Raw genomic sequence first — 72,089 nt, 5'->3', positions numbered from 1 at the left:
TTTAAAGAAAAGTTTAAAGTAAATTAAGTTATTTTAAATGTTTTTCTGAGTATTCCATCGATTTAGAATAACTGATAGACTATCACGTTGAAGATTTCCATCCATGGATATCAGCACAAAATAAGCTCTTGAAAATTGAGCTAAGCCACATTTGAACACTCAATCTGCGGTTAAGAAGGAATTCTTTTAGCCGCTTTGTCATATCGGTCCAGATTTGTTCATTACAAAAACGTCGAATTACTTGTTGGTAGGGCTTTATGTTAGAGTATGTACCACTTATCGGGTATTCTACCTCTAAACAACAGTACTCAGTATTGTTGTGTTCCGGTTTCAAGGGTGAGTGAGCCAGTGTAACTACAGGCACAAGGTATCTTAGTTCCCGAAGTTGGTGGCGCATTGGCGATGTAAGGAATAGTTAATATTTCTTACAGCGCAATTGACTATGGGTGATGGTGACTTACCATCAGGTGGTCCGTGTGCTCGTCCGCCAATATATAACATAAAAAATAAAAAAAAGAATTACCATACCTCTCAATGAGATATATGATTAGCCTCTGATTTTATTAATGGCTTATATTAATATGAGTCAATATAATTTTATATTAAAAGCGTGTGTACGACTACATAATACCTATTTATCTTGAAGATGGCGACCTGTAACTTGAAATTTGTGTCACTAGGTATGCTGAACGAGAATCATATGAAACCTTCCAAACAATCACATTCCATCCTAACCAATGTAATTAGTGCTTATTTTATAAATTCGTTTACTCCGTATTATTCCTCTAGTAATAAAGCAGTCTATGTATTCAGTTATAATACTTTAAAAAAAGTTCCCATTTATATAAGTAAGTATCATCTTTTATCAGCGCGTTTGATACATTATCATTTTTAGTGAGGCTCTATTATTGCAAGTTTAATCATAATTTCGCACACATGATAAAACGCTCGGCTCGAAACACTCAGCTTTGTATAAAATTATCCAATTAACAATTATTATTTGTTGTTATTTAAGCACCCGATTAATCATTACACATCATAATCATTACATAGTATAAAACAAAGTCGCTTTCCGCTGTCTGTCCCTATGTATGCTTAGATCTTTAAAATAACACAATGGATTTCGATGCGGTTTTTTTTAATAGATAGAGTAATTCTAGGGGAAGGTTTTCGTATGTAATACATAGACGATATAGTAAAGAAACACTGATAATTAAAGAAGTTTCGAATGCAATGTAGTAAATTAATAAATTCTGTAGTGTATTTAGTATTGCACCCATGCGAAGTGGAGACGGGTCGCTAGTTGACAATAATTTTAAATGTAAATCGTTCCTTGAACAGCAAGATTTCCACGAAGTTGTCATAAACTGCGGTTTAGTTGAACGCGATAAGTTAGCGGCGTTTCTGTCCGCATACATATCGTAACTCCTGTGCCGTTGTGGGGAGGCATTAATCATCCGTACGTTTCCGAAATTCTGTTAAAGCCTTTCTATAAAAGACGAGCTGGTTTGCACGTGACTTTCGTCGCGGGAATAAATGAACTATTGCGGCTACGTTTTAGAGTATTGGTTATCATGTGTCAGGCAAAAAAGTAGTCTATGTCCTTTCCTGGAGTTCAAGTTTGCTTCATACTAAATTTCATCAAATTCGGTTCAGCGGTTTGGTCCTGAAAGAGCGACGGACAGATAGAATTACTTTCATATTTTAATATTAATATATATGAAGTGTAAATGAGAAGTTTAATTTTTGTATTCCCTTACGGGAAAAACTACTCGGCTAATATACATAAATCTCATATCAGATGACGTATCGTGTTTTGTAGAAGGCTTTGTTATAATATAATTTATGGCAATTGAGGTCTACTGGTAATTTGCTTCTATGATATAAATAATAGCTACATAAATGACAACATTCATAGTATTTCTACTTGTGATCCGGAATTATTTCGAAGAATATTCTGACCAAAGAAAAAGATGCTGCATGTTGTTACGTCTTGTATTAAAACCTATGTAAATGTGCTGAAAATGAATATGACAAAGAAAGCGGAATAAAGGTACTGGCCTATTGGAAAGTGGTGCTACGACTGTATAGAACATATTATATGACATTAAAAGAATCATTCAAATTAAGTTTCATAACTTTGGGGCTAAATGTAAATAAGTGACTTGCAGTTTATAAGGAAAAAAAAACCTACGTAACAGATGAGATGCCCCAGTGGTTAGAACGAGTGCATCTTTACCGATGATTGCGAGTTCAAACTCAGGCAAGCACCTCTATATACGAGTATATGTGCTTAATTTGTGTTTATAATTTATCTCGTGCTCGGCGATGAAGGAAATCATCGTGAGGAAAACTGCATGTGTCTAATTTCATCGAAATTTTGCCACATGTGCATTTCACCAACCCGCATTGGATCATCATGGTAGAGTATGTTCCAAACCCTCTCCTTAATCGAAGAGGAGGCGTTATCCCAGCAGTGGGAAATTTACAGGCGGTTACTACTTACCTAACAGGAGGTATACCAAAACAGGTTTCACAATTCCTAAGACATATTGACAAGAGACGCAAAGTTTCGCAGGAGACTCGAAGGCAAGACCGAAGATAGAAGACTAGTTCTTATTTAATACTAGCTGTGCCGCGATGTTATGGTATTAGTGTTTGAATTTAACAAAAAAAGTAGCCTAAGTTACTCCTTATTATATCAGTAAAAGTCCCGTCAAAATCGGCTCAGCCGTTCCAGGGGTTAACCGGAACAAACAGAGAGACACACAAAAATTGTAAAAAAAATTATATTGGTATAGGTACTGTGTAAATACATATGCAATGAGTACAAAGGGGGCTATTTCAACATTATATGTATAGATTCAGAGTGAAAAAATGTCGACGTTCTATTTTTAAATTAAAAAAAAAGAAAATCAGTTGTTTCTTAATGCTTCTAAATAAAGATAGAATTTAAGATCCAATACGTTCCAATTGCTCGAGAACCACAAATTGGCGCGATTCGGCCCAATTAGAGAAGTGCACCTCCCTCCTGCGCCAATTAACACGTGACAGGAAGACTGCTCGCGCTCTGCAATTTCCTGCTAAGGACCTTAATTTGAGTTCAAAGAAAATCCTTTATTTTCGTTACTTATTTACCGGTAGCTTTAGTTAAACCTGACTGAAATGTCTTATGAGCAAAAATTTAACAAAAAAACCGACTTCAAACAAAACACTATTTCAGAACAAATTAATATGCACTAAAAATCAAAAAAAGAATACGTATTCAAAATACTTCCTAGAATTCTCCTAAATAAAATGAAATGAAAAATATTAGACTAATATTATGTATGCACTAGTTTTCAAACCAAAAATAAATATCAAAATCGATTCACCCAGTGAAAAGTTATGAGGTAACAAACATAAAAAAAAATACACTAACTAATTGATAACTTCCTCCTTTTTGAAGTCGGTTGAGAAAAGCATATAAATACTATTTATAATTATAAGCAAGGGTAGTAAAATAAATAAAAACATTATTTCTGTTCCGTTCACAAAATAAATATAAGTATATTTTCTTATTATTATAATATGACATAACAATGAGGTATTATATACTCTATTGTAACAATAAGAGGAGAAAAGCCAAATATAAATTTGACAGCAAATTGACGCGATACCATTGGTCGATAGCTCGAATAATCTATGATATTCGTTATGGATTTGCGAAAAATGGCAATTTGAACGTCGACGAAACTGTTATTGGAATGGAAGTAAAATTAATCCCACCTAAACCATTAAATGTAAATGCCAAGCCTCTCGCTGCAGTCTTTCCAACGAAAAAAGTTTTGAGATCTCATAATAGCCAAGTCCTATTCAAATTATTATGTAGTTATAAATCAACATTTAGTAATTGTATCAATAGTTTTCTTTATATAATAATTAAACTATATAAAATGTAATTTCGAACTTAAGCTTGTTCTAATGCCTACTAGAAGTCACCGAAAATCGAAACTCCTAGTTTTGTCCACTTCGAATCGCTTCGAGAAAGATGGTACGGCCGTGCCCATTTTGCTCGAGACTTGGCTGGGGCACTACCGTGCCCCCAGATAATAATTGGAATAATAGTTTTACATTATAGATAAATGTAAATTATAAGAATAATCTTACTAGTGTAATATAGCTGAGGTGATAAGCAATTTACATGAAGTATGTTAATCTAAGGTTTGTTCATCTTTATTCCTACTTCGATAGGAATGAGCTATAGATGGTAAACACACACACACATACACACACACACACACACACACACACACATACACACACACACATACACACACACACATACACACACATGCACAACATACGAGATAAGAAAGTGGGGAAGAAGAAAGGACATGATGGCATTGAAACAGCGCCATTTCACTTGTCATCACGGCATACGAGTCTTCCAGTTGATAGATGTTCTAAATTAAAAATTAAATATCCAAATTAGAATTACGATACGAAGGCTAAGTCTCTATGTGTTGGCTCGTGAGTTGCAGCTAAATAAAACCATTAATCAAGTTATTCACATCTGTTCTTGAAGGAGACGACTTATTCAACATTACTTGAGAAACATTAATATTCAGATTTTGATAAACATTTTAAATATGTTATACTTCAAATTCAAATACATTTTTTGTTCCCTAGTTCTATAGAAGATTATCTCGTACGGTCAGCAAAAATACTTTATTTATAACGTTAATTTTCTTTAAAGTTATATGCTTTAACAAGATTCCGCGCATATTTTTACTTGGCCTATTAAAGTAAAATAATATATTAACAAATAAAGCATAAGATAAAACTTAACAGAGTTTTAGACAGGATATATAAAAAATAATTGTACTTTATTGACGCGTCTCTACAACTCTGCAATTCAAATGATGGAAAAGAATAGCTACTGAGTTTCTTACCGGTTCTTTTCCTTAGAATCTACTTTCCAAACTGGTAGTGTAATATTTACATTTAATTTAACACTAAACATAACGATTGAACGTTACGAATATTTTGTTTTGATTTTTTAAAAAGTGTCAGATTTGTACAAGTGAAATACTACGCAATTCATCCACTTTAAAAAAATACTTTGTATTGCTGAGTTCCGAAAGTGACTCGGACACAGTTAGTGTATTTTTCAGGTACAAATATCATAAAAAATAACCACGTACCGTGACGCATTCCTAGATCGGATGTTTCACATGTAAACAAAGGACAAATATATTACTCTAGTTGATGTTGTCGTAATCGGGTAAAAACAGGCCTCAATATTTAACTAGGCGTCCAATTACATCATTTATCTTTGTCTTTGGGAACGTTTTGAAACATGCAGACGTCATTCTCTAAGCATACAATATTGTTTAAGCAGCTATGTAGCTATGTATTTGATAAACATCTTATGTTAACACCAATAAGGTTTAATTTAGCTTGAACAACTTCGTAATAGTTAGTGAACAAAAGGCCTAATGTTATACATGATAATTCGGGGATCACTTGTTACTTTCTTTGTTTATGTACATCGTAAATGTTTGCAGTTTTGTGGTTATTTTATAGCGCCACAGATCACAAGGTATGGGGCTCAAATCGGGATCAATTTAAAAGTTGCAATATTTTTGTAAGTCGAGAACAATGAAGCCACTTCAAATGTTTATACTCACCGTGTTGTCTATTTAAATTTTCAGTATAAAAAAGTGTATAAGATAAGCTTCCTACTTATAAAACGCGCCTTATAATACAGGTCCAGGATATTATGTTTAATTTTAAAACTCCGTAGGTAAAAATTTAATTAATAAATATTTAATAACAGTGAAATAATTGCGTAGTGCACTAATATATCTACTACCTTTTCGGTACTGTTTTTTTTTCTCCCTTAGAGAAGGCGGCTTAGAGCTAGTTCAATGCGCCACTAACTTTGGGAACTAAGACATTATGTCCTTGTTCATATTACACTAACTGATCCTTCAAACTGGAACACGATACTAAATATTGTTCATGGTGTGAAGGAGGCACGGATATATACTTGCCTCTTTCACGCCAATGTTTGTGATACCTACCTAGGCGAGTTTCATCAAACTACTACCAAATGAAATCAAATCAAATCAATTTTATTCAAGTAATCTTCACAATGAAGCGTATTTGAATCGTCAATAAACTACCACCGTTTCGTTTCTTTTTATAAATTTACAATGCTGTTCTTAACAGTAATTAGTGTCCTGTGATGGAATCCGAGCCTAACGGGTGTTTCTTTCTAAAAAGTTTTAACGAATAATATGATTTATTAATTAATTTAATCTTATTTTATTTTTTATTTTGTAAACGGTAAATCGAACCATTAAGTAGTATACACATTTATGCATATATGAAACCTCTTTGATGTTTTTATTTAATAAATTAAAAGAAGCATTTCAAGTCATGCACGCAATCGAATTAAAAAATATCGCAGAACGTCCAGATTAATTTCCTACGTTTTCTGAGATTTAAACATTAACATATAGATTGCTTTTACTGCGACTGATTAATGCGAAGTAAATTCATTTCCAATAGATTTTGTACTCAGATAGAAATACTATGAATTAATTTTATTTACTATTATTTGTATATGAATTACAGGAAAATATGCTTTCTTGATTTGTATAACCATTAATAAAGCATTTTTGGAAATTACATTTTTAAGCTTTTAAACTTAAAATGTACGTTTACGTTTTGCTTGCTGGTTTTGTGCGAACCGGTCTGGGTAGGTACCACTCACTATGATATTGTTGTACCGCCGAACAGATATACTTTGTGTTTTGTCTTCCTTTTGAAAGGTGAATGAGCTAGTTTAAACACACACACAACATCTTTCATCACAGAACTGTTTTTATGGATTTTCTCAATTTAATCTATATTCATATTATAAATGTGAACGTAACTCTGTCTATATGTCTGTCGCTCCTTCACAACCAAACTGCTGAACCGAATTCGATGAAATTTGGTATGAAGCAAACTTGAACTCCGAGAAAGGACACAGGCTACTTTTTTGCCTGACACATGACAAGCGACACAGAAAGACGCGAGTGAAACTGACAACTACTAATTATAAATATTATAATAATCATCAATTATAATATTTCACACATGTAGAGTGATCCGTATCTTATACACTTTGATTAAATAAATGTCTTTAATCAAAGATTTCGTCACAAGTCAAAAAATTACTCATCATTACAATGATCCGTAATTTTAATAAATAAAAATTTTAACAAAAAGAAAAACCGACTTCAAACAAAACACTATTTTAAGACAAATAAAAATGCACTAAAAAGTATTAAAAATAATTGCCTATTTAACATATTTTTTAGAGTCCTCTTAGGTAAAATGAAATGAAAAATATTAGGCTACTTGAAAGTAGATTTACGATTATATAATGTAGTTATTAATATAATATGTTATTAATATTGTTATATTTGGTGCCGGTGTCAGCCACGAGCACACGCCGCAATAATCAAAAGAAAGAAGCGATACGAGCTCCTTGATTGACCCAGTATATTATCGCATAACAGGTAATTTGTAAAAAACATAATTCTTAAAGTATTCTCGTATTGTTTTTTGTTACATATACTATATGAATAAAACTAGTTATAACGGATTTGAATCGCGTATATTAATTATTTTTAACGTCCCGACGTTTCGAGCACTTTACAGCGTCCGTGGTCACGGGTAGTTTTATTTCAATGTGTAATCGCGAAAATTTAAGACAACATACACTATAGGGTTTTGTTGGCTGAAACCAAAAAAAAAAAATACAGACGAATTGATAACCTCCTCCTTTTTGAAGTCGGTTGAAAAGCGATTTTTGTTAAGTGTGACGATCCTCGACAATCCTTGAACACTGAACATCTCGCTGTGAGATCTCGATCGTATCGTGTAGCGAGATCATTGTGACAGTTTATTAGGCCTCGCTGCGGATTACGTCGAGAAGTGGTCGTATTTTGTGAGTGAGGGCGGGAAACAACAGGGGTATTACATAAAAGTTCCATTGTTAATTCGTATGAATTAATATAGTAAGTTGAATAATAATACTAGCTGTGTAACTTCATGGCGCATTTGAATTTAACAAAATGTTATTGTTCAGTTCGCAGACAACAACAACAACCTGTAAATTTCCCACTGCTGGGCTAAGGCCTCCTCTCTCTTTGAGGAGAGTGTTTGAAACATATTTAACCAAGTTGTTCCAATGCGGGTTTGTGGAATACACACGTGGCAGAATTTTTATGAAATTAGACACATACAGGTTTCCTCACGATGTTTTCAGAGACGAGCACGAGATGACTTATAAACATGAATATTCAGAGGTGATTATCCGGGTTTGAACCCGCGATCATCGGTTAAGTTGCACGCATTCTATCCACTGGGCCATCTCGGCTGTAGTTCGCAGGATTTACTGTAACTTATTAATTCTGTATTGTATAGTATTTGGACATTGCTGCGTAATTTTATTATTATTTTTTATAATATTGCAAAATAAAAAAAGCCTAAGTTACTCCTTATTACATCAGCTATCTGCCAGTGAAAGTCGCGTTAAAATCCAGTCGTTCCATACATATGCCGGAACAAATACACAGGCATAAGTTATAAAAAATATTAGTTAGACACAATTTAGACACAAATTATAACAGACAAAAATGTAATAAAATAAAATAAAAAATGTCAATTTGCTATACATATATAGGCTGTTTATACATACATACATATGCATTTAGTAAAAAGCGGTTATATTAATATTAGAGACAGACACTCCAATTTTATTATATGTACAGCTTACTAACTAATAACAATCGAAACAATATGTTTGAATTCTCTATTATAATAAATAAAGCAAAAGAAGGAAATAAATTTCTATTCCGCCTCTTTTATTAACGTGACCCAAGTTTTGTGATTGCGAAAGCTCATTGGACGTTGAGTCGGGTCTGGCGGATCTTTTTTCGGTAATTGTAAAACTAATTACATTGTTTTGCTATAATTCTAATATAATTAATTAGATTTATTTTTATTATCAATAAAAAACGTCTTTTAAACTATGATATAATGTTGTATGATACTGATACTACCGAGATTGCCCATCAAGAAACTTCGTGGCTTTTTACTAATTAAGTAATGTAGATAACTATTAAATACAATAAAATTTAATTAAGTAATATATTAAGATGAACATTGGTTCAAGTTTTTAATAGTTGATTATAATAAACAACCATGTAGGATTGAACTAAAAAAATATTTTAAAAAAGATAATCGGTTAAATACGCACACGTATAAAAAGTAAAAAGTAAGTAACAGCCTGTAAATTTCCCACTGCTGAGATAAGGCCTCCTCTTTCATTAAGGAGAGGGTTTGGAACATATTCCACCACGCTGTTCCAATGCGGGTTGGTGGAATGCACATGTGGCAGAATTTCGACGAATTTAGATACATGCAGGTTTCCTCACGATGTTTTCCTTCACCGCCGAGCACGTGATGAATTATAAACACAAATGAAGCACATATATGTATATAGTGGTGCTTGCCTGGGTTTGAACCCGTAATCATCGGTTAAGATGCACACACACATATTAATTAAAATATTTAGCCTTAACAAATGATAAAATCGATAATTCTAAAACATACATTAAAATAATTTCGACACATACGACTCTTAATTATACTGTATTAAATTAAGATCGATGTTAATTTGTATAAAGCATTAAACTATTCTATAGGTTAGAGCTAAAACGGCTCATTTAACAATTAAGTGAAGCTACCACCGGCTTGGAAAGTAGATTCTACCGGAACCGGCAAGAAACACAGTAGTTACCTTTTTCAACATTTAAATAATACAGTCACGATCAGTTACCGCCCGAATCCCCGAGTCACTCATTACAGTGTTGTCACGAGGCATTTCGATAATCTGAATCCAAACAGAACTTCGCTGTTAAACTTATCGAACGTAAAATTGAAAAATATATGACTATATGTCTCGAAACGAACTAATGTATTCTTATCACTCGCAACTTCGCTACCGGTCCCGATATTTATAGGACTCCGATATTTTCTGTCGAACGCGAAAACTTCCATCGGAATGTATTTAACTTTCACGACATAAGTTTGAAGAAGTTGAATCAGCTCGGTATATTGTGACAAATATTTGAATCGTAAACTTTTATGTAAACATTTTGATAAATGCGGGTTTCGATGGGATGGTTTTCATTTTAAAGGTATGTTTGCACACTCGTTATGAAAACAGGAGATGTTATTGTTTGGTCATTTTATTTGGAGCTGCAATCAGATAATTGGGAGCAACTTTTCCTTCCCATTTTAAGGAGTTTGCTCTTTAAGTGCTTCCATAAGGTTCAAACTTGCTTCATACAAAATTATATAAGATTCAATTTAGTAGTTTCTCTGTAAAAGTGTTATAGCAGACAAAGTAACTTTTGCATTATAATATTAGAATAAATTCACCAATTTTCATCTGATGAATATTTGTGAACTGATCAGTTAATATCAAAGGTCATTTTAATTATACTCTTTTGGTAAAGTAAATAGGGAGGTAGACTACCAAATGGGCCAGGTGCTTTGAAGACCATACGTCGGCGCTGTAAGAAATATTTAAGCATACCTTACGTCGTGAATTCATCTCCAATTTTGTGAACGAAGATGTTCTGTCTCTTCTACTTGCAAACTTAACTATACACACATACATAGGTAGAGTACCACACAACTTAGATGTAGCATCGGCCAAATTACCGACTGATTACTGCCGGTTTACACAACCAATAGAAATAGCTCCCTATCTCGTCATTCGAAGATATTCGTCACTATAGATTCTCACGTCAGTTCAACCCGAGAAAGCAAATCGACGTGTCAAATTGACGAGTAAATTAGGTCATATGATGTTACACGTTGTTACGTTTGTGCAAAGATCATATTCACATAAGAAATAAATATTGATAATTTGGGATGACGTACTTATTTCGGATGTAATCGGTTTTACAAATTTTACCGATGATACATCTAAGTTGTGTCTTACTATATGTAGTTTATTTTTGTCGTAGTATAAATGATGAATCGAAGGTACCTACCCAATCGTACCACACAAAGCAGTACTACCAAGTAAACTTATATAATTTATTCCTCTGAATAAATCAAACAGCTTTCAATTTTTCAGTTTAGAATCTACGTTAGGGTAATATATTTTTACGCTCAATCGCTTAGATCATTAATTAAAAGCAAACCTTTTGATTAATATCGACTAATATCATTATTATTAAGCAGTTTTAGTCGAATTTATTTCTTAGAAAAATATTTTTAAAGCAATTTATTTGAATCCGGTCTGCATGACGTGAAAAATGGTTGAAGTCGGGAAATCTATTGAAGATAGATTGATAGAAAATTCTTCATTCTATTTTGAAAATTCCTCGCCAAAACACTCTTTGTGTTCCATAGAAACTGCTTGTGGAATTTAAATAGTTTTCTGCTCGTAAAATATAAAATTCATTACAATATTTATACAAGCTCCGTTTTTAAAATTACCAGATAAGAGATTATTATAAAGAAAAGCAGATTATAAATAAAGGCAACTAGGTCAAAATATTTATATAGAAAAAAGAGGATACTTATTTTTTATTGCAGATTTATTTCATTCACATAAAAATATCTTTTTAACCGGATTGTCCTTCTAGTAAGAATCTGCTCCATATTTTTAAATTTATTCTTTGCTGATTGCAGCACTCAACCACGCTGAGTGTAACACCAAGGAATGAAAGAAAGTTACAGTACAGCTACAATACAATATAGCATATTTCATTCGACATATTTTAAAAAGGAAAGGCTTTTCAACGAGAAAATTAATTGCTTCGTACCCGGTTTTGTATACAAAGTTTGGTTAAGATTATCTTAATGGTGCATATTATGAATAAGACTAATAAACCGCAGAGTGTACGTAATATAGTTGGTATAAAACCTAATATTGATAAAGGGTTCCTAAAACGATATGGAAGTAATAGTGTCGGGTGTAACGCCGTCATAACTCAGAGCTTGGGCGCACGACAAATTAGTCTGGTAAGACTGGAGACACACGTGACGTTCAGCATTTGAATTTTAATAATATAGATAAAACGTCTACAGAGGATCTCCTTAGTTTTTTTTTTAAATTCAGAATCACACTGTCACATTTTTTTTAATTTGTTTTAACTGGAAATGGTATGATTCCAAGTTCAAATTTAGAATCACGTATTTGTAAATTTTATGTGAAACAGTGACGATAAGATTTTTTCGTAATTGTTTGTCATAAACGTAATATATTTTGTTTTCACTAAATTTATTGTTATATAACTTATTTTTGTCGATGTTCCGTTGAATTTATGATATTATGTGTTTAATGGTGTATAAAATTTTAACAAAAAGAAAAACCGACTTCAAACAAAACAATTTTATAAAACAAATAAATATGCACTAAAAAGTAATAAAAATAGTTGCGTATATAAAATATATTTTAGAGTCCTCCTAAGTAAAATGAAATGAAAAACATTAGACTATTTAGAAGTTGTTTACGATTATATAACATAGTTACAATTATTGTTATATTTGGTGCCGGTGTCAGCCACGGGCACGCGCCTCGACAATCAAAAGAAAGAAGCGGTAGACTGAGTTCTGCGGTATTTGCGGTCAAAAAAATTAGATTATTTACTGATGTTGATACGGCTCGACTAGTATATTTTAGTTACTTTCACAGTATAATGTCCTACGGTATTATGCTTTGGGGTAACGCAGCCGCTATCCAAACTATATTTGTGCTGCAGAAGAGGGCTATTCGCGCAATCTATAACCTAGGAGCCAAGGAATCATTAAGGTATAGATTTAAAGAAATTAAGATATTGACTGTTGCTTCTCAATACATATTTTGTAATGTTTTGTATGTACGGAAAAATATTAATGTTTTTATGAGAAAATGTGATTCTCATAACATTGGTAGAAGGAACAAACACAATCTTGTGTTAACAAGTGGAACATAGGCCCCCAGCTGAGGAGGCATATAATAACAACTCTCAATAATATATTATATCCTGATTTATTTACCTATACTTTATTATTATTATAAGTTATTATTTATAATTACGTTATTCGTCATGTTTATTAAATTAACAATAATTTAACCTCACTAGTTCGTCAACTGACTTCCGACTATTTTATTAAATGAGATAGGACGCGCCAATGGAGACGCCATTCTGTTTTTTCAAAATATACCTGTATAACGTTACGCTGCACGAGTATATAAAATTGAGAGTGTGTTAAGTGTTTTATTTCTGAAAACCCACAAGTGTTAACATCTCAGAAGTGGGATAGTGTTAAAAATGTCTGGACCATACGTAAATGGCTTGGGGATACGTAAACGAAAAAATAGCGATTCAAGTTCAACTGAAGAAGAAAATAGTGATTTTTTTTTCTCTAATGACACATGTAAGGAAAACATACGCAAAAAACGTCACGTTGCACCCTGTGACGCTGAAGTCATCCCGAAATTCAGACCAGAAGATACCAACAATAACATTATTGGATGGCTTCACAAAATCGACCAGCTAGGCGACATCTACGGATGGAATCAAACCGATCGAACATTTATTATGCAATTACGGTTGCGAGGCTCTGCTCGAGAATGGTACGACGACCTTGAAAATTATTCTCTCTCTTGGGGCGAATGGAAGGAGATGCTGATGGTTGCATTTCCACGATCGACAGAATACGTAGACAAATTAGAACGCATGTTGGCAAGAAAGAAAGAAGATAAAGAAACTATGACGAAGTATTATCACGAAAAATTATCATTACTGAAGAAATGCAGTATCGTCGGGGGGGATGCAATTTCGTGTATAATACGGGGGTTGCCTCAAGAATTAAGGGCTAATGCTAAGGCATATAGTTGTGATACACCTGAACAACTATACTATGGCTACTTATCTTCGCTAGAGAACTTTCAACGGGTTGATTCAAATGCAACGCGACAATCAACATGGAGAAGAGGTACCAGCAATAACAAACCCGTTTCTACGTCGACTCATCAGCTCCAACCGAAGTTATGCTACGTGTGCCGTCGGGCGGGTCATGAGGCCCGAGACTGCAGGCAGCAGCAGCGTTGCGAGAGCTGTTGGCGCCGTGGACATACAACGGCGGCGTGCTGGTTTGGCGGTGGGAGCGCTAGCACTTTGCGGCAGCAACCACAAAAGGTTAGTCGAGTAATGCACATTACCTACGATATTTATGCCGATCTTTATAAAAGAACTGTAATAGTTAATGGACATCAGCTTAGAGCATTTATAGACACAGGCAGTAAAATTAATATTCTCTGTATATCACAAGCCAAAAGATTACATATTAAAATCGAGCCTAGTACTACTGTTATGCAAGGTTTTGGAGGAGCATGTGTAAATTCACTCGGTTCAAGTTACTTAAGCATCTTAATAGATAATACAATACTGTATGGAATAGTCGAACTAGTTAATTATATAACGGTGGATATCGATTTATTGATTGGTCAAACTATGATTAATAGTAATAATGTCAGTCTAGTAACAACAGCTTCTTCTGTACGTTTTGTTCAAAGTCAGGTGGTTCAAGACTTGTTTGAAAATATAAAATTAGACTCTACTGATTTTCTTGTAAAGTTTCCGGTTTATTTAAAGCACAATGTTAAAATACCTAAGCAAACTCAGCTTTATGTGGAAGTATATGTCGACTATAACAAATGTAATGAAAGGGAACACACATTTCTAACTAATACGGTTTGGGTACAGTTAGGTAATATTGCATACTTTATACCCTCTGCTATTATTAAATCATGTCACTGTCATTTAAAAATTGTAAATTTGGGTGATACTGATGTAATATGGGAAGCAAATAGGCTTGTAGCTAGGGCTGAGATAGCAACAATACCTACATGCACGCGCGATTATACGACCCTAGCTATAGACAATTCAAATACCAATAGCTTACGTATTAACTTATCCGAAATAGAGACGGGACCGCTTAGTGATTACGAAAATAAGCAGCTGCTAATTCTGTTAAATAAGTATACTAATTCATTCGCTAGAACTACAAAAGATTTAGGTTGTACTGATCTCATAAAAATGCACATCCGTACAATAAATGACCAACCAATTTGTTGCAAGCCGTATAGGTTATCACACAAAGAAAATGAAATCGTAAATGCAAAAATTAGGGATTTACTAGACGCGGGTATTATTAGGGAATCTATGTCTGAGTATGCTAGCCCTATAGTTCTAGTAAAAAAAAAAACAGGAGACTATAGGCTTTGTGTCGATTATAGGGCATTAAATGCTAACACTATAAAAGATCGATATCCTTTGCCACATATAGAAGATCAAGTCAATAAGCTATCGGGGCAATTCTTTTTTACAACCCTTGATCTCGCCCAAGGTTATTACCAAGTAGGGATTCATGAAGACTCGATAACTAAGACTGCATTCGTAACACCATCCGGTCAATATGAATTTTTGAAAATGCCCTTTGGCCTCGCAAATGCCCCAGCTGTATTTTCTCGTTTAATACAGATGACACTAGGCAGGGTCGATCAAAACGTTGCTCTGTATCTTGATGACGTAATGTTGCCTACAAAAACGGTAGAAGAAGGATTAGTACTATTAGAAAAAGTTTTACAATTATTAACACAGGCCAATTTAAAATTAAATCTTGGTAAATGTTCTTTCTTAAAACGTACTGCCACTTACCTAGGCCACGAAATATCAGCTGGTACAATACAACCGGGCCGTGCTAAGATAAAATGTGTTGCACAATATAACCGGCCGCGCAATGTACATGAGATTAGACAATTTATCGGTTTAACATCATATTTTCGGAAGTTTGTTCAAAATTTCGCGCAGATTGCACGTCCTCTTACTCAACTTACAAAAAAAGATGTAAAATGGAATTGGGGTGCTGACCAAGAAAATTCGTTTCAAACCCTTAAGCGACGGTTGATTGAAAGGCCTGTGTTAGGCATTTACAACTGTAACGCAAAAACTGAGTTACATTGTGATGCTAGTAAGGTTGGTTTAGGCGGAATTTTAATGCAATACCAAGCAGATGGTAGTTTAAAACCTATAGCTTATTTCAGTAGGGTTACGAGTAAAGAAGAGAGGCACTATCATAGTTATGAACTAGAAACACTGGCCGTTGTTGAATCTCTTAAACGTTTCAGAATTTATCTTACAGGCATTAAAGTTAAAATAGTAACCGACTGTTCAGCACTTAGAACTACCCTAGTGAAACGTGATTTAATTCCGAGAATAGCTCGTTGGTGGCTTACAATACAAGAATTTGATCTAGAGATAGAGTATAGGCCAGGCGAACGTATGAGGCATGTAGACGCCCTTAGTAGAAACCCGGTAACTAACACAATACTCATGATTGATAATTCAGATTGGTTAATAACTCTTCAGGTACAAGATGATAATATTCAAAACATTCTTTCTAGACTCCGTGACAATCCTGACCCTAACTTAATTGCAAACTACACTATCAAAGATAACTTGCTTTTTAGAAAAACAGTCGCTGGTGATCGTTTTGTTATCCCAAAATTAGCAAAATACGGTCTATTACAAAAACTTCACGATCAAATAGGTCATCCCGGATTCGAAAAATGTGAACGATCCATTAAGTCTCAGTTCTGGTTTGAAGGAATGACGAGATTCATAAGAAAATATGTAAACAGTTGTCTGCAATGTGCATTTAACAAAGGTAATCATGGTAAGTTGGAAGGTGAACTACACCCAATTAACAAGCCAGCTATACCCATGCACACGTTGCACGCTGACCATTTGGGTCCTTTTGCTAAAACTCGGAAAGGGAATACTTATGTTTTGGTAGTGATAGACGCTTTTACCAAATTTGTGTTCGCCCGACCTTCTAAAAATTGTAGTTCAATTGAGACTATCCGTTTGTTAAAAGAAATAATTATCCAGTTTGGTTACCCAACAAGAATTATAACGGATAGGGGGAAAGCTTTTACAAGTAGGTATTTTAAGCAATTCGCCGAAGAAACTCAATTTAAACATATTTTAAACGCAATAGCTAGCCCTCGTTCAAATGGTCAAGTTGAACGTGTAAACCGTACTTTGCTGAACGGTCTAAACACTATGTCAGAAGATGAATGTACATGGGACAATAAGCTGGACGACGTCGTGTGGGGAATCAATAACACACCTAACGCGACAACCGGCTTTTCACCCTTTAATCTTATGTTTGGCCACAAAAACTCTCGTTATCCGTCATTCCCTTCAGACGCGGCTTCAACCTTTGAAAGTCAATTTGATGAACTACAGGCTAATAGGGAAACTGCAAAACTTCGTATTGACAAAAATATGACCATCATGAAAAAACAATTCGACAAAAAACATAAACAGTGTATTAAGTATACCGTAGGTCAATTGGTTCTTTGGAAAGGAGGTGTAGCTAGGGATGCCGTGACTGGTGTTACTAAGAAACTTAACGGGTTATACTCAGGTCCCTACAGAGTGTGCAAAGCGGAGTGCTCGTTAGACAGATACACTATCTCAAGTATAAAGGGTATGAAGGGATATAGGAAGTTTAGTGCAGTAGTTCGTGGAGAGACCCTCCGACCTTACAAACCAACCTTGTCTGAAGATGACAGTTCAAGTAGTGACCGAGAAGTAGACAGAGATGATCTAATTGATCTTCTTGAAAGCTAATTGTTACAAATGTTTGATTCTTTATTTCTGTATCACTGCTTCTACTTTTAGTCATACGAATCAAATTAGTTATTATACCTACTAGGAATATAAAGTCTATTGTAATTTACAATTGAATGAAAACTAAATTATATTAAAATTATTACATACCATACTTTTAAACTTTTATTTATATATAATCTCCAATAAAATATGTACACATTGATTCTTACAGAAATAATGCTTGAATTAAAAGAAATTAAGTGAAATATGTAAAGATTATTATTTCTATAATCTTATGTACAATGAATAGTCTATTACTCATACATATAAGAACAATTTTAAACAAACCAATTTATCAAGTGTGTATAAATAAGGACAGCTGTGTGATCAAGTCTGTATAAATAAGGACATCTGTGTGATCAAGTCTGTGTGAATAAGGACAGCTTTGTGATAAGGTCTGTGTAAAAGACAGCTATGTGACCAAGTCTGTTTAAAATTAGGATAGCTATGTGATCAAATCTAAGTGAATAAGGACAGCTTTGTGATCAAGTCTGTGGAAAGGACAGCTATGTGATCAAGTCTGGGTTGATAAATAAGGAAGACTGTGTGATCAAATATTTAATTTACGAGACATCTGTGTGAACATGTCTTAATTTCTAGAGACGGCTGTGTGAACAAGTCTATTTTATAATGACCACTGTGTGATTGGCCTCTACATTTATCTTAGGTTAGCAGAGTTTACATTTTAAGACAACTAGTTACTGCCATAAAATTACTTTCAGGACTACGGGCTGGCCAGTGAAGACCAGAATACGGGCCGCGGGACGCAGCCCACACAGGATGGCCGAATGTTAACAAGTGGAACATAGGCCCCCAGCTGAGGAGGCATATAATAACAACTCTCAATAATATATTATATCCTGATTTATTTACCTATACTTTATTATTATTATAAGTTATTATTTATAATTACGTTATTCGTCATGTTTATTAAATTAACAATAATTTAACCTCACTAGTTCGTCAACTGACTTCCGACTATTTTATTAAATGAGATAGGACGCGCCAATGGAGACGCCATTCTGTTTTTTCAAAATATACCTGTATAACGTTACGCTGCACGAGTATATAAAATTGAGAGTGTGTTAAGTGTTTTATTTCTGAAAACCCACAAGTGTTAACACTTGTTACTCCTGTTACTCGACTGCATAGAGTCAGTAAGTCTTTTGTGGGGCAATGTATACGCTTCTACAACAGGATCCCAGAAAGCGTTCAAAATGCTTCTGTTGCCAAATTTAAAAAAATTGTTAAGGAACGCTTGTGTGCAAAAGGTTACTATACAATTAGCGAGTTTATGTTTGATAGCACACCTTGGGAATGAAACGATCGCCTCCTGGCTATTTCTAATCATATTCTACTATGCATCTTATTAATTTGACAAAAAAAATAACAAAAAAAAAAGACCCGCTGAGTTTCTTTCGCCGGTTCTTCTCAGGTCAGGGTGTTCCTTTTTCCGAACCGGTGGTAGTGTTTATTTGACAATCAATAAGTAAGTGTAATGCTTCTATATTGAATAAAGGAATTTGAGTTTGAGTTTGAGTTTCGTATAAAACCAAGACAGCCAAGGTTTTGTTTTAAAATATTGTTTTGTTTGAAGTCGGTTTTTCTTTTTGTTAATTTTTTTAATTATTTTGTTATTATTGGTAAGCAACTATAAGTAAATGGATTATAGATTGAGTTTGTGCAAATATTTGACCTAACGATTGCGTAAAAACTAAGCCGCTAAAGTTTTGATATTGTTGTTATTTTAGGGGTTATATTTTTTAAAGCATTAATTTCGAAAGAGCCGGGTTTTTGGGCTTTGAAAAAGCTGCCTCTTTAATAACCGGGTCTTTACATTTTCATCATCATCATCATCATCATTATCAGCCCGTACCCGTCCACTGCTGGACATAGGCCTCTCCAAGCGCACGCCACTGTGGTCTTTCTCCGGCTCCTGCCTGTCGCCTTGCGTAAATTGTCACTCCACCGTGCCCGAGGACGTCCTACGCTACGTTACGTTGTAACGTTAGTTTACATTTTAATTGTGTTCATTATGTTTTTCGGTATATTATATAAAATGTATTAGTTTCAGATATTAAGGAAATGTTAAGAACGCTTACTAAAACGGGGCTAAGACGAAACGCAATAGAAACATGTCATCTGCCATCGTGGTTGACATTGTTGAAAAGAAAAAAAAACGCAATGAATTTATTTCGTCGGCTCTTCTCAGATTATACTTTCCCATGCGAGATTAATAATGTATAAAGTAGATAATTACCTGGTGATAAGGTTTCGTGCAAGCCCATTTTGGAAGCTACTCATCATATATTCCATACCAATCAGCAAAACTTAGTACTGTTCCGATTTGAAAGATTGAAGTGCCAGTGTAACCAGACTCCACTTTCCCATTCCCAAAGTGCCCAAGACCCCGCGATCGCTAGGCCCCTCAGATCATATAATAGGCATATTTCCAAAATAAAGATTCTGACTTTTCTGATATATCCAGAAGCTACAAAGATGGTATGGGTGGCATTATTTATTCGCAAATTGAAGAACAATGAAAGATTCTAATATGCCCAAGGTCTTCAATAGATTAAGACGGCCCTGAGTGTAACTGCAGATACTGGGGACATTTTTATTCCTAAAATTATTGACATTAGAGATGATCTTCTTACATTAGTAAGAGTAAAATGATATACTGTTTTTTATTATTAAATATAGTGAGTACTTAGCCTAATTCCGTAAAGAATAAATAGTAGTAATAGTGTTACGGTATTACAGAGTATTACTTACGATAGGCGCCAAGTGTAATTTATGTCTGGACGGGAATGGGTTGGTAAATTGAGTTTTACCAATATGGACTGCCTGCCTATTTACCGAGCTAGAAAAATACATGCAAGTAATCTGTAATAAGATCCTCTATATTTATAATTATGATGTGAAATTTGTGACGTATGCCATCACGGCAAGCGACATGACGCAATAAATACAGCATGACGGTAATGACGGTAAAATATAAGGTGATGAAAATAGGTAAAACTTTTTTGTAAGTTACAAGGTTTTATTAAAAAACGGTCATGATGAAGTACGAAGTAATTATATCAAACGAATTGCTAGTATAATGCCTTAATCTTAGGTTTGAAAAACTGCGATTTCCTGCCTGATTATACTTTAACCTTACCTTAATTACCTTAATTGTTGGAGCTATCCGAGTAATGCTTAGTTATTAAATTAATATTGGAAATCAAACTCATCACGTACATTACCCTGATCCCAATGTAAGTAGCTGAAGCATGTGCGTTATAGAAAATCAGAAGTAACAACGATACCACAAACAACCACACCCAAGACATGAAAAACTAGTGATCTTTTCCTACATCGACTTTGCTGGGAATCGAACCGGGGACCTAAGGGTGGCGTACCTATGAAAACCGATGTAAATTCCGCAGACGATTTTAACTATACCGTTTCGTAAATTCAATTTGTAAAAATGCATTGGTCAAAAAGGCATATTATTCGATACAAGATTTTATAGATGATAAAAAAGCGTGGAGCTAATACCTGTTGACTTCCAGGCGGGATATATTACTTACATATGATTTGCTTTGTATTACTTTTATTACTATTTTTTTTTGTGTCACAGCTGTCAGCGTATACCTTCTGGAGACCGCTGAAAATCAGTTTAGAAGCATCATTGATGCTTCTTCTTTTACTGAGCGAATCTCCATTTGGTATTGTTGTACTGCAGCACAATTTTTTTTTTCTTCCCTTTTTCTATTATAATATTAATTTTTTTTTTGTGTAATTTTAATTTATTGTGTTTTTTATACTGTTTTTATATGTGAATAAGATTGTTATTGTGTTGTAGTGCAACTTGACCAATAAATCTTTATTATTATTATTATTATTATTTTCATTTGTTTATTTTTTTCTCGGTTTTCACCGGTATACTGATATGCACGGGCCTAAGCCAAGTGCACAACAGGGTTAGAAGTTAAGGAGGTGGTTTGTGGAGTAGGTTGTGAAGTAGATTCTATGGGGTTCTCATTTTCAGTTTGTAGGAATTTTCTTACGATCCGGCAGGTGTTGAGAATTGCAGCTTTCTGTAGTAAAGTGTAGGTGTTGGGGGGTAAATTAAGTGTTTTAATAGATTTGTGTAACTGTTTTGGTATGACGCCGGTCGTGGAAATGACTATGGGGACTATTATTACTTTCTGCAGGTGCCAAAGTCGGGTTATTTCGTCCTTCAGTTCGGTATATTTTGTCAGTTTATCAGCTATTGTAGTTGGTAAGTTATGGGTGTTAGGTACAGCAATATCTATTAAGTATCCGGTTTTATTGTTTTTATTGATTAATGTGATGTCTGGTCTATTGTAGTGGATTGTGCGATCAGTGAGGATAGCTCGATCAAAGTAAAGTTTACTGGTGGAGTTCTCTAACACACTTTCTGGTATATATTTATAGTACGGCTGTATGGAGGCTATTAGGTTTTGTTGATGGGCAAGTTTTTGATGGATGATATTGGCTATTTGGTCATGTCTATGTTTGTAATCGGTCTGGGCTATTGTTTTACATGCACCTGTTATATGTTGTATCGTCTCTGGGCAACTATTACATTTTCGACATGTATCGGAGTGTAGGGTCTTCGTAATATGTTTCTGATAGTTTTTAGTCTCAATTACTTGATCCTGAATTGCCATAATAAAGCCTTCAGTCTCCGGAAAGAGATCGCCACGACTCAACCATGCGTTCGACGCCTTTTTGTCGACATTAGGTTGGTTTAAGTCGTGGTAGTGTCTCCCGTGCAGAGATTTTCCAGCCCACTCAGCGTGCTTCGTCTTGTCGTCAGTTAGTTTCTCGTTCTTTTGGGATGTATTTTCTATTAAGTTTAAAGGTGTAAATTTACGGTCATTTTTAACTATTGCTTTGTGGAGAGGAGAAGATTCAGCTTTGTTAAAGAAGTACTGTCTCAGGGACGTTATTTGCTTGTTGTGCAGGTTCGTAATGTCAATAAGGCCTCTACCTCCTTCAGTTCTTGGCAGTGTTAGTCTTTGTAAACATGATCTAGGGTGGTGTTTCCGGATTTTTGTCATCGTAGTATTAATAGTACGTTGTAAGGCTTTGAGATCAGACAGTGACCAGTTAATAATGCCGAAGGAGTAAGTTAATATTGGAATTGCAAACGTGTTTATTGCTTTTACTGTATTACGTGAATAGAGCTGAGTTTTTAGAATGGCATTGAGTCTGTGACGGAATTGCTGTTTTAGTTTTACTTTAGTGTCTGTGTGCGGTATTTGACGTGACTGGTTATATCCTAAGTATTTGCATGTCTCTCCTTCATCTAATGGTTGAATTTGTTCCCCTGATTTTAGACTATAAAGGTGTGGATAGTAATGTCCTGATTTAAAGGAATTGATTCTGCACTTGTCTATGCCAAAATCCATTTTAATGTCATCTGAAAACTGTTCAGTAATATTAGCTAATTCATTAAGGCGATACTCACTATTAGCGTACAGTTTTATATCATCCATATATAACAGATGGTTTATATTTTCAGCATTGTCAGTCCGTCCGTTAGTATCTTCTGTACAAGTTAAGTTATATCCTATTGCGCTATCATTGAGTATGTTAGATAGAGGATTCAGGGCAAGGCAAAACCATAACGGGCTTAATGCATCGCCCTGGAAAAGGCCACGAATGGTGGCTTGAATGGTGTTAGTCCCTATGGTGGTGGTGGCGGTGGTTAATTTGAGCTGGGTTGCCCAGTTAGTCATCGATGCTTTTAAAATATTTGTTATTTAGGGGTGTATTTTGTATATTTCCAGAATTTGTAGTAACCAGGAGTGGGGAACTGAGTCATACGCTTTCTTATAATCAATGTACATGGTGAACAGATCAGATTTACTTTTTTGGACTCTTTTGAGTATTACAGAATCTATTATCAATTGTTCCTTGCACCCTTGACTATACTTTCGGCATCCCTGCTCAGCTAGAATATTATTTTCATTAATGTGTTTGTATATAAGTTCCGATAAGCAAGATGTGAGAATTTTGTATAGCGTTTGTAAACATGTTATGGGTCTGTATTTTGCGGGATTAGAGAGGTTACTCCTGTCTTTAGGTATCATGTAAGTGGTGCCTAGTGTAATGTAAGATGGTATTGTACTGGGGTCTTCAATAAATTTGTTAAGGTGGTTGTGTAAGTACCCATGGATGTTCGTGAATTTCTTGTACCAGTAACTGTGAATGAAATCGGAGCCTGGCGCCTTCCAATTGTGTAGATTTTGTAGTACTTTTTTGTAAGTCTCGATTGGAATATGCTCAAAAACCGTTTCTGATGTCACAGCGTTGTTTTTCCTAATTTCAGATTCTATCCAGTCAGCTTCATGATTATGACAAACTGGTTGTTCCCAAATTTCTGCCCAGAACTTATGCAAATCTTGCGGATCCGGGGTATCGTCTAAATTGCTATTGTTATCATGATTGTTTGTGGTTGTTTGTTTTAAGTTTCTGTAGAATTGTTTTTCGTTATTAAAAAATAGGCTATTTTGTTGTTTCCTGAGTGAACAATCTTTATACCTACGTAGGCGCCCTGCTATTACTGCAAGCTTTTGTTTGAGAGTGTCGAGTGTTTGTGTGAGTTGAGTGTTGGGTTCTTCATGGACAGAGTGAATTTTATACTGCTCTACTATGTTTTTTACCTGCCTCTCAAGATGTCTGTTCCTATTTCTGTTTATGAAGTGTGTTATTCTAGCTATTTTAGTTCGTAAATTTTCCAGTCTACGCTCTAATCGTCGTTGCCAGTTGGGTTTGTGATCATTTTGTGCTGAACGAGATCTTTGGTACGGTTCAAGAGAGATCTTTGCACCGTTTACTTTTGCAGCGGTCCACGCTCCACAGTAAATAACAGTTTGTAAGGTGTTAAAATCAGTATCTACATTAACCTTTTCTGGAAGGACTATTTCGTTAAGGTAATGGACTATCTTGGCTAGTTTTTTCGATGGTTTCTGTTTGGGGATGTAACTTCTGTTTGTTGGATCAGTGTCTTTGAAGAATCGGAATGCTTGTAAAAAAGTTTCGTCAATTAGTGAGTCTCTGTCAAGTTGATGTCGGTCGGGTATAAAATCTTTACTAAAATCAAGCTCTATGTTGTTCAAGAAGCTTAAATCACTACTATCAAGGTTTGTGTTCTGTGTACTGTAGGTAATTTGTTCTGTTCTTTGTTCATTTGTGTTTGTGTTATTATCTTTTGTGTTAATTGAGAGTTCTGCAGCTACTTGTTGCTTTATTTCATTAAGTCTATTATCACATATGTGTTTGTTAACTATGATTGCTCGCCTCTGGTCGGCTATTCTTTGCTCACTCAAGTGTGATAGCGAAGGAAATGTGGCAATGAAATTTTCATGTAGTTGCTGCCGATAATTAGTCCGATTTGTCTCTAGTTGAGTAATTCTGTAGTAAGACCTTATTAAGCCTTCATTTTGTTCATTGGTCCATCTCATACGTGTTTGTGAATAATGTGTTTCTTGTGTTAAGCTAACTGGTGGATTAGTCTGAGTCTGTGAGTGTTTTAAATCTTCTTTAACTTCATCGTGGATGCGGTCTATTATATTTTGTGGTAAAACTTTATTGCGAACTATAGCTCTGCGTTGGTCTCCGACTCTTTGGCGGCTTATTTGCATGTCCGGGTACTTTTCTATAAATTTCAGATGTAAGGGCTCGAGATAATTTTTTCTGTCAGTTTCAAGTGCTGTAAGTTGAAGGTAAGTGCGCAGAATGAACATATTCATTTCAGGTGTCCATCGCCTGCGCGTACGAGTAGCAGCCGAGGTGGGTGCGAGCTCAGAGTCTAAGTTGACATCTCGCACAACACCGTCGACCGTGGTAGCAGAAGACAAGGTGGATGATCTCCTTGTCATATAGGATGGGCGAGTTGATGGGATGGATGAGAAAAGTGATCTGGTGTCGTCGCCCGATGATTCAGCTGTAGCATCTTCGTCGTGAGCCCGCTTGTTCAACTCCCGACGTCCGGCTGTAGCATGTTGCGTGGCGGGCGCCCGCCTGCTCAGCGCCGCGCCACCGGTGTCCCGCGAACTGTAGCACCCAACACCGGCTCCAGGTGCGCCTCGGCGACCCACGAGCAGCCACCGAAGATTATATCTATTATTATTACTTTGCTCCATGAGGGTAAAAAGGGTGGGAACGATTGGTTCGGAAAGAGTAACTCAGGTGTTAGTGAGTGTAAAGTGTCTCCCATGTAACGGGGTATTTGATCTAGGTGTTCGGATCTTGTTTTTGTGCCTGCTTTCCTTAAGCCCCCCCACCACGGCAAGGTTCATTCCCTGGGGGGGTTATAATTATTATTATTATATTTTTAGCATAGCTAATTCTCTTCTTTACTGAAAAAAGGATTCTATAACTGTGCACGGGCCTGGGCCAAGTGCATAGCTAGGGGAGTTAGCCTAAAAATTTTCTAACTAGGCGGCATGTATTTAAGATTACGGCTTTCTGTAAAAGTGTGAGAGTAGAATTATTGATATTTAGTAATTTCAGACCGGTATGGAGAGTGTGAGGTATGACTCCAGTGAAGGATAGAACTATAGGTACCATTTTGGTGTTCTTAACTTTCCATTGTGCTTTTATCTGTATGGATAAATCAGTGTATTTAGATATTTTTTCGGTAAAAGTGTTATTTAAGTTATGGGTGTTGCAAATTGGTATATCTATTAAATAAACTGAACTATTTTGTTTATCTAATACTGTTATGTCTGGTCTATTGTTGTAAATGGTTTTATCAGTAACTATAGTTCTATCCCAGTATATCCTATAGCTGTTGTTTTCGAGCACTGATTGTGGCTTATATTTGTAGTACGGTACTTTTTCAGAAATTAATTTATATTGATAACCTAAGTTTTGGTGTATTATGGCTTCAACTTGATCATGGCGGTGTTTGTAATCCGTTTGTGCTATAGACTTGCACGCGCCGGTTATATGCTGTATGGTTTCTGGGCTGCTATGGCAATGTCTACAGGTGTCATTGGTGTTGGATCTATGAATGATATATTTTTGGTAGTTTTTAGTGTCAATAACGTGATCCTGGATAGCCAACATGAAACCTTCAGTTTCTGGAAAAAGATCGCCTCGTTTCAGCCATGCGTTCGACGCTTCTATGTCGACATGTGGTTGCTGTAGGTCAGAGCGATGTCTTCCATGTAGGGCCTTTTGGAGCCAAGTTTTTATCTTGTCTTTACTATCCGTTAATTTTTCATTTAGTTGAGGGTTTCTGTCTAATAAATTAAGGGGTGAAAATTTTTATCTGCGTTTACTATTGATTCATGAAATTCCGAGTTATCTGCGCGTTCATAAAAGAATGTTCTTAACGTATTATTCTGTCTGTTGTGAAGGATGGTTATGTCAATAAGTCCTCTACCTCCTTCTTCCCTTGGGAGTGTTAATCTTTCTATGCAGGAGCGTGGATGATGTTTGCGATGCTTTGTCATTGGAGTACTGATAATGCGTTGAAGCTTTTTTAAGTCACTTTGTGACCATTTAATGACTCCGAAAGAATACGTGAGTCAATACTCATAGGTATAGCGTAAGAGTTTATAGCTTTTATAGTGTTACGAGAGTTGAGTTGTGTTTTAAGTATTGAATCAATTCTATGTGTAAAATTACGTGTAAGGTCTTTTTTTGTTTCTTTTTCACAGATTTGCCGATTCTGCTGAAAACCTAAATATTTGTATGAATCATTTTCATTTAAAGCGTCCATTTTTTTCCTGAATTTAGTATGTAATCATTTAATTGTAGTTTACCCTTTATAAATGAAAATGTTTTACATTTATCAACGCCAAATTCCATATGTATATCTTTTGAAAATTGTTGTGTTATGTCTGCGAGTTGATGAAGGCTTATTACATTGTAAGTGTATAACTTAATGTCGTCCATGTAGAGAAGATATGATATTTTAGTTTGACATAAACTATTATTTGGTACTTTTAACCCAGAATTACATTTATTTAGGAGATAAGAGAGAGGGTTTAATGCAAGGCAAAACCAAAGAGAACTTAATGCGTCTCCTTGGAATATACCTCGCCTTATTGGTATTTCATCAGTTTCTATGGTGTCAATACTCGTTCCTACTTTAAGTTTAGTCCTCCAGGATTGCATTGTATATGAGAGGAAATTTATCACCGTTGGGTTAATATTGTAGACAGTTAAAATTTGGATTAACCAACTATGAGGTACAGAATCAAAGGCTTTACGGTAATCAACGTACATGCTGCAAATATTTTGTTTATTTGCATATGCATTTTTCATAATTACCGAATCTACTATAAGTTGTTCCTTACACCCTTGACTACGTTTTCGGCATCCTTTCTGTTCTTGGGCAAGTATATTATTGCTAGCTATATGTGTATCAATGAGTCGTGTAATACATCCAGTGAGTATTTTGTATATAGTTTGTAAGCAAGTTATTGGTCGGTAATTTGCTGGATTATGTGTTTCATTATTGTCTTTTGGAATCATGAAAGTTGTTCCTTGTGTTATATATTTTGGCATTGAGCTCGGATTTAGAATAAACATATTTAAATATTCATGTAATAAATATTATTACATATGTAATTGTATTTAACTAACATGACTGTATTTTTAAAAATGTTGAAAAAGACCGGTTCGGAAAGTAGATCTACTTGTTGATTATTGTTATTATATATATAATAATTATTATTGATGATATCATAAAGATTTTTTACGGAGTACTGTATTGTACAAGACAAACACTTTTACTTGATACCCATAGTGAGTTTGTGAGAAAATATGTCATTTATCATTTTATGGCTACCGTAGTTTTACAATGACTCTTAATACATTGAATTGTATTCTCATTAGAACTAATTGAAATATTAAATTAATCGTTCAACGGGAAGAAAAAAAAAATTTCAATTACGCAATTTGAACCAAAGAACAAACAGAGCAAGATCAATAAAGCCTTTTAATAAAAACCGCTTAAAAAGGAGATTATCAATCCTGTGTTATTTGCTTTTGTTTATTTTTATACCTCCAAACTTCAGAATTTGAACTGATTTTGAAATTGAATTAAAATTAAAATTGTGAGGGATATTCCCTCTTTTAGAACTCGTTTGATCCTGAAATAAAATACCTTTATGTATTAATAAATCCGTTTTTTTTTTGTTGAAATTTTATATTTGTGATCAAGTATCAAAAGACGAGAAAGGATTAAATAGACTAATTCAAATTTTTACATATATTTGTTCAAGGATTAGAAAAAAAACTTGTCTCAATCAAGCTCCACATATATAACGGATGCATTATAATCAATTAATTTGACATTGAAGACTTTATCTTATCGCTCAAATCCCACGTCAAATATGTAATATTGCCAAAATATTATAGATTATGTCTACCTTGTCTTACAAGATAATGAAAAACAGGTATGAACTGCTAAACACTGGACTGATTGTTTGGTATATGTTATAATAGATTATTATTATTAGGTAGGTATTCTGGCAAATGTGTCACTTGGTGATCTTCACCACTGTGTTAATTTCAGCTGTTGTACCCTGTACACTGATCCGATTACTTTTAAAACTGGAGGACAACGATACTAAATATTACTGTTTGGTGGTAAAATGTGTAATGGGAAGGAGGATAAGGCGAGATGGGTATGAACAACGTACTACCAAATAACAGTACTCAGTATTGTTGTGTTCCGGTCTGAAGGGTGAGTGAGTCAGTGTAACTACAGGCACAAGGGGCATAACATCTTAGTTCCCAAGGTTGGTGGCACATTGACGATGTAAGGAATAGTTAATATTTCTTACAGCGTCATTGTCTATGGGTGATGGTGACCACTTACCATCAGGTGGCCCATATGCTCGTCCACCAACCCATATCATAAAAAAACTACCATTAAATAGGGAGTTCTGAAAGTATATCAAAACAAGAATCGAGTACTCTGGTCATCATTTGACAAAAAAAGTCATATCTTGTGAAGTTATCGCGTAATGTTGTTTAGGTATATTGATAAGACATAATGATTGTAAATATAAGATAAAAAGATTAGAAAATTAATTCAATTTTTACTACTCTAAATTTCCAAAGTTTGACATTCGGTCGCAGTTTCAGTCAGAATGACTTGTCTCAATGTATTTTTGTGTGTTTTGGCATTTGTTAATGCTGTAATAGCAGGAAATCATGAAATATATTCTGGGTACGTGCCTTAATTCTAATCATTGATTTTTGTAAACGATATTATTAATATTATGATAGACTTCTGTTCAAGGTCAGGAAAAGAGTAATTGAGTGGCTTACGGTTTCTTCTTCATTCAATTTCGTATTTAACCTTGTAAAGTCACAATTCAAAAGTGCTGTTAAACATCTTGAAGGGAGTATCTTGATTTGATTCGATTTGTTGTACACCAGTTAGGATTTAATGAGCTAGTGATTAGGCGCACAAAACAACATATTGGAATCTGTGATTGGAGATATATTAACGGTAAAAGAAGTTGTTAATATTTCTAAACCATCAAATAAGCAATTAGTTCTTCAAATATAATAATAAATAAATAACGTTATTTAAACAAAAATGTACTATGGACTCAACATGTTAGCCTATATTCTAAATCCTACTTCCAGGTGTTTTGTTAAAGCTAAATCATAAATCCAAAAGCTCCGGTGAGCTTCGCTTTGTTCTTAGAGAACCTGCCTCCATATGCAGAGGAACTTTCTTTAAAGTGCTTGTAGTATTGCTGATTTCGAAAACAATGTAAATATAAAATGGCATCAAATTTTTCTTATTTATAGTAAACAATTTACACAACACGGTTTGTAAATTTTCCATAAACTTGGTTCTAAAAAATCGGTGACTTATGTAAATTTCCTTTTTTCCAACAGCTATTCGGTTCATGGCGTTCGTCTCCGTGATCAAGCAGACCAGATAGTCCTTCACAAACTGGAAGAAGATTTAAATATAGATTTATGGAACCATGGCGCTCCAGGACTTCGAGATGCATTGATTATGGTCTCACCAGAAAATAAACACGAATTTTTGGCCACATTAGACCGAAATGGCATGAACCATTACCTGCATCTTGATGATGTAGCCTCGTAAGTAATGCCTCACATTTCATCAGTTTAATTTATTAGAAAAGTACCTTTGCTGCCCGATTATACTCCTCAAGTAATTATTAAATAAATTACTAGCTTTACCCGCCCGCTTCGCTGGGCATTACATTAACGTTACGTTAACAGCCTGTACACTTATCACTGCTAGGCTATGGCCACTTCTGTCTTTGAGGAGAAGATTTTGGAGGATATTCCACCACGCTGCTGAGTAGCAGATACACATGTAGCCGAATTTCATTGAAATTAGACACATATAGGTTTCCACGCGATGTTTTCCATCACCGTCGAGCTTGAGATGAATTATAAACACAAATAAAGTAGTTGCTTGCCCGGCCTGTGAACCCGCAATCATTGGTTAAGATGCACGCGTTCGAAAAGAGAGTTAGTGGGAATCAATTTTGTTTTATACTATATAGTGATAACAAATAAGTACAATATACACAGTTTTCACTCATTAGGAAACCGCTATGTCCCTCTGTTTTAAAACTGTAATATCTTCGAAAATATTCATTTAAATTACATGCTCTGAAGGGCCATATTGATCTACATTGAATGCGCAATTTATCTAATTGGATAAAGATTAATGCTATATTGCTTAAAATCATTTCGAAAATAAGCCATTATTTGTCGTAAAAAGTAACGATAAAAATGTTCATTTGGGTTCTTAATAGACAAACATATGCTTACTAACTTTTTTCTAGACATTTATGTGGTGTACAATTCTGTAGTACATTATTTTAATCTGTCATTATGTCTATTAAAAAAACCGTATCAAAATCTGTTGCTTAGTTTTAAAGATTTAAGCGTACAAAAGGAAATAGGGACAGAGAAAGCGACTTAGTTTTATACTATGTAAAGATTATAAGGAGTCCTAAAAACAACACAAATCATTCTGCACTAATGTTATATTCCTAGTATTTCAAACGGGTTTTTTTTGGTTTATGATAAAAGTGAGATATTGTATAGACAGTCTATATTTACAACAAAGATTAAGATTATAATTCACAATTCGTGAAAATAATTCCTACATAATTATCATAAAAATTATCAGATTATAATCGAGACTGAATGAAAAAAATCAGAAATTTTTAACTTTGCCGTTTAGTAAATTTAAATCGTTTGTAAAAAATACATTGGTAGAAAAAGCATATTATTCGATACAAGATTTTGTAGATGATAAAAAAGCGTGGAGTTAATACCTGTTGACTTCCAAGCAGGATACATTAATTGAAATAATTGTATTTAATTAACATGACGTTGTATTTTTTAAATGTTAAAAAAAGAGTAACTACTGAGTTTCTTGCCGGTTCTTCTCGGTAGAATCTACTTTCCGAACCGGTGGTAGCTTCACTTAATTGTAAAATGACGATTCAAAAGTGCTTATAAAAGCCTACTTGAATAAAGATTATTTTGATTTTGAATTCTCGACAAAAAGGTAATCAATCATCTATTTTAATATCGATTCAGTTAGTTTAAGTTAGTACTCATAAACAACAATACTAACCGCACTCCGTTATGAGTCCGAGTCAATACACTACGTTACAGACATAAAATTATCTTAAAATCTAACAATATTTTAGTACAATATTCATCTTATTTATTAGGAATTTAGATAAATGCTGTACATATATAAATAAATAATACCTAATAGGTTGGTGAAGAGGAAAATGTTTGCATTGGCGATGAAAGGGATACTTAATATAGGTGGTATCACAACCCATTAGGTGGGCCATTTGTTATTTCACCTAACACTTGTATAAAAACCGACTGACCTACATTTTTGCCAGCTCCTATACCAATAGATATCATAAATTTACAATTGTCCTAAAATGCGATACCTTTTACGGAAACTTAGTACACCCGTCTGGGTATCACTAAATCATATTTTATTTTCATTTATATAGTTGCTGGCTTTGACCTGGAAAGAATGATAAAAATCTCTTACGATAGATGGTCGTAACTCACTAATTTGTCTCCTAATTTTTTAATTGAATGTGCTACAATCGACTGGATAATCGTACTTAAATAAAATAACTACTTACATTGTTAATATTTTTCCATAACACAACTGCTTTTGCTACTTACAGTGGGATCAGAGTAATGTGTTGATGTTGTCCAATATTTATTTAGTTATTTATTTAATACTAGCTATACCCGCCCGCTTCGCTGGGCATTAGTCGCAGAAAAAAAAATCGTTTTATAATTAATTACTGATCGTAAACAATGTACAAATAATAAAGAAACCAATAAAGAAACATCGAGATCTAATCAAATTCTGAAAAAAAAATAATATTCGTCATCTATTTCATCTTCTTCAATGATATTCTAGATATGCTGCAGATTGGTCAGAACACCCATAAATTTATACGATGTTTTATAGGTACGATGAAATTTTTAATTAAATTTCTATAGTCTGTAAAAGTTTGCATCAAACCAATACGTCCTCTTTTGTCCGGTTCTATCGAATATCGATGTTATTATATTACATCTACAACCTTGTCAATACTTGCGAACGTACGTCAGAGCATCCTGAGCATATTCGTGCATATGTCTTGGACTTCCACTGTACGAAGATCTTTGTCCAATATCAGCAGCTATTTTATCATTCGATATCTCGGTATCTCGTAAATAAATGTACTCTTTGGCTCAGAGTTTTGATTGGTTGTATCGAATGTAGTTTAATCGCTCGTTCTCGACCATAGCGTACATGTCAACAATGAATTGTTAAAACAGTTGACGACACTTCAGAATATGGTTAGATTAATTATCTCTAATCATTATACGATACACAAAAAAATCCATACAACTAACTCTTCGATGCCACAGAACCTGTCGTGAGAATATTCTGATACAGTCCGAGATGATATCCATCTATAATTGGATAATCGTAATAATTGTCATACGATTGATGTGTTTCAGCGACACCTTGATTGTTTTTGTGTCGCTTAGTGATAACAATACCTTGTTTTGTAATTTCCGTACCGACAACTACAGCTGTGACTTCAGGAACTACGGCAGCGTTAAAATGCCTTTCATGCTCTGCCTTCAATGGCGTTCTATCTGCATTGATAATCACTTTGAATCATTTGTTGTTTCACCTTCTAGAGCAGTTTTAAAATCATTAACTAAACAATTATTTTCATAAAGCATAATCCTAAATTTAGCGACGATTTCTCGATTAGTTGTGGTACTGAACATGCATCGAAGAACAATCTTTTTCTCCGTTGTCCGTGGAATAAATGTCCAGACACTGGAAATTTAATTTAGGCACTGGAAGTGGTGAACCAATCATATGATACACTTTAAACGCAGACGCGAAATTATTGAAATAACAATATTTGTTGCTCCAAATGATGTCATTTCAAAGCAAGAATTGTAATTTCTAATATGCTTAAGGAAATATTCAGACTCCTCAGTAGTTCCCGTAACGTAGATAAGAAGAGATTCTGGTGGTTCAACCAGTTGTGGTAAATACATTTTGCCAGTGGAGTAGCACTATACCAGCAGTTTATTTTAAACATCATAGCGTGACAATATGGGCAAACTATATTCATTGAACCAATGATCACATCGGGATTTATTGAGATTGGTTCTAGTTCTTGACTGAGTCTATTTTAATCGTTGATCATCCAGTCGTTGGGCTCGCTCGTCAGTTTTTTCAGTATTTCTTGATGAAGATGCTTGTTCGAAGATCTGGAACTTAATCATTACGTTGACTAACTATTTTGGCAGCTCTCAAACTAGAAATTCGGATTATATTTGTTTCTAAGCGTATTTCTTGTTGGTGTGTTGTTTCCGTAGCTCTTTTGGATGACGCTGCGCATATATTATTGATGTTCCGATCTTTTGTTTCTTTTGTAGTTGCTTTTTGGCTGTTTGTCTTACGATTACATTTTATACTAAAGATTCATTGTTATTGGAGTTATGAGTATACTTACCAATTATGATTATTGTTTACTTTCTTATAATCAAAACAGCTATAACTTCTTCCCGTGTATGTAATTTATAACTATTTTATTTTAAGATGACAATTATTATTGTTGTGATTATTTTATGCTTATTGACATATGACGGAAATTAAGTGAGTTATTATGCTTTTTGAATAGATTTTCATTATTTATTTGATTTTTTATAGTTATCGGTTTATCGGTATAGAAGTGCATCGTGATACTCGTAAGGGCCATCTGTTGGTTATTATTAATGATACGGATGAAATAATCACATTCTCCGTGAAAAAATACATGTACGTACTCATTTTCGTGACAATGGGTTGAACGGTGTAAATATATTTATATCGCAGCGCTACCTGGTGGCGAGTTACATCAATGGGGAAAGCATAATCTCTTTATTCATTTAATCTTAATGATCGATCAAATAGTTTCTGAGTTTATAGAAGACACACATACAAACACATCCACTTTTGTATTTGTATATAGATAGCCTATCATTTGCGCAAGCAGATGTTCTTCCTGTTTACCAATTTTTATAAAGATCGGTGCATCTGTTCTCGAGTTATAGCAGAACATACAGACAGACAAAAATGTCAAAAATGGTAAAAATTATGTCAGTCAATCACAAAAAGAATATTAATGACAAATTACGATAAAAATAAGTGTACAGACAGACTCTAGAGATTTATATAGTAGTATAGATTTAGTATTCACGTGCGATAGCTTTATTATTAGCGTATTTCATGTATAACTTGGGTGTTTCTATACCGATTTCTATGCTTCTTTTTTATGGAATAGTTAATACTGTTAACTTTTTTAATTTGGGATGATTGAGAGTGTTATAAACGCAGGAATAGACAAATATAATCAGAAAGCTTCGAACTACTAAGCTATTGAGAGTGACACGTGTTATTGTGAGTCAACCATAAAAGATAGACAAAGGCTGTCATGGGATATTTTTTACATAATTTTAAGGAGAACTATGTATCTATGTAGCTTTAACCATTAAGGTTGTAGACGCGACGGAAGGTTAAAATATGGAGTAACTTCTCCCGTTTTCCCGACATTTCCCTTCACTGCTCTGCTCCTATTGACTGTAGCTTGATGAAAAGTATACTATAACCAGCTCAGGAGTATGAAAAATAATTGTACCAAGTTTCGTTAAAATCCGTCGAGTAGTTTTTGTTTCTATAACGGTTATACGGACAGACAGACAGACAGACAAAAATTTTACTGATTGCATTTTTGCCATCAGTATCGACCCCTTTTCAACCTCTGATAGTTTTTTTGGAAAAATATTTCATGTACAGAATTGACATCCCTACAGATTTATTATAAGTATAGATTACGTAGTCATCAATACAAGATCTCACAATGAATGAATTTAATTTAACTAGATTTTATATATTTATAATAGACGTTGAGTAAAACAAATAATAACCACGATTAAACAAAATAATTATTTTGGACAAGAAATTTTCTATGGTAAATATAAACATGATAAAAATATTGTTTTATACGAGGCTTATCAGTACGATCTCTTTATACTAGTCAGCATTTTTCAAGAGATTTTCGCTTATCGCAACTGAGCCCTAGCGTTTATGTTATCTTTAGCGACTGAACAGCCATAAACGAGTGTAGCCGGAGCTTTATAGCTCTTCTTTCACACCTCATATAGGACCGGCGGACCGACATTTTATAGCCGTTTCGAGCAGAATATTACTCATTTAGTCGTGGGAGAATTTAGAATGTCACTTCATATTTGAAAGGGTGGCAAAAATATACTCTATATCTATTGTGAAAACATTTTGTTTTAAATTATAAATGTATCAACAACAACAGCCTGTAAATTCCCACTGCTGGGCTAAAGGCCTCCTCTCCCTTTGAGGAGAACGTTATGGAACATATTCCACCACACTGTTCCAATGCGGGTTGGTGGAATACACATGTGGCAGAATTTCTATGAAATTTGTCACATGCAGGTTTCCTCACGATGTTTTCCTTCACCGCTGAGCACGAGATGAATTACAAAGACAAATTAAGCACTGCCTGGGTTTGAAACCGCAATCATCGGTTAAGATTCAAGCGTTCTTACCACTGGGCCATCTCGGCTCGGCATAAATGTATATAATTTGTTAAATCTTTATTAGTGGTATAGTTTGTTTTACTTAATTGAATGTAGTATTAAACCTTTTTTATATCTAGATACACTGTCAAATCTGAGAAGAAAATAAAAGAGACCAGACAAACTTAAACATTACAGTATAGTACAGTTTGCTATCTATGTGTGCGTGTAGCACATATAGATACCAAACTGTAATATATTGGTGTGGTATTCTTTAAATATGCTTATCATATAATTTAATTATTTAAACAAAAGATTCAGTTATTGATTTTGCAGTCAAACCAGTTTTATGGGACCAGATGATGAACGCATTCTGTAAATATTACGTTGTAGGAAACATATGAAAGAGAAAAATGGCGCTTGGTTGGGTCTTTTGTTTTTAAAGATTTCTCCGCGTTGATGCGAATGTGTCGAGCATATGACGAAATATAAACGTAAAAAAGGGTCACATAACTTAGCGTTGCTCGTTTGACACAGGGTTATATGTACTTCGGTAAAAATTCACTCGTTCTAACAACACCAACACAGTTTCTGGAAATGTTTATTAAATTGTACAATAAGTAACACTAGTTGACCGTTCCAACTTCTTAAGGATAAAATTATTTTTCTATGAGTAATCCTTACTTAATTTCCCAAAAACTCTAAAGTTCCGAAGAGGAAAAGGAAACGAGTATCTATGCTTAATTTTAAGTCAATTAGTCCTAAAAAGTTTAGTAAAAATTGCGATTAACCTGATATGATATAATATATTATATAAGAGTCGAGATGGCCCAGTGGTTAAAACGCATGCATCTTGAAAGATGATTGCGCACGCACCTCTGAATATTCATGTGTTTATAATTTATCTCGTGTTCAGCGGTTAACGAAAACATCGTGAAGAAATCTTCATGTCTCTAACTTCATAGAAATTATGTCACATGTGTATTCTATCAACTCGCATTGAAAAGCCTGGTGGAATATATCCCAAACTTTCTCCTACGGGGGAGAGGAGGCCTTAGCCCAGCAGTGGGACATTTACAGGCTGTTGTTATTAATTGTTGTTGTGTTGATGATATACATATATTGCACAATAAGCACTATAAGTATTCTATAACTGTAGTACTGGTTTAGCTAACTTGCGAGATATAAATCTATGCTCAGCTAGAATTCAACTTAAGATGCCCGATTTCGACGAGACAATGTGAAAGTATATTTCTTAGAAGATCCAGTCCAATCTCGAGAGATCTTAAATTCTGTAATCTTTAGTCATCCTCTTATATTTGTATCAAATAAAGTCATATTAATAATGTTGATAACAGTCATACAGATAAGAGGCTTACAGTGGACAAAGCTCACAGTGATACATTGTTTTCTAGATCTCTCAAAGAACACGACACACGAGTATCTAGTTGGAAGCTGAGTAGGACTAATAGGATGCCGTTTGAAGACTATCCGAGATACGCTGAGGTAATGTCTTTTTTTTTAATAGAGACAGAAAAAGGTTTTTGCCTTTTATTCCAGAACTTATAATCATATTTAAAAGTACTTTTTGTCTTCGTTAGATACCTGATCAAATGTGTGTTTATTATAGGGTTTGACCAGTATTTAATTTATTAATGTGCCTTCAAATTTTCGAATTCTTAGAAAACATAATTTGTAGAAATGTTTGAATATATTTTTGAGTAAATAAATTATTTAGTATTGTTCACAAGCAAAGAATTATAGAAGATATTCATTTATTATAAAAGTAATCATCTTATGAAATGAAAATTTAAATTTTTAATTGTTTTTAATTGACTATTACAGGTGGATGCCTACATGGAAAGAATAGCTAGAGAATATCCAAATTTAGTGACTTTGGTGAACGCTGGACCCAGCTTCGAAGGTCGAGCTGTCAAATACTTGAAGGTAGCTGACACGTTTAGAAAAGTTTAAACGTCAAATTCCAAAACAAGTATCAAGAAAGTTTTTCCGTAAGGAATATTATAAAACCAATTACTTTTTGGATGATGAAACACCTTCGGAATTGAACGATACCATCTGGTCGATTTAATTAAAACAAATATTCGAATGATGAAAAGAAAGATACGCTGTGGTTTTTTCTTAATCGGGACAAAATTTTTGAAACTCAATGGGCATGTATAATGCTTCTATAATATTGATTTATACATTTTATTATAAATGTTCTTAGATAGTTTGACTAAAATCAATGCTTTCCATAATAATGTTGTTATATATTTAGATAAAATTTTAATATATTGTAATAAAAGTGTGTCAATATATTTTTTTAAGATATCGACCACAAACTTCACCGACCCTAGCAAACCGGTGTATTTCATCGATTCTACGATGCACGCGAGAGAATGGGTGATTGTTCCATTCGCTCTGTACACTATACACCGACTGGTAGAGAACCTGAGAGATCAGGATAGGGATCTACTGGACAACATCGACTGGATCGTGATGCCCATGGTCAACCCTGATGGCTATGAATACAGTCACACTAATGTGAGTAATTATATAGTGAGTCGAGATGGCACAGTGGTTAGAACGCGTGCATCTTAACCAATGATTGCGGGCTCAAACCCAGGTAAGCACCGCTGATTCATGTGCTTAATTTGTCTTTACAATTTATCTCGTGCTCAGCGGTGAAAGAAAACATCGTGAGGAAACCTGCATGTGACAAATTTCATAGAAATTCTGCCAAATGTGTATTCCACCAACCCGCATTGGAACAGCGTGGTAGAATATGTTTCAAACCTTATCCTCAAAGGGAGAGGAGGCCTTTATCACAGCAGTGGGAATTTGCAGGCTGTTGTTTTATATTATATAGTGAGTAATTCAAACTCAAACTCAAATTACTTTATTCAATACTAGCGGTCGCCCGCGGCTTCGCCCGCGTAGATAACGGTTCATAATCAGTCTTCTAATATCCCTACTGCTGAGGCACGGTCACATTTGAAGAATTACTGCAACCGGCGCTTGGATCTATTGTGATAAACCTCAAATTCGTGATCACAACACATCAGCCAGACCAACATCAGCCACGAATCTGATGAGGTTCTTAGGGTCGGAGGCCATTATGCCCTCTAAGGACCGGAGTTAGAATATTTTATAGTTCTATCTTTTATAGTTTAGGCATCATACGCAAAAAATCAATCATTTCTGGTAGATTTTTTCCTTTTTTGTCCGAAAAATCCAAAATATCTTACGGAACCCTATTTTTTTTTTCAAAATAAAATTTAGTCTATGTTATGCGGGATTATTTTAGCTTTCGAATGGTGAAAGAATTTTTAAAATCGGTCCAGTAGTTTTTGAGCCTATTCATTACAACCAAACAAACAAAGTTTCTCTCTTTATAATATTAGTGTAGATAGAATTATTACACTCTCTTTTTGATGCTCAATTGAAACAGTACCACCAGTTCAGAAAATAAAACGCCCTGACCTGAGAAGAACCCGCAAAAGAAAATCAGAAGGTTTTTCTTGTCTCCTAAATTATTTACAAAGTAGTCTCGTATTAATAATATAGTAATATTATTTAGACGAAAGTATCTTTGGTTTCTCTTTCATTAGATGATTCTGGAGATTTTTTTTTTTGTAGAAAATGTTTTAAGCACTTAGTCTGCACGATTCATTATATTTAGGATAAATTTATCCCGATGTGTTGTAAATCATTGACAATTATTAAATGATTATGCTTAATTATAGTACAGTCAAAGTAAGATAAACCTTCGTTAGTGGTCAAATTAATTCCCATATCAAGTCTTAAACTCTTAGTACCTTTTAAATCTAGACAATCTAAGCAAATAATTGCGATTCAATATGTCATTCTCGATCGGTAAAGCAGATTATCGCTCATACTAAGCACACGAAAATAGGTCTTAAGGTAGACGAACGTAAGACGAACTTTTGTGACCCCGACTGTATTTCAAAAAGAAGCAACTTAGGTTTAAAGACGGTTTTGAGATGTTTTATATTACAAATAAAATTATGTAATACATTTTAATACAGGAACGACTTTGGCGCCGTACTCGATCTTTCAATGCATCTGTCAGCACGGAGTGTTGGGGCGTCGATGCGAACAGAAATTTTGATATCAACTTCAATACTCTTGGCGTCTCATCAAATCCTTGCTCTGACATATATCCAGGACATGAAGCTTTCTCTGAACCGGAAGCGCGATACATCAGAGATGTTATTCTTGAAAACTTAGACCGTATGCAGTTGTACCTCAATGTTCACAGTTTCGGAAACTACGTCGTCTTCGGATACGGCAATACATCGTTGCCACACAATGTAGTTCAGTTGCACCAAGTCGGAGCAGCGATGGGAGCTGCCATAGATGTAAAGAAGCTCGATAAAGCTCCGTTTTATTTGATTGGAAACAGCAATTTATTAATGTATGAATGCTCTGGTAGCTCGCAGGATTATGCACAGGTATGGCTTGATTTTATTTCACGTAAATTTTTCATTAATTTTCATTCAAATGAGGATTATAGATTTGTTATTATTTTACTGATTACAATAATTTCCGTTATATTAATTTACCGCGTACCTGAATTTTTATGATTTTATTTTTATTTAAATACATCTCGTATTTGATGAAAGAAAACATCGTGAGACGACCGGCACTTGGCAGATGGGAGTCTGTTACGTATGCATACATGTGACATATTGGTGGAAATCACAGCCGCTATGCCGCCACAGCTTAGCAGTGGGTTGTTGACAAGCTGTTATTTTTTTATTATATCTACTATCCTCACTTGACCACTTGTTTCTAGGCTGTGGGCGTACCGTTCTCCTATACCCTGGAGATGGCTGGTTACGAGTATGACTTCCGAGTACCTCCCCAATACATCGATCAGATAAATACAGAAACTTGGGAAGGTATCGTGGCGTCAGCTCGTCTTGCAAACTTGTATTATAGAGCGAGAAATCGTAACTAAAGACTTACAACGATTTGAGGAAAAATTCTGTTATATCATAATGTTTGAAATAAAGTTCTTATATGATATGTTCGTGTTTTAAATATTCCTCCAAAAAAAATTATAAAATCTATCGGAATTCTTTTCACTATTATACTTTTTTTTAATAATCCACTCACTAAATACTTATATGTATTGTAAATTATTAGGAATATAATTTTTGTTCATAGTATTTGTTATAATTAAATCGTAACATTAGGGCCAAAAAATTATTATTTTCTGATTTCGTTCTATAATCTATTTCGGTATATCAGATTGCAATTTTTCAGATAAATCTATAACAGAGTACAGTTTTATTTCTTCTCAAACTTTGTTAATTTATTCCATTGTGTACATTTAATATTTATATATCAGCGATATGGCCTATTGCTTTTAAAATCTCAGTTAAGGTAATATTAAAGAAGCTAACTAAAAATAAATTTAAAATGTAATTTACTTTTGACAGTTAAGTTAAAACTATGTAAAAAGTTATATTCAGACCGGAGGCTACGTCATACATTTGAGTCTTTAAATAATTCTGGAAATGAACTAAAAATTTCCTGAAGTAAGTTATAAAGGCATTAGGGTGACCCTTTTTGGTAAGTGACTTCATTTTGATTTTCTTATTTTAATCTTGTTGCGCTCTGAGGTCACTAGTGATGTAAAAAAGAAAGTTACTACAGAGGAGAGCTGTTCTTACAAGTTGGTGTAGTTAGATATGACTAAGGGAATTCTTATTAAGGGCATCAATCTTATTTAACGTGTCAACCCCTCAAAATTTGAGTGAATGCTACGCTAATTTTATTTCCATTTAATGGAAGCAAGTCATCAGCATAAGCATTCTCATACTGTCCAATGAACGGTCTCCATTTTTATTACACAAACCTCCAGCAGTTAACTAATTATTTAAGATCTAGACATATGTTTACACCGGAGATTTGTGAATATTACATTATAATTAACCTTGCGTTCTGTAAAAAAGGAAATTCAAACATATTAAAGGAAAGTAACTTTAAAACTGAATTTTATGTGGAGTCTCGTCCACAACCTTTAAATTATTATGTATACCACTATTATATTATGTCACCGTAAGATTTCAAAATTTGTTAGATTACAATCTGTCTCGTCAGATTAAACGGTGACATATGATTGGACGCTCTTAAAATAAAACCAGCCAATCAGCAAGAGCTTTCGACTGTTGACAATTTGACACGAGACAGATTGTAATCTAACAGTTTAACTACGATAGATTACAATGTATCGAAAAATAATACATTAAATTGCAATATTTCATGGTTCACAATATTTCCATAGATTACTAATAATCTAACGAATCTCGTAATCAAACGGTGGCATATACACCCTAAATATTCTTAAAAATGATGCACAGCGCATATAGAACATTTATGGGAAGTGATTAACAGAAATATGCATCATCTTTGTCTTCTAAAACAATATTACAAAATAAAGAATCAATAAATTACTTATACAATTTATATATTCAATATTATTCAATATTATATATTCAATTATGTTCGTGACTTAAAAATAAATCATTTTAAAATATTATAAATAAATAATAAATAAATAAATATGAGACAATATCACATACATTAATATCATATTAATCCCGAACATTGACTGATTTATCTTTTTTTGGGATAAAGGTTCCTTTATTCGATAATTGAATTGTTTATTTCCTATACTTAAATTATTTTTAACTCTTATTTCACTATCGTCCTTTAAGCGGTCTCAAAATTTTAGCCTGTAGTATGTATAAATATATTTTGTATTGTAGTCACTAACGTTGATATTCTATATGTTGAAATTAATTTTATAAATAATAGTTTATTTACGACCCTCTCCGGCTTCGCACGCGTGTAATGCTGATACTAAATATACCAAGACTATATATTTACGACATCACATTAAAAACTTTTAAAATTATTAGTGTTTCTTTACTATATTTTCCATGTATTATATATAAAAATCTTCCTCTCGAATCCTCTCCTCTATCTATTAAAAAAACCGCATCATCTAAGCATACAGAGATATATGAACAGAAACTGCGACTTTGTTTTATACTATGTAAAGATTATAAGGAGTCCTAAAACCAACACAAATCGTTCTGTACTAATGTTATATGTATATCCCTAGTATTTCAAACGTGTTTTTTTTTGGTTATGATAAAAGTGAGATATTGTATAATAATAATAATAATAACCCCCCCAGGGAATGAACCTTGTCGTGGTGGGGGGGCTTAAGGATAGCAGAAACAAGAAACAGGTCTAAACATCTTGACCAAATACCCCTTTAATGGGAGAATCTATGAAGCCCAAATAACCCAGGCTACTCTATCTAAACTAATCATTCCCAACCCCCGTGGAGCATGATGGATAAAACTAATAGATATAATTTACGGTCACTTCCCGGGGGTCGCCGGGGCGCATCTGGAGCCGGTGCTGGATGCTACAGCATGCGGTCCACCGGCGACGAGGCGTTGAGCAGGCGGGCCCTCGTCGCAAAACAAGCTACAGCCGATCATCGGGAGTTGAACAGGCGGGCTTCCGATGTCGAAGTTACAGCTGAACCACAGGGATATTCTCAGAACCCAGCATCAAACCCTGCATCCTCTCCAAAATCTTCATTTTCATCAATATCCTCTAGTACACCCTCTTACATAAATACCTTTAACCATCCTAATTCTTCCACAAATACCTCTTTTCGCAGTCATTCTCCGTTATTAGTTGAAAACGTTGTGCAGTCGACAAATGTTGATGAGTCTGCACCCGTTAAGACTATTAAGCGTGCGCGCAAAAAATGGACTAAAGAAATGAACATGTTCATCCTGCGTACATATTATATTTTAACGTCATTAGAAGAAGATACTACATCCTACTTAACCGACTTGCATACAAAATTCTTAGAGCAATTCCCGGACATGGAAGTTAGTAAACAACGCGTAGGCGATCAACGCAGAGCAATAGAACGTAATAAATTATTAACGCTTGAAGATAAAAACAAAGCACGCAATGAAGCCAAAGCATATTTACATAGCTTAGCAGTCGATATATCAAGTGCCAATAAAGTTGATACACTTCTACATGCAAATCATGTAACAGAATTATCATCACATTCACCCACTCAAACGCATTCCAATCAGGGTCGGACTAATCAAAGAATGCGGTGGAGTAACGAAATTAACGAAGAAATAATAAGGTTGTATTATAAGATTACACACATGAATACTAATAGGACATCATATAGGAAAATACTACACCAAAAGTTTATTGAAAAATATCCACATCTCGTACATATAAGCGAACAAAGAGTAGCCGACCAAAGAAGAGTAATAATAAACAATAAACTTATACCCAGTACTCGATTAGAAGAACTAAAACAGGAGGTCACTAATGAGATTGGCATTACAGACATAGCAACTGCTAAAAGATGCGAGCAAGATACAACATGTAATGAAGATAATGAGGATAATCAATGGAAGATAATAAATGACTTAAACAGAATACAAATAGATGATCATATACAAGATAAAAACAATAAAGAAGAAACTCCTCAGTATGTAGATTCAGAAATAGACGATACTTTTCAGCAAGCATTAGAATATTTCAAAACTACTGATCCAAACTGTCGCCCCTATATACCGAAACAAAATACCTCAAAAAAATTAGCAAAAATAATAACATATATTAATACATCAATCTTACCCAAATACATAGACGAAAATACGACATTTGAAAGTGAACAAACAATCATATACTCCGCAGCATGGACTTCAGCTAAAATTAATGGAACAAAATTAAGTCTCCCTTTCCATAACAAAACCCTCCCTCAGACTAAGACTCAGAAGCCAAATTGGCAAAAACGATTAGAGCGTAGGATACTGAAGTTAAGAAAATATATAGGTAAACTGACACAAGTTATAAATGGTAACAACAATTGCGCTCTTAAACTAGAGGTAGATTCAATATTAGAACATTATAAAGTACACACACAACATGAAGAACATAACGTACAACTCACACAGTTCTTAGACACTCTCAAACAAAAATTGTCAGTCTTTAGTTGCCGTCTTAAAAGATACTTAGCATGCACAGCTCGAAAAACAGAAAACGCTCAATTCAAAACTAATGAAAGAAAATTTTACCAAAATATTCGAACTCAAAGTACTAACCTAACTAATTGTACTAAAAACTCAACCATGCACGATACAAATCTGCCACCCAGAGACGAACTAAGAAAATTCTGGATTAACATATGGGAAGCCCCAATCAACCACAATCATGAAGCTAACTGGATCAAAGAAGAAATGCACAGACATGAAACTACTGAACCGATGGAATTCAGACAAATCCCGATAGAAACATTTAATATTGTATTAAAACGATTACATAATTGGAAAGCACCCGGTCCTGACCGAATTCATAACTACTGGTACAAGAAGTTCACATATATACACCCCTATTTGTACATTCATATTAATAACTTTATTGCAAACCCAAGCTCAATGCCACAATACATAGCAAAAGGTATTACTTACATGCTTCCCAAGGACCCTAATGATACCGCAAATCCCTCTAAATATAGACCAATTACCTGTCTTCAAACAATTTACAAAATCATTACCGCATGTCTTACACACTCTATTTACAATCATTTAGAAAAAAACGCAATTTTAGAAGAACAACAAAAAGGATGTAGAAAAAATAGCCAGGGATGTAAAGAACAACTAACCATTGATACAGTTATTTCAAAACAAGTGCAAAAAATGAAAAAAGATCTGTATACTGTCTATATTGACTACAAAAAGGCATTCGACTCCGTGCCACATAGCTGGTTAATAAAGATTTTACATATCTACAAAATAAACCCACAAATCATAAATTTTTTACAGCGCGCTATATCTCTTTGGACTACTAAACTTACAATTAGTTTACAAAATAAAACTATTGAAACCGATGAAATCAAAATACAACGGGGTATTTTCCAAGGCGATACTTTAAGTCCTCTATGGTTCTGCCTTGCTTTGAACCCCCTTTCTACTATTTTAAACTCTACAAGCAATGGATACACATTACAACACACAAACAGTTTAACAAATAACATTGAGCTTATAAATATTAATCACTTACTTTATATGGATGATATAAAAATATTCTCATCTACAGAAAAGGGGCTTGAAAACTTAATTAAATTAGCTGAAAATTTCTCTCAGGATATTAAAATGGAGTTCGGCATTGACAAATGTAAAATCAACTCAATTAAAGCAGGTCGTAATCATCTAATGCATTATCAACTACAAACCGGAGAAACAATAGATCCCTTAGAAGAAAACGATACGTATAAATATTTAGGTTTCAATCAGGCAAAACAGATATTAGAAAAAGAAACCAAAATAAAAATTAAACAACAATTTAATTATAGACTGAATAGGATATTGAAAACACAACTTAATTCCAAAAACATAATTAAAGCCATCAACACCTTTGCTATCCCCATTTTAATATATTCTTTCGGTATACTTAAATGGTCAAAGAACGACTTAAAACAATTGCAGCGAAATATTAATACCACCATGACAAAAAACAGAAAACACCATCCAAGAGCTTGCGTACAAAGACAGACTCTGCCAAGAAGTGAGGGAGGGAGAGGTATTATAGACATAATAAACATGCACAATAACCAAATTACAAACCTACGAAAATACTTTTACACTAAATCTAACACATCAAAACTACACACTGCAATAGTTGAAACCGATAAAAAACTCACACCGCTAAACTTACAGGATAAAAACACGCAAAACAATGAAGAACAAATAGATCGAAATGTTAAAATAAGCGAATGGGCCCGTAAGTCACTACACGGAAGACACCGTCAAGACCTATGCCGTAGTAACGTCGACATAAATGCGTCGAACGCGTGGCTGAGTCGAGGCGAGCTTTTTCCTGAGACTGAGGGGTTTATGATTGCAATACAGGACCAAGTTATTGAGACTCGTAATTACCAGAAATACATAATGAGAATACCTAACTTAAGCACTGATTTATGTCGACGTTGCAATAGTGTTTCGGAGTCCATACAGCATATAACTGGCGCATGCAGAGCAATAGCACAAACAGATTATAAATACAGACACGATCAGGTAGCAAATATAGTCCACCAAGAACTGGCTCTAAAGTACAAATTAATATCTAACAAAACAGCATACTATAAATATACACCCGAAACGGTACTAGAAAACACCACTCACAAATTATACTACGACAGAGCAATACTTACAGATCGAACAGTTCACTACAACAGACCTGACATAACAATAGTCGACAAAGTACAAAAATCTGCCTTTTTAATTGACATTGCCATCCCCAACACACACAATCTGCAAAGCACCATAAATGAAAAACTTACAAAATACACGGAACTAAAAGAAGAAATAGCACGTATGTGGCACTTGCAGAAAGTTACTATAGTCCCAATAGTTCTGTCTACTACTGGCATCATACCCAAACAAATGCACGTATCTGTAAAAACTTTAAATCTTCCAAATTTTCTATATGTAAATATGCAGAAGGCCGTGATACTAAACACTTGCAGAATTGTACGCAAATTTTTTGCAACTGATGGGGAACGGGAATTGCTTTAGAGCTTTCAATTTTTAAGACGTGTCTGACCACTTGGCTTCGGCCCGTGGGAATGACGTAAATACCGGCTCTAAGCCGAGTTGTTAAGAATAACAAAATAATAATAATAATAATAATTTATTGTCTCCAAAAAAAAGCAATTACAAGGTATTTCAGTTAACAATAAGTTCCTTAAAGTATGCACCACGTAACAAAGCGGAATCATCTGTTGCTGAACTAGGTGAACCTGTGTCTCAGCGAACAGCGCCGACTCCCATCGGAAAGGGCTATTCATAAAAATTTGGCTAGCCAAAAACTTAATTATAGTATCTTATACTAACTTTATACAATTGCAATTGTTATTATTTTAATAACAAATTATGTGCCTTTCTTATTATTTCTATTGTATTGTAATGTGACGTGAGTGTGTGTGTGTGTGTGTGTGTGTGTGTGTGTGTCTGTGTGTGAGTGTGTGTGTGTGTGTGTGTTCATTATAGTATTTTGTTTCTGAGATAGAATACCCTCTATGTACATATTATATTGAAATAATTTTAATCAGATGTATTTTTGATAGAAAGTTAATTTTAGTGTAGGATGTTAAGTAGATTTTCCGTGTCTTCATACGATAAATTTTGAAGGTAAGAAGTTATGCTTTGCTTACAGTTTACCTTATTCATACTGTATACATTTATAGCTTTGTTAATTTTATTATATAAATAAGGTCCAAGGAAGCTATAGAATTTTTGCATAAATGCGGTATTAAGACCTTCTGGTAAGTTAACTACGATATGTTTTCGTCTCTTACTCAAAAACGTAGGATCGTACTTTAGTTCACTATGCTGCTTAAGCAATACGCTTAACACAAACAGCTGCCTCACAGTGAGTACATGTGTTTCTCGATACAATAAACTTGTTGGATAAAAATAGGGTTTAAACTTCATTACTTTTAATATTGTTCGTTGGGCTACTTCAATTTTTTTTATCGTGGTTTTTGATGCACCCCCCCATGTAGAAATACAATATGTGATAAGAGACTGGCATAAAGCCAGATATATTCGTTTTAATAGTTCTTCTTCTACTACATGTCTAAGGTTTTTAAATATGTAGATCATTTTATTTAATCTTCCGCTAAGTATATCAATGTGTTTTTTAAAATTTAAGTTAAAATCTACAGTCACTCCCAAATATTTTATATGATTAACCCGCTCTAGATATGGGCAAGAACAATTTGTATATTTTGATTGTGTGCAGACATGGGAAATTAAATGAAGGTTATCCGAAAAATTTGTACTTTTTCTAATTGAGAAAGTTATATATTATGTATATATATTATATGTATGGACGACTGTCCATTGTATTTACGCATCGAAATCCGTAATTTTAAAGATACATAGGACAGAAAAAGCGACTTTGTTTTGTACTATATAATGATATATATATTAAGAAAATAAAAAATACAAAGAAGATTTCAAGCATGTTGATCACAACGAGATAAATGTTTCAGATAAATCACAGAATTTACTCGGATGGCTAAAGTATCGTTATTCCTGCGTCTTTCATGAAGCAATCCTCAGTGAAAACGTATTGCTCACTATAAAATTAGCATTTATATTAAACTGGGCAAGAATTTGATTTAATTTTTTTAAATATTTATTACATGAGAGCTCGTTTTACAAAGTGGAAAGACATTGAATAAAATACTAGGAGTGTTTTTGTTTCCAATTTCAATAATAAGAATCAATTTGAATAAAATATAACTTATCATGGACTATTTCGCAAAACACATAAAATGATAATAATTACGCAATTATTATAATGATTATGTTTTAAAATAATTTGCAAGACAAGTTTCATAATGTTTTTTTTATGATTTTAAGGCATTTATCTGGAAAACAAAATAAAAAAAAATTGAAATAATATCGCATTTTAAATTTGTACCTATAATCATTGTTATAATATTGACAATTAACCAGTGATCAATAGGTTTTAGAAATCAAAAGAAAACAAAATTCTAATTGATAGTCTTTTTGAATATTTTTTAAAATTGCATTTTTGACTTATTTTGAAAAATTTTAAAAACGTGATAAGTCAAAAATTTTTCACCTTTGCATTATGCATATGGTGGTTAAAATTATAGAAAATAGTTACCCCTATTACCTACTAACGGGAATACGTCGAATCGCCCTTATCACAATTTTATTTGGGGTCGGCGCAGCATGTCTTTACCTTCCATAATTCTGAGCTGGATTTCATCTTAACAAGTAACATTCTTTCTAACCATATCTTCTTTCACACAAAATTGTTGTTCATAATGTACGAGAGCTATTAATAAATCGAATGGCATGTGTAAATCTGAGTTTTGTTTATTACTGCACCTCCTGCCATTGAAATAAAAGTCATCATATATTTGTAGCGAATATATTTCCAAGGGTACTAACAAAAATTTATTATATAAAGACTATTACATTTCAATAATTTGAAACTTCAATTAAGAGCCAATAACCTTTATTATAATAAATAAATATTAGACAACATCACATACATTACTCTGATCCTAATGTAAGTAGCTAAAGCACTTGTGTCATGGAAAATCAGAAGTAAAGATGTTTATACATAGACTCGGCCGGGTATTAAACCCGGACCTCTGAGTGAGGTACCCATGAAAACCGTTGTACACATTACTCGATCACGGAGGTTGTCATAATAATTGTCAAGTACTTTTAGGATTAGTAAAGTGTTATCAGAAAAACTTGTATCACGATCTAAAACCAATAAAGTCCCTAGTGTATCTCGATCAACTAATCGTAGCTTGTGATTGTTTTATTGCGAACTATCCGACCTATAATGTTAGGTCCCTTGAGCTGTTAATAACACAGGCTAATACATTCGTACTGGGAACAATAATGACTTGGAAATTATTCGTTAAACTCTTATTAGTTTTATCGTAACAAAAGTAGGTAAATCGATACAGCATAATAAAATTAAACAGCAGATAAGATTGTAATAATTTAATTTTTATAGGTTCGAAGATAATCTTTCTCGGTATTTGGTCGCAGTATTAGTGAAAATGAGTATCTTAGTAGTATTATTATGTGGTTTTGCATTTTCGAATGCAGAACCGCTAGGAAATAATGAGGCTTATTCTGGGTATGTGTTTTCGAATATTACTTTCGGGTTTATAATTGACGTTACTACTGTTACAGCTAGTAAATCCATTTAAAGAAGATTTAGGGCTTATCCCAACACGCTCTGATGCGGGTTGGCTGATACATAAGAGGCAGAAAACGAGATTAATGACTACAAATTAAGCACATGATGAAAACTTATTCCTGTAATTATTGTAGTAGTGTACTGTAGTGTAATGTTACGTATAATTATTAAAGTCATTGTCACGTGCATTAGACGGTCGTGTTTCGATTGTGTTCGAGTGTCCTCTTACAGAATACTTTATGCTTAACCAGGTTCAATCCGCTATTTAGTTACACGTATTCTAAACTCTAAATAAGATACTCACATTGACCATTGATGTGGTACTAAATAGTGTCGGAAAGTTAAGGCGATAAGGTTCTTCGTTTATAGATATATACCCGCCAGATGTTCCTATGGAATATCATATAAACATATTTATTAAGAAAGAGAACTTTTTCATCTACATCTCTCTCCTCTTATCGAACTACTGTCTCTTATTATTTCTTTCCTCTTTTCCAGATATTCGGTCTACTCCGTTAATCTTCGTGATCGATCAGACCAGCTGGTTCTTCTTAATCTGCAAGTGGAATTAAACGTTGATTTATGGGACCATGGCGCTCCAGATCTCCGCAACGCATTGGTCATGGTATCACCTGAGAATAAGCTGAAATTCTTGGAAACGTTGGGAGAAAATGGTATAAATCACCAACTCCATCTAGCCGATGTGGCTCCGTGAGTAAAATCAAATATAGATCATTAACCATTGTCTTAATGAGGCGAGATGGCTCAGTGGTGAGAACGCGTCCATCTTAAACGACGATTGCGGGTTCAAACCCAGGCAAGCACCACTGAATATTCACGTGCTTAATTTGCGTTTATAATTCATCTCGTTCTCGGCGGTGAAGGAAAACATCGTGAGGAAACTTGATGTGTCAAATTTTATAGAAATTCTGCCACATGTGTATTCCACTAACCGAATATGTTCCAAAGCTTCTCCTAAAAGGGAGAGGAGGCCTTTATCCCAGCAGTGGTTAATTTACAGGCTGTTGTTACCATACGTTACCAACATTGTCTTAGCTAATTATTTTCAGTCATCTGATCTCACAAAATATAGAAGATGATGAGGACAATACAAACCAGCTAGATTGTTTACTGTCGTCTAAGTAGATAAATTGTGATTATAAGGTTCATTATCGTATGTAAGTCTGTAGACCATTTTGGAATGATTAAGAAGTGTAGATAGTGGTTTTAGAGCTAAGAAACAACATAAAGGGCTCAAGTCATTTCTCCAAGTCGCATTTCTATTGTTCCTGTTTCTAAACAAAGACTAAACAGATTGAGAGTGGCTTTGCAATGAAGCATTGTATTGTTTTAGATATTATATAACATTCATGTGAATTTTATACCGTTCAAGTATGTATATGAACCAGCTATGAGATACTAAATCAACAACAGCCTGTAAATTTCAAACTGCTGGGCTAAGGTCTCGTCTTCCTTTGGGGAGAAGGTTCGGAATATATTGCACCACGCTGTTCCAATTCGGGTTGGTGGAATACACATGTAGCAGAGTTTCTATGAAATTAGGCACATGCAGGTTTCCTCACGATGTTTTCCTTCATAAACAGAGATTAAGCACATGAATATTCAGTGGGGCTTGCTTTCAAACCACTGGGCCATCTCGACTTTTCTTAATCAAGTGCTTACTTATAAGTGATATAAATAAAAATTACAGGCAGATTATAGACATGGGCACAAAATAGCTGCCTATTTTTACTTGTACTCTCATTCGAATACAATCTTTTTAGCGACAAAACTGCTTATTATGAATACAAACCAGATGTAATCCTCGAAAAACGTGAATTTAAGCTGTATTGGGATAAGACTCTAATAATTCATATGGTAAGGTAGTCCTTACCTTTTTTGTTCGGAAAAAATCTCGCAAAAATGGAAAGAAATAAAAAAATATATAATATTTTTAAAAAACTTTACAAAAACCTTCTAAACCTTCTGGAATAAATTTCACGTATTTTAATTTAGAAGCCTTTTAAGTGAGGTATTACAAAAAATTTAATTTATTAATACGTATAGATATTACTAGCCGTGCCATCGACCTTGTACGCGTTTGAATTATTCAGGAAAAAATATCATTAGCCTAAGTTACTCCTTATTATATCAGTTATCTCCCAGTAAAAGTCCCGTCAAAATCGGTTCAACCATTCCAGAGATAAGCCGGAACAAACAGACACATAAAAATTGTAAAAAAAAAAAATTGTTTTGGTTTATGTACCGTGTACACATACATACATATGCTTTGATTTAAAAGGTTAAAAGTACTTTATACTCACATAGTAAATAATTTCTTTTTCTTCGCTCTATTTTATATCGCTCAATTTTATTAAAATGGCTGACATTGTTTCTTAGATTTCTCAAAGCATACGACGAACACGTCGCTAGTTGGAAACAAAGTAGGACTAATAGGATGCCGTTTGAAGACTATCCGAGATACGCTGAGGTATGTTATATATGACTAGCTGTTCCCGCGGCTTCGTCGCGTAGAAAATATGAATACACTAGCCTGTAAATTCCCACTGCTGGGCTAAAGGCCTCCTCTCCTTTTAAGAAGAAGCGTTGGCACATTGGAAGACACATGTGGCAGAATTTCTATGAAATTTGTCACATGCAGATTTCCTCACGATGTTATCCTTCACCGCTGAGCACGAGATGAATTAAAAAGACAAATTAAGCACATGAATCAGCGGTGCTTGCCTGGGTTTGATCCCGCAATCATCGGTTAAGATGCACGCGTTCTAACCACTGGGCCATCTCGACTCACAGAAAATATGAATATAGAAAATATGAATATAGTTACAAATTAACTTGAAATATTACATTGATGTAAGACCTCTTTGTTTACAATACTTTTCAACCGACTTCCAAAAGGAGGAGGTTATCAATTCGTCTGTATTTTTTTTTTTTTTTTTTTTTTTTTTTTTTATGTTTGTTACCTCATAACTTTTCACTGGGTGGACCGATTTTGATAATTTTTTTTTTGTTTGAAAGGTAGTGCTTCCCGTGGGGTCCCATTTTTTTTATTTTTTTTTCCGATGATGGTATCCATGTGAAAACGACATAAGTCTTAAATTTGCATTATGTATATGCGCGACAAATAGGTGAATAACTGAAAATCACGTTAACCAATTTTGATAATTCTTTTTTTATTATAAAATATATACTTCAAGGGTAATTTGGTGAAAGTTTGGTAAGGTTCTGAGCACAGGATCCATGACAAAGTAACGGAACGGAAGGGAACGGAACAATTCTGAGGAGCACGTTAGCGATACTCGGTCGAATCTTTTATTTATAAGTTATTTGGATATTTGAGTCACCTTCCGTAATGTGGTTATGTTTATGTAATTATCATAGTCGAATATTATAATCAACTAGCTACCCACCCCGGCTTCGCACGGGTGCAATACTGATACTAAATATACTACAGAATTTGTTTATATACGACATCACATCGCAAACTTCTAAAATTATCAGTGTTTCTTTACTATATTGTTCATGTATTATATACACAAACCTTCCCCTTGAATCACACTATCTTTTAAAAAAAACCGCATCAAAATCCGTTGTGTAGATTTAAAGATATAGGGACAGAGAAAGCGACTTTGTTTTATACTATGTAGTGATGGAACTCCTATACGGCTCGCAGTTAGGGTGCGATATGGGGCAGAATTTCTTACTATCTTGAATCAAATTTTGTGTATGTGATGTGATGTCATATGATGTACGAAATATAGTTGGTCTTTTTCAAAGTTTTTTTGCTGAGTTCGATTACAGCTCTTTCGAGGGATCCTTGTAGTTTACGCCGCGTGACGTATTAAATCCGCATTTTCGAAAGTCTATTTTTGCTTTATTCTCAAGTTTCCTTTGAAATTGTCCTCGAAGTAGTTTCTGACTCATATAAACGGAACGCTTAATCTATCCATATTAAAAAAAATTAGTTAGTCAACATCAGCTTCACTTAAAATGAAAAAATAAATAAAATTTTAACAAAAAGAAAAACCGACTTCAAACAAAACACTATTTTAAAACAAATGAATATGCACGAAAAAGTAATAAAAATAATTGCGTATTCAACATATTTTTTAGAGTCTTCCTAAGTTAAATGAAATGAAAAATATTAGACTACTTAAAAGTCGATTAACGATTATATCATGTAGTTATAATTATTGTTATATTTGGAGTCGGTGTCAGCCAATAAAACCCTACAGTATATCTATCAAAAAACAATACGAGAATACTTTAACAAATATGTTTTTTACAAATTACCTTTTACACAATAATATACTGGATCAATCAAGGGGCTCGTATCGCTTCTTTCTTTTGATTGTTGGGGCAAGGGCACCGTGGCTGACACCGGCTCCAAATATACCAATATCTATAACTACATGATATAATCTTTAATCGACTTTTAAGTAGTCTAATATTTTTCATTTCATTTAACTTAGGAAGACTCTAAAAAATATGTTGAATACGCAATTATTTTTATTACTTTTTCGTGCATATTCATTTGTTTTAAAATAGTGTTTTGTTTGAAGTCGGTTTTTCTTTTTGTTAAAATTTTATTTATTCTATTTAAAAAGTAGCCTGTGTCCTTTCTCAGACTTTAAACTATTTGTGTACTAAAAAATCGGTCCAGTAGTTTTAACACAAAGCGAGAAAAACAGACAGACAGACAGTGTTTACGCATTTACAATATTAGTATGTATTTTGTTTGAAAAGGATGTAAGCTTTTCGACTTTTATGAAAAATAAATAAATGGTATATTATTTTCAGTGTCCAATTTCATATGAGACATGTATTAATAAATTTGGTAAAATATATTAATATTTATGTTGAAAAAACTTATCAAATATTTCAATTATAAGTAAATGACTAATAGTTCATTTTTATAATGAACTATTACTACAAATGTATATAATTTGATATATACTCTTAATGTACATTAATTGATTTTTAAAACAGTATGCATTTCTGCTAAGTCCTTATATTTAAAGAAAAAAATCCTGAATTCTGATAATAGAATTAAAGCCACATGGGATGTTATTAGTAGTGTTAGTGGAAAACCTAAAAAGGAAATGATACCAATAGAATTGAACACAGGTAGTAGATACACGAGTTCTGAATTAGAGGTTGCTAATTTATTTGAATCATTTTTTGATAAAGTACCCCATAAAATAACATTTCATTTAAAATCATCTACATCAAATGCAGCTAGGTTATTAAATAATAGTGTTTCTAAATGCGTTATTGATTTTTCATTTGAAACGGTTTCTGCAATAGATGTCATAAAAGTATTTAAAACTATAAATATTAAAAAAACTAACGACATATGGGGCATTTCGGTAAAATTTTTTAATAACATCATATACGATATTGCTCCGTATATAGCAGTAATTTTTAACAAGAGTTTGGACACGGGTTCATTTCCTAACTTGTTAAAATGTAGTAAAGTTTTACCACTTTTTAAAACTGGAAACAGAAGCGATCCCGGTAATTACAGGCCTATTTCAATACTCCCATCCTTAAGTAAAATTTTCGAAAAAATTATTTTAAATCAACTTCTCGTCCATTTCGGTACAAATGCTATTTTTCATGGTGAGCAATTCGGTTTTAGAAGAGGTCGCTCGACAACTGATGCGGGAATTGCGCTTCTCAAACATATTTACGATGCTTGGGAGAAATCACAGAACGCTATTGGAGTATTCTGTGATTTATCTAAAGCATTCGATTGTGTAGAACACGAAACGCTTCTTTATAAGCTCAAATATTACGGTGTTAAAGGTAAAGCTCTTGATCTCATCGCTTCATATTTAAGTCAAAGAATCCAGCAAGTTTTCATTAATGGAATAAAGTCTTCTGGATCTACGTTAAAAATGGGAGTTCCACAAGGTTCAATTTTGGGTCCCTTTCTATTCCTAGTATATATAAATGATCTTCCTTTCTATGTTAAGGGTATTTGTGATATAGTGTTGTTTGCTGACGATACTTCGCTGATTTTTAAGGTTGACAGGAAAAAAAATGACTATGACGATGTGAACGGTGCATTATCACAGATACACAATTGGTTTACAGTAAATAATTTAGTTTTGAATGCTCAAAAAACAAAATGTGTAGTTTTTACCCTACCTAATGTTAGCAAGCAAAATTATAATATATCTTTAAATGGTGACCGTCTTGAAGTAGCTGATACTACGGTGTTTTTAGGAATAGAATTGGATTCTAGACTTCAGTGGACCTCTCATTTATCATCCCTAACAGGAAGACTCAGCTCCGCAACATACGCGGTTAGAAAAGTTAGACAACTAACTGATATTGATACCGCTCGTTTAGTTTATTTTGGTTATTTTCACAGTATTATGTCATATGGCATATTACTTTGGGGTAACGCTGCAGATATTGAATCTGTCTTTATTTTACAAAAGAGAGCAATTCGGTTTATTTATAATCTTGGAGCTAGAGACTCTCTTCGGGATGTTTTTAACAGAGTAGGAATACTTACTGTTGCGTCGCAATATATTTACAACAATATCATGTATATTCACAGTAACATTGATCACTTTGATAAAATCAGTGATAATCATTGTATATGCACTAGAAGTAAGGATAAACTTATAACGCCAAGTTTCCGACTCCGCAAAGTCAATAGATCCTTCTTGGGGCAAGGTATCCGTTTCTATAATAAAATTCCGCAGAAATTTTTAACTTTGCCGTTTAGTAAATTCAAATCGTTTGTTAAAAATACATTGGTAGAAAAAGCATACTATTCGATACAAGATTTTGTAGATGATAAAAAAGCGTGGAGTTAATACCTGTTGACTTCCAAGCAGGATACATTAATTTAAATAATTGTATTTAATTAACATGACGTTGTATTTTTTAAATGTTAAAAAAGAGTAACTACTGAGTTTCTTGCCGGTTCTTCTCGGTAGAATCTACTTTCCGAACCGGTGGTAGCTTCACTTAATTGTAAAATGACGATTCAAAAGTGCTTATAAAAGCCTACTTGAATAAAGTTTATTTTGATTTTGATTTTTTGATTTTACAGGTCGACGCGTATATGGAAAGATTAGCTCAAGAATATCCAGGCTTAGTGACGCTGGTGAATGCTGGACCCAGCTTCGAAGGCCGAGCTATCAAGTATTTGAAGGTAAGTAGCACTTCTTTAGAACTCTTTAATTACAATGATTACTATTTTCTTTAGTTTTCTTTCCCAATTTAAGAATGGGAGATTTTTTAATATATTTTTATTAGTAGACGCCCGCACCTTCACTCGCGTTTCAAGGGTTGTTTGTCACGTGTTAGGTAAAAGGTCGGATCAGACATTTGGTCGTGAAAGAGCGACAGGCAGACAAACTTAGTCACATTCATATGTATAATATTAGTATTGGTTATTAGTATGCTTTTTAGAAGTAAACAATTTCTTAATAATTTGTTATCTTTCCTTAGATATCAACTACAAACTTTTCCAACGCCAGCAAACCGATATACTTCCTCGATGCGACTCTACACGCGCGAGAGTGGGTGACAGTTCCTGTTGCTCTGTACTCTATCCACCGGCTAGTAGAGAATCTGAGGGATCAGGATCGAGACCTCCTCGAGAACATTGACTGGATCGTGTTGCCTATCGCCAATCCCGATGGCTATGAATACAGCCACACTGATGTAAGGGATTTGTATGGTTACTTTTATATACACACTTAATCCTAGCTGATCTTCTTGGGTCCAGGTGAAATAGGAGTTTTATTTAGTTTCCAATCCCAGCGCGACTTGGATCAACCCTTTTGGTGGTATATATTAAGGTTTTATGTTAGAATATCAAAAATAGAAATGCTTTGATCTTTTGTAGGTAATTTACTTATCATGTTTGATTATACCGTTAAAAGAAATAGTGTATTTTAATGTTTATCTAAATTAATTAGTTTTGTGAGTTCCGCTTGATCCATTTCTTAAATATAGGTTGGCTATGAAATATTAAATAATATGAATATTATACAATACTTCGAGCTTTATTCCGATGTTTTTGACAGTAAAACTTAATACCTTTCTATCAGCTCGATCTTGGGTGACGCCCGAATTCTGCTCGTGATTTGCGGCTCTAAACCAGCAAGAGAGTCATTTACAACCAAATAATAAATATACCATTCATTACAGGACCGTCTTTGGCGCCGTACTCGTTCGTACAACCCAGAAGTAAGCGCAGAATGCTGGGGCGTCGATGCGAACAGAAACTTTGACGTCAACTTCAACACCATCGGTGTTTCATCTAACCCTTGCTCCAACACCTACCCAGGTCACGTCGCATTCTCTGAGCCAGAGGCACGATACGTTAGAGATATTCTCCTGGAGAATATAGACCGCTTACAATTGTACATGAATATTCACAGTCACGGAAATTATCTTCTGTTCGGATTTGGTAACGGAACGTTGCCGGCTAATGTCGCTCAGTTACATCATGTCGCAGCAGCGATGGGCGCGGCTATTGATGTAAACAAACTGCCTATTGCTCCTTATTATTTAATTGGAAACAGTAATCTTGTTTTGTACGGGACCTCTGGAAGTGCTCAGGATTATGGACAGGTACGATTTTTTTTTATAACTAGCATCCCTTCTAAAGGATATACATTTGATCTGTTATGTAGGGTTCAGTTAGCGTTTGAAATGTAAGCGCAAGTAATGTGTAGTATTTACGAATAAACACATTATAAGAAATCTTTACATTACTGTGTCTCTACTAAATTATGATGAATGTTAAAATGAATGAGATTTGAATCACCTTATGTACATTGTACATATAAATATATACAAATACGGCATCATAATCCGTTGCATACTATTAAAGATAATATACTGAGCATATACAGCGACAAACTTTGTTTTATACTATGTATGTAGTGATAGCCGAGATGATGTATGATCTATCTTTCTTAAAGTGTAAAATAGTTGACTGTAATTATGTTTTATATTTCTTTTTCAGGAAGTAGGCGTACCTTTTTCCTATACTCTGGAGTTACCTGGCTATGGGTACAATTTTGTTGTTCCCCCTCAATACATCAACCAAATAAACACAGAAACCTGGGAAGGTATCGCTTCGTCAGCTCGTCTTGCAAACTTGTATTATAGAGCGAGAAATAGTGCTTGATACTTGAGGAATACAAGCAGTAGAACAAACATTGATGTTCCTTTTTTAAATAAATTTGAAAAATAATTTTATCGTTTAATTTATTGTCTGTCCAATGTGTAGCCCCGGCTTCGCTCGCGTTATACTCGCAGGGTCGTGATGTCTCTGCCTTATCAATTAGCACACGTTCTTCCTTGAACTTCAAGCTAAATTTCATCAAATTCGGCACAGTCGTATGGTTAAATTAATTAAAGTACAACAGGAAGATAAAGACATACAGTGTTACTTTTGCGGAGACTAAAAATTACATTTTATTATTAGTAATTTATGCTTTGAAAACTTGATATAGGTAGTAAAATAAGATGGTATATAGGTGATTTGAGACGTGGTTTCAAATTCACGTTTAAATGCCAGTATGATTGAAAGGCGACCTACCATAAGTCACCATCTAAACAAAAATATGCTATGGCATAAATAATCTTACTACTTTACATTTTCATAAAGAAAACTAAAAAATTAGATTGTAATAAATAAAAAAAAGATAGAATAACTTTGACACAAAATAAATTGAATATTTTAATATTTTAAATACTTTGAAAATGTTAATAAGAATTTATAAGTATTAAAAATTAAGCAGGATATTTCATACAGTGCTTGGTATTTAATGATTTCAAATTATTGTTTACTAGCGACCCACCCCGGCTTCGCATGGGTACAAATATAATACTGATACTAAATATAATACAGAATTTGTTTATTTACGACATCACATTACACACTTCTAAAATTATCAGTATTTCCTTATTATATTGTCAATGTATTATATACGAAAACCTTTATCTCGAATGACTGTAGTTTTAAAGTTAAATCATTATATATAAAGGGACATAGAGACAGAAAAGGGAAAGCGACTTTGTTTTCAACCGACTTCCAAAAGGAGGAGGTTATCAATTCGTCTGTATTTTTTTTTTTATGTTTGTTACCTCATAACTTTTCACTGGGTGGACCGATTTTGATAATTTTTTTTTTGTTTGAAAGGTAGTGCTTCCCGTGGGGTCCCATTTTTTTTATTTTTTTTTCCGATGATGGTATCCATGTGAAAACGACATAAGTCTTAAATTTGCATTATGTATATGCGCGACAAATAGGTGAATAACTGAAAATCACGTTAACCAATTTTGATAATTCTTTTTGTATTATAAAATATATACTTCAAGGGTAATTTGGTGAAAGTTGGTAAGGTTCTGAGCACAGGATCCATGACAAAGTAACGGAACGGAAGGGAACGTAACAATTCTGAGGAGCACGTTAGCGATACTCGGTCGAATCTTTTATTTATAGGTTATTTGGATATTTGATGCACCTTCTGTAATGTGGTTATGTTTATGTAATTATCATAGTCGAATTCAACAACAAAATCAACTAGCTACCCACCCCGGCTTCGCACGGGTGCAATACTGATACTAAATATACTACAGAATTTGTTTATTTACGACATCACATCGCAAACTTCTAAAATTATCAGTGTTTCTTTACTATATTGTTCATGTATTATATACACAAACCTTCCCCTTGAATCACACTATCTTTTAAAAAAAACCGCATCAAAATCCGTTGCGTAGATTTAAAGATATAGGGACAGAGAAAGCGACTTTGTTTTATACTATGTAGTAATGGAACTCCTATACGGCTCGCAGTTAGGGTGCGATATGGGGCAGAATTTCTTACTATCTTTAATCAAATTTTGTGTATGTGATGTGATGTCATATGATGTACGAAATATAGTTGGTCTTTTTCAAAGTTTTTTTGCTGAGTTCGATTACTGCTCTTTCGAGGGATCCTTGTAGTTTACGCCGCGTGACGTATTAAATCCGCATTTTCGAAAGTCTATTTTTGCTTTTTTCGCAAGTTTCCTTTGAAATTGTCCTCGAAGTAGTTTCTGACTCATATAAACGGAACGCTTAACCTATCCATATTAAAAAAAATTAGTTAGTCAACATCAGCTTCACTTAAAATCAAAAAATAAATAAAATTTTAACAAAAAGAAAAACCGACTTCAAACAAAACACTATTTTAAAATAAATGAATATGCACGAAAAAGTAATAAAAATAATTGCGTATTCAACATATTTTTTACAGTCTTCCTAAGTTAAATGAAATGAAAAATATTAGACTACTTAAAAGTCGATTAACGATTATATCATGTAGTTATAATTATTGTTATATTTGGAGTCGGTGTCAGCCAATAAAACCCTACAGTATATCTATCAAAAAACAATACGAGAATACTTTAACAAATATGTTTTTTACAAATTACCTTTTACACAATAATATACTGGATCAATCAAGGGGCTCGTATCGCTTCTTTCTTTTGATTGTTGGGGCAAGGGCACCGTGGCTGACACCGGCTCCAAATATACCAATAACTATAACTACATGATATAATCGTTAATCGGCTTTTAAGTAGTCTAATATTTTTCATTTCATTTAACTTAGGAAGACTCTAAAAAATATGTTGAATACGCAATTATTTTTATTACTTTTTCGTGCATATTCATTTATTTTAAAATAGTGTTTTGGTTGAAGTCGGTTTTTCTTTTTGTTAAAATTTTATTTATATACTATTTATTGTTTTCGACGATTCTGATCCGAGCTCGCTCATGTTTTGATGTATCATAATTATGAAATTCTAAGACCATGAAAGTTCCTCTACAAAAATTTTATACACCCAAAAGAGAAGATTTTCAAACACGCCAAATGAAAAATAATATTGTTATTTTATTGTAATTGATTTCTCTGTACGCTTAATATAGATATTCAATAATTATTTATAAGTTATCTAGTTTTGTTCATTTAATGTTGTAACTTTAATTTGGAATGATATACATTTTTCAAACCTTTATTAAGGGTTTAAGGTGGTTACTGGACTTTTTTACGTCTGAAGATTATATACAGGGAGTAAGCGGTTCTTCAACGTGTAATATTATTCTGTGGATGCAGTTTTGTAGTAGAGATACAATTTACAATTCATATTAACTATTATTAATATACCATTTAAAGGATGTAAACCGATTTGGCTATGTGGTTAGAACGCGCATTTTAATTGATGATTGCGGGTTCAAATCAAGCACCACTGTATATTAATGTTATTTATTTGTGTTTATAATTCATCTCGAGCTCGGCGGTGGTGGAAACATCGTGGGGAAACCTGCATTTGTCTTATTTCATAGAAATTCAGCCACATGTGTATTCTACCAACCCGCATTGGAATAGTGGTGGAATATATTCCAAACGTTCTCCTCAAAGAAAGAGGAGGCTTCAGCCCAGTTTGCTTTGTTTTTTGTTTATTTTTTGTTGCAAAGTGCTCATCAAAATAGTGTAGTATCGTGAGTAAAATGTGAATACGAAACGTTTTCTGGAATTTTCTGCAAATATTTTATTAATTTACGAGCCATATTGTTTTATATACAGCCATGTCGTAAATATGAAAGGATGAGTAGCTCTTCAATATGAAGTTTTTATTGTATATTCGATATAAAATATAATAACAAAAGCATATAAACGTACATTTTATTTTTGAACAATATTATTATAGAGATAATATCGTAAAAATTAAGTACCTTCACATTTTAAAATCTTGCAAAATATTAATTACCGATTGGGATTAATAATGTTCCTCTCATGTGTATTATATAATAAAAAAAATAATACATTACAGTTTTCAATTAAACCAACACGTCCAAAACTAACTCTTGAACAACAAGATTGGAAGCGAAATGACGAATATTTGCGACGTTGCCGCTCCGTGCACACACATTGAAGTTTTCCAACAGGTGTGTTAATGCAATAAGCCTGCGATCACTGCGTTGCATTAGTACGAGTGGATCGACACAGTGTCTCACGTTGCCGCTTCGTGTCCTTAGATAATGTCAAACCAGTTTTCCAGCTACGTTTGTGTGTCTGCACTGTGACGATCGACGTTCAATGTTACGGTTGATTTCGTTGGAATACTCAGCACGGTATTTACTGTGTTCATCGATAGAGTCGTGATCACTGTTGACATTTCTTCCTTCCTTTTCTCGACATAAATTGTTGAGTTTTGAATAGGAGTGTGTGTTTGATGTTTATGTTTTTTGTTAAATAATATAATTATGTTTTTATCTTACGATGTGATTGCTACTTTCGGCGTATCGGCGGTGAGTTGCGTATTCATTACAAATATAATTACGTTAACTGGGTCACGAGGTAACGTTACAAATAGTACAAAGCACTTGTATGAATGATATTTTAAGCGAAATTTGAAATGTTAATCAATAAATTAAACTAAATTGAATGCATTTTACATTATGTACAGACTCTACTTTACTTGTTATACTTTTATCACGTGTTAATTATACACATTGTATTTAATTTAATTGGAATATCCTTATGTTTATATTTTTAATGTATGATTAGAAAATTTGAGACTATAATATGTAACGTTTAAATAATGTACGAATTCATTTTTATAAGTCTGTATGTCTTTCGTAATTATATTTATTTATAAATGAATGTGCTTATACGTGTTCGGTTTTGAGTCAAACCTGTTTCTTCTACTTAACAGTTAATATCATTAAATGTCAATAAAGTAATATTAAAGTCATTAAAAGTTATAAAAATTAGAATAACAATTTGAAGATATATGTTCATACATGTTTGGAGGTTGGGTGGTCCGAAATGTATACACGAGGATTTTAATTAAGTATATAAGTATGAGCAAGCACTAAAACAAAGAAGAATATTGGGAGGAAATCTGATCTTTGAGCATCATGTTAGCATAACCTTCTTAAAAGAAAATAAAGTCTTTGCCCAATATTGGGCATATTTTTAAATACCATTGTAATGTGGAATAGATATTATTTAAACAAATAATGAAGACACTTGATGATTGTTTTCAGTTGGTGTCATTCTTCGTATCAGTCACATTACTCCTGACCGTGGCATCGAAGCGGGGACTGCTACGTATGCCAACTAGCAATGAGCCATTGGTCTCTCCCTTGAAGGAGAAAATCGTGCCATCAGCGCCTGAACTAACTCCACTAGCCGATTCATCATAAGCAGAACCATAAAAATTCGAATTTGTAGTTGAGGACAACCACTTTTAGTCCATTAGTAATTAATTAAAAGTGTATTATGTTAATGCACTCTTAAATGAACATAAAATATTTGTCCTGTATAATGGCATTTATTGGAGGCCTCATTAGGAATATAATTAAAAAATGGTATCGCATATAGTCATTTTCAATGGCAGGAAGATAAGGATGAATAAACAAATTCGACCTTGAAATGATATGTCATAATTTAACATGCTTGACATAATCTTTGGTGTTCATAATGCATTAAAGTTTTGGTGAAAAGTTAAACGAAAATGTATATACATGTATGTAGTTTTTTGAAACAGTGTTTTATAAATAAACATATTTAAGTAAAGAACTGTTATACTCTATAAATTAAATTGTAAATGTGTAAGTAACTCCATCTGTATGTCGCTCTTTCTCGCTGAGCCGATTTTGATGAAATTTGCTATGAAGCAAACTTGAAATCAAAGAAAGGACTACTTTTTGCCTAACACATGACAACCAATACCCTAAAACGCAAGCGGAGTTGCGAGCGACTACTAGTATTACATAATATGACAGATTTATTAGCAAGTCGAAGGGTATGTAGTTCTAAGTTTTGCCATCTTTACATCTCCTGCCATTGAAATGAAATAAATGTATATATTTACTAAAACGAAAGTATTGAGTCAGAGATATTAAAAAAAAACAGGTACAAAAGGGTTACAATATAAAAGTAATTATGTTACTATTATGGTATAATAACTCCATAGGATTTATTATTATATAATAAGTTAATTATGGAATATAATATAGTTAATAATTATTTCGTCCAGAAAGTTCGTTACGATTTGTAATTTATTATTAAACAACTTTCAAGCTCAGCATGCCTTACAATAAATTAGTTTTTTACCAAATTATATCTATAGTAAGAGATGTATGTACGTACTTTTATACATAATAGAGTACGTAGGTAACTACATACCAGTTTGTACAACACTGTATTTCCGTCTTACAGTAACGCCATCTATCCGAAATCGGAACGAACTTCCCGTGCGACTTATTACGAACGCACTTAATAAAAAAACTAAGTCAATTTATAAGTAAAACAAAAATAACGCACATTATTTTTTGTAAAACGATAATATAAAAATAAAATTGAATTTTATAATTTATATTTGTTTGATTTATAGATTTACCGGCGACAATAAATTAGATTTTAGCGCTCTCAAAATAAATAATTAATGTAAAGTGATTGCTTTTTTAACCCTTAAGAATTATAATATAAGATTATTATTGTTATTGAGTGATTGTGCAAATACACGATTCGATGCGATCTTGGTGGTAGGGCTTTGTCCCTGGTGGTAGGGCTTTGTGCTAACCCGCCTGCGTAGGTAACACCCACTCATCAGATATTCTACCGCTTAACAACAGTACGCAGTATTGTTGTGTTCCGGTTTGAAGGGTGAGTGAGGCAGTGTAACTACAGGCACAAGGGACATAGCATCTTAGTTCCCAAGGTTGGTGGCACATTGACGATGTAAGGAATGGTTAATATTTTTTACTACGTCATTGTCACATGCTCGTCCGCTAACCTATACCTTAAAAAAAATTAAATAAAAGAAAACGAAATACACTAAAAAAATAGCATCACAGTTTAGGTGTAAGGAAGAGTCAATTCAAATTATAAACGTCGGTTACGATACGTTCCCAATTATATTCCGACTTTACCGAAACCAACCGAATGTGTGTGTTGGAAGAACTGTCAAACAGTTTAATAAAAACGATTAAGTTTAAAAAAAAAAACAATCCACAGACTTAACTTTGCGATATATATATTTAAAGCGTTTACAAAAAAATCAGGATTATATAGATGATATAAATGCGTGGAACTAATACTTGTGAATTTCCAGGCGAGATATATTATATACATACATATACAATTGTCTTGGGATAACATCACTTTGTATTTTAAATGTTGAAACAGAGTAACTACCGAGTTTCTTGCTGGTTTTTCTCAGTAGAATCTACATTACCTACCGGCTTCACTCATATATATATATCTGTAAAAGCCTGCTTGAATAAAATATATATTTATTTGGATTGTATTACGATAGAGTCAACGTCACAAATGCTACACAAAAACGCAGCTATCTAGAAGTTTTAATAAAAAAAAAAGAAACTGAGCTATATGAACAAATATCAACATTATATACTGCACCTGTTATAATATAAAAATAATATATAGCGAGCAAAGCGTAACATTACATGACCTCTGACCTGTCAATGTACAATATAAATATACTGTATTGCTTAATTAGTAAATTAATCCTTTGTGATTATATAATTTAATTAAGCATACCACAATCAGCAGTAGTGTAAACAGGTACCGAATGAACCATTGTTAATCTAGCATTTTTGTTTATTTTTAATTGGGTTTCGGCTAACATAGTGTAACTGATATCGGAGATGAAATTAATTTACTAGAATTGTATTGTATGATATATTAATTAATTTTTGATTCGTAGAACTACTAAATATTAAATAATTTAAAGCATAGATTAAATTAATGTATAACATAACAAAAATTTGCAATCGATTTAAACTTAAATGCCTGCCTACTTTATACTTTAGGCGGTCGTTTTTGTAGGTATACAAAAGTAACCCATTCCTTCCTACAAACAACAACAGCCTGTAAATTTTCCATTGCTGGGCTAAGGCCTGCTCTCCCTTTGAGGAGAAGGCTTGATACACATGTGACAGAATTTCAATGAAATTAGATGCAGAGAAACACATGCGCATTTCCTTATAATGTTTTCCTTCACCAAGCAAGAGATGAATTATAAACACAAATTGAGCACATCAATATTAAGTGATGGTTATCATCGGTTAAGATGCACGCGTTCTAACTTTTGGGCCATTACGGCTTTTTTTTATTAAACTGAAGTCAGATATATATTTGGATGTGTCGGTGTAGTTTTTAATCTAAGTCATAAAAATGGAATCATGTTTTTGAAGTTTCTTCTTTTTAAAGTTTCGTTTCTTCTACAGCGATTAGAAACCAAGTAGAAACGAATAAGACTTTGTACTACAAGATAGATAAAGTGTCAACACAGCGTCTCTTCAAGGCGATAAATCTTTCTCGAAGCAGACCGACTGCTCGCTGTTGATGCATTTAGGAATCAATCCATTACCATTACGTACCCGCAACTCTCCATTTGACGTCTCGTAATTTCCTTCAAAGCGGTTCGGAATTCGATTCCCGATCGTTTTCCGTTCCGATTGATTTTATTACACTGTTCTAAGTCACTTTGCTCTCGAACGTCGACTTGATGTTGGCTGACATTTTTATTCTATTAGTCTTTGCTCAGGGCTTTATAGAGTGATTTCAAGATTCTTAAATTGACTTATAAAACTAAAGACTTTATAAAGTTACTGCAAATAATTTAACACCAGGATATATTCAGTGTATCCGAATAAAAACTAAATTTATTTTTTAGATATAAAATAAAATAATATGAGGATGGAAACACCTTTAGTTTGAATAGATATTTCAAAATAATATAATTATTGACGGGACTTGAATGGCGAAAATCTCGAACCATAAGCCGCTCGAATGTTTTTAATTGTTTGTTTTAAATTGAAATATACGTAACCCGTTTATGTTAATTTTTGTTAACTGTTCTAGTTGCAAGGAGTAAGTATAATGTAAGGATTAGAGGTAGGCTTGTAGGTACTTACCTCGGCCGGTTAATTGCAAATTTAGTTTCACAACAGATTTTGTTTAAAGTTCTTATAAAGTTCTGCTTATAGCACTGATGACACCTTTTATATGTCCTGGTAACACTTTCACTAGGCCTTTTGTGTATTTTGAGGTTTTAGTATTGTTTTAGAAGAATTTTAATTAAGTTTTTTAACGCGCGCGCGCTGCAATGGCGGCGGATTAGCTTCGTCGTTCGATGATGTCTCAGTAGCGCCGCTCGCGTCACTCGGTGGTACTAAATGCTGCGATGGCCGAGGGAATAACAGCGGAAAAAGGATATGGGGATAATATTGGCGGGAAAATAGGAAAGCAAGCTAAAACAATTATATTTCTAATCTACTAAATAGTTTTTATTTTCTACAAGGCTCATTTTTAAATTTAAAAGTTCGTCTAAGTAGGTATCAACAATGAGTATTGCTGTACATAACATACAGGAAATAGCACTGCACTTAAAGAATTGATTAATATTTCCTTGAGACCTAATATATGCATGACATGGTGATTTTGTCATTAGTTAGCGCAGTTCCCAGTCTGCCTATCTGTTCCAAAAAATTAAGTAGCATTATTATGTAATGTATGTTAAAAGTCATAAATAAATGACGACTTCCGTGGTCGAGAAATATGTGTAGTAATTTTCATAGGTACGCCATTTCGAGGTCCGGGTTCGATGAACCCTCAACTTATATGAAATATAATAAAAGAATTTTATGATTTATCATTTATTTCAATAAAAATAAAATACAACACAAATCAAACATAACAGTACACAACAGCGTTATCATTAGGTTATGTTACTATATTTAAAGTGGCTACAATATTTATCAAACGGGTAATATTTGAACACTTTTTTGCTATTTTTTCTTGTAAAAACATAAGAAATATAATGACTGAATGTACAATAATAGTACCTAAGTAATTAGTTTAAAACCATATAATCAATATTATAATATATACTTACTAGAATAAATTATTATGACATCTACTACCTATCCTTACCATTTTATCGTAATCATAATACTACTTGCGTGATCATTATAATGTATTCATTTTCATTCTAAGCACTCCGAAACTTATTTATTCTTTGGAACACCTGTATGTACTCTTAAAATTCGAAAAAATAGTGTCAAATGTTGTGATTTCGGCGCGGCGGCAACTATTGTTGTATATGATTTCAAAAAAAGCCGCCGGCGCGTGTATCATAACCATGTACTTACGAAAAACGGCAAATTTCTTTGAGAAGTAACTACAAAACCTTTGATGCCGCATTATCAAAGTGCCGATGATTAAAACATAAGTATGCATGCACTCAGTTTCATTTTAATGGTAATTTTTTATTCGCTATGTAGGTATGTTTATGGTATTAGTCGTAATGCGCATAGGTCCAGTTTTTCATATTCTTTGATACAGTTTTTTGCGTCTCATAGAATTCCTAAGCGTACCTATACACCGAACTGTTACACCTAACTACTCCGTGAAATAGCGCTAAGTCCTAGCTGCAAGACGCAAGAGTCTTGCAGGCTATGTCTTGTTCTTGCTCAAGTCTTGCACGGTCAGTCTTGGTCTTGGTCTTGCTAAAAATACGCGGTCTTGTTCTTGGTCTTGGTCTTGCAAAAACGCAAGAACAAGACCAAGACTGCAAGACCAAGACTGAATTTGGGCAACACTACTTACATTGGAATCAGACTAGTGTATGTGATATTGTCAAGTGTTTATTATATATTTATTATTAAATAAAATTGGTGAAAAATGAGACGGCCGCTTTTAGAGTGTAAAAGGCTGAAGTCATCCATCTCCAATATTAAGGAAAGTCCTCGAGTGATGCTGGAACGAAGAGTCCTCATTTATTGACCTGACCAAGGTCGTTACTTCTAAGAAATGGCTTATGGTGAGGGTCGATACGGGATACGATAGTAAAACGATACGTATATTATGTATATTCATACTTTTATTCATTCCAGACAGTGTCAAGGATCATAGTGCCCCAGTGATGAGAACACATAAATCACATTCGAGGTTTGTGAGCTTAAATATAGGGAAGTTTACATCACCACGCTTGTCCAATTCGGCAATGCCAAGCATGTCGATGTTTTAGTATATTTTCGTTCGAGATTAGTGAAAATATTAGCACTGTTGTCTGGGCCCGGTGTTAAATTTGTTATTTTTGCGTTGTCTAGTATTCTTTTGACTGGACAATCTAGGTTGTAAATAAGTAAAGTTAAAATTATTAAATAATCATTTAGATGTGTTCCTAAGCTTACGAATGTAAAACAGAG

The 72,089-nt window shown here is 33.7% G+C and overlaps 2 protein-coding genes across 2 annotated transcripts; both read left to right on the top strand.

The window, feature by feature from the left end:
* The first annotated feature begins 29,897 nt into the window (after nt 1–29,897).
* Nucleotides 29,898–41,934, top strand: LOC124532958 (carboxypeptidase B-like). The gene is made up of 7 exons (XM_047108096.1): nt 29,898–30,006; nt 30,690–30,902; nt 38,351–38,441; nt 38,781–38,882; nt 39,267–39,482; nt 40,988–41,413; nt 41,758–41,934. Exons 1-7 carry the CDS (start codon nt 29,927–29,929, stop codon nt 41,920–41,922), a joined length of 1,293 nt encoding a protein of 430 aa, XP_046964052.1. The 5' UTR covers nt 29,898–29,926; the 3' UTR covers nt 41,923–41,934.
* Nucleotides 41,935–44,332: 2,398 nt separating this feature from the next.
* Nucleotides 44,333–61,044, top strand: LOC124533041 (carboxypeptidase B-like). Its single transcript, XM_047108210.1, has 10 exons — nt 44,333–44,499; nt 44,671–44,887; nt 47,174–47,298; nt 51,603–51,728; nt 52,290–52,502; nt 54,192–54,282; nt 58,885–58,986; nt 59,286–59,501; nt 59,991–60,416; nt 60,814–61,044. Exons 1-10 carry the CDS (start codon nt 44,333–44,335, stop codon nt 60,976–60,978), a joined length of 1,848 nt encoding a protein of 615 aa, XP_046964166.1. The 3' UTR covers nt 60,979–61,044.
* The last annotated feature ends 11,045 nt before the right edge of the window (nt 61,045–72,089 follow it).

This window comes from Vanessa cardui, chromosome 10, assembly GCF_905220365.1.
Source record: "Vanessa cardui chromosome 10, ilVanCard2.1, whole genome shotgun sequence".
NCBI classification, from domain to species: domain Eukaryota; kingdom Metazoa; phylum Arthropoda; class Insecta; order Lepidoptera; family Nymphalidae; genus Vanessa; species Vanessa cardui.
This window is presented reverse-complemented; position numbering and strand designations above follow the sequence as displayed.

What these genes read in the sequence shown, in the direction of transcription:
- LOC124532958 (XM_047108096.1), top strand. Translation starts at nt 29,927, where the DNA reads ATGACTTGTCTCAATGTATTTTTGTGTGTTTTGGCATTTGTTAATGCT. An exon ending in AATCATGAAATATATTCTGG is followed by an intron (nt 30,007 to 30,689) that starts GTACGTGCCTTA and finishes TTTTTCCAACAG; the next exon opens with CTATTCGGTTCATGGCGTTC. An exon ending in GCTCGCAGGATTATGCACAG is followed by an intron (nt 41,414 to 41,757) that starts GTATGGCTTGAT and finishes ACTTGTTTCTAG; the next exon opens with GCTGTGGGCGTACCGTTCTC.
- LOC124533041 (XM_047108210.1), top strand. Translation starts at nt 44,333, where the DNA reads ATGGATAAAACTAATAGATATAATTTACGGTCACTTCCCGGGGGTCGC. An exon ending in CCCTTAGAAGAAAACGATAC is followed by an intron (nt 47,299 to 51,602) that starts GTATAAATATTT and finishes TAATTTTTATAG; the next exon opens with GTTCGAAGATAATCTTTCTC. An exon ending in GTGCTCAGGATTATGGACAG is followed by an intron (nt 60,417 to 60,813) that starts GTACGATTTTTT and finishes TTTCTTTTTCAG; the next exon opens with GAAGTAGGCGTACCTTTTTC.